The following is a 72,089-nucleotide window of genomic DNA, read 5'->3' as shown; positions in this document are numbered from 1 at the left end:
CGTCGAACACTTTGCTTGCAGAGAATCCAAACCCGAATTCCGAAAATGTCATTGCGACCCGGTTCCCGAACTGAGGTACGCAAGAAGTCGTACAAGATCGGAGTGGATGCCGACGAGGCGCGGCGGCGGAGGGAGGACAACCTGGTGGAGATCAGGAAGAACAAGCGCGAGGATAACCTTCTTAAGAAGCGCCGCGAGGGTCTTCTCCTTCAGTCCCAGCATGTTATTGATGCTACTCAATCCCCCGCCGCTATTGAGAAACGGGTACTGCTAATTGTTATTGTTATCATCATTAGCAAGAAATTCACTGCAGATTGTAAATCTTGGCGATGATTTTGTCTGAATGCTCGACTTTTTTCCTTTTGCTGGAAATCGTCCTTTTGCTGACGTCTGATTCTTGTTTAACTTAAATTTAAGTGCTGGATTGTATAAATATTTGATCTGTTCTGGTTAGTGATTTCGATCTAGGTAAGATCATCAAGCTGGACTTAGTTTCCAGTTTGAGGTCAACTACTTGCCAGCGTCTGTGATCTTTTGATGTGCCTAATTGATTAGGTTAACTCCGTTTTGCTGTTCTCCTTTTAGATCGGGAATATTTCCTTGATGAAGGGGAAATGCTTTGAATCTTGAATTGTCTAATGCTTAGTGATCAATGACTAGTGTCATGGGTAATAATTAGGGAACTTGGTTTTTATTTTCTTCTGAAATCTAAGTGGTCATTATTTACCTCATGAATTTGTATGTTTTGCCATATTATTTCAATTCATATTATAGTTACCTTTGCAGATAGAGGCAAAGTTGCATAAAATTTTCTTCCTTAGATCTTGAATGATGTGGGTGAGTCCAACTCAAGTTACTATGCACAATTTATTTGCAATAACTATTTTATACTTTCTTTCGTGGATAGGATTTCCAAACTAATGGTTTCCAACTGATTTTTGGTACTACCATAGGATGACTTATGTGATAGAGGTACATACAGTTGCTTTGGACTATGAATGCCACTAGTCATATTCTTTCCCTTGGATAGGGTGCAAAGGAAAGAGAGCATTTTCATCATTAAATCATCCTTTGGTTTCAATGAAGGGGAGTTTAGTTTACAAGCATCGTAGTTAGTAGTTACTTGGATTTGTGCATGTGGTTTTTTCTGCCGAAAAATAACTTCCATATTGGCATTAACATTGTAACCATAATACTATACCTTTGCCTAGCTTGCTTGTGGGCAGTAATATTGCATTATAGATTTATAGTTGCTTGCTTGTAGTTAATGTTTCTAATTGCAATGTTTGATGATAATATTTTATTTTCAAATTAGACAATTAACGGTTATTGCCCATCACATGTTTGTGTAATTAATATAGACTAAAAATCCAGTGGCAGCCTATCAGATTCTGGAATGAAGTATTGAAAAGCTGGTCCCCCCACCCCCCTTGTTTGAGGCAATGAGGAATACAATTGAATTATGATTAGGAGAACTGATGATTACCCAAATCTCCAATTACAATTAAAATAATCAATAGCAACACCACTAAATAAATGGGGATAAAAACTCTCTATATAAAGGGAAAAGTATACCCCATCCAGAATCGCTCCTGGTGGGGATTGACCCCCTAACTTCATACATTTATACTAGTGTTAGGTAAAATGATAATGCTCTACAGAGAACTGGTTCCCTCAGGACTGAGCTTTTTCACAGCACCCCTAGAACTGAAAATATTCTTTTTCTTTGTTTTAAAGACAGAATTCTCCTGTTACTGATATGCATTGGAGCAAATCTTTGTATATTCAAGTGGGAGTACTTGCTCCCACTCAACTTTGAAAACTTGTACTATATTATTTGTAATCATAACAAATTATATTTGTACTCCATAGTTTATAGTAGACCCCACTCAGTTTAGAAAGTTTTTATAAAATGTACTCAATTGTTTAGTTTGTCAAAATTTTGATCTTTATTTGGCAACTCCTCTTCTCTTCACTGTCTGTCTCTGACTTGAAATTTACTTTGAAATCTTATAAACCATGCCATGCTTTTCTTGTTTGATCCATCTTTGGTTGGTATGGGACCTTTATGATGGTGATTCTTTTCTATTACTTTCTATTGATTAGCCCAAATGCATTGCACACTTTTAAGTTGTCATACAGAAATATTTATCTCACATGCAGTGATTGTTCTAATTTTAAGAATGGCCTTCACTCTTGATCTTTTATTTTGTCTAACAGCTAGAATGCATTCCAATTATGGTCCAAGGAGTATGGTCTGAGGATCCATCTGCACAAATTGAAGCAACCACACAATTCAGAAAACTGTTATCGATTGGTATTTTTGGTTTTAATGGCTGAAAATCTTCTTTTTCTTTATTGACCTTACTGAATGGTCCTTTCTCTTATGTGATTTGTAGAGCGCAGCCCTCCAATAGATGAAGTGATTAAAGCTGGAGTTGTCCCTCGCTTTGTACAGTTTCTTGAAAGAAATGACTTACCCCAATTGCAAGTGCGCAATAGTTTGTATTAGTCATTTGTGTATTGGAGAAACAATTCTTTTTAATTGATGAATCATTTTAAGACAACTTTGATTCTACATTGTTTATTTTGACAGTTTGAAGCTGCTTGGGCATTAACAAATGTAGCATCTGGTACATCAGAACATACACGGGTCGTCATTGATCAGGGTGCTGTCCCTAAGTTTATACAACTTCTTAGCTCACCAAGTGATGATGTTCGTGAGCAGGTAATAACATTACCATATTGTGCTTTCATGTGTTTTATGATACTAGTCAAAATGACTTTGACGTAGACAGTTTTTACTACTTTTTAAAAGTGAAAAGTGCAATAAATAAATAAATAAATAAATAAATCGAGACTGCATTGCTTTAAAGTGCAAAGTATCTCTTGCTCACTCAATGTAACATGAAATGAGAAAAATCAAACATTTTCTTCAAAATGATATGTAAATGATTCGTACTGCAATTTGCATGACAAAATACTAGAATCGACATCCTATGTAATGAAAAGTCTTTTCTATTGTATACTTTTATATATTGGAAATCATTCACTATTAAGACAGTACCGCAATCACACAATGAAATAAAATAAAAACAGCACCTTAAGGCTTTCTATTTTTATTTTTGGAAAATAGTCTTTCATGTTTCCTTCTGGTCTTTATTGATGTATTTATGTGCTGCCTCATTTCTAAACAGGCAGTCTGGGCTTTGGGAAATGTGGCTGGTGATTCTCCAACCTGTAGGGATCTGGTTCTTGGTCATGGTGCACTCTTGCCATTGCTAGCTCAATTGAATGAGCATTCAAAGCTTTCTATGTTGAGAAATGCTACATGGACTTTGTCAAATTTCTGTCGAGGCAAACCACCAGCACCATTTGAGCAGGTGGTAAGAGATAAATTACACAACTTAATATTAAGTTAGCTATCTAGTTTTTAGTAGTTAGAAATGGTGATTATGAATCATGATTTAAATATATGGAGTAATGCTCAAAAACATAGTTATTTTTTTTCTGGATCCATTCAGGTTAAAGCAGCATTGCCAGTTCTTCAGCAACTTATCCATATGAATGATGAAGAAGTTTTAACAGATGCTTGTTGGGCACTTTCTTATCTATCTGATGGACCAAATGATAAGATTCAAGCTGTAATTGAGTCAGGTGTCTGTCCGCGGCTGGTAGAGCTTCTACTGTATGTTTCAGTTACCTTTTCAAATACTCCGTATCTTTTTTTTTTTGGGCATGTTCATTTTCCCTTTAAGCTTTCACTCCAAATCTTCCTCATCGGCCCCCTCCAGAAGTGGCAAAAAAAAAAAATGAAATAAAAAGTCCAAGAGTAAATAATGTGCTTTAAAAAAAATTATTATTTTTTGTAGTGAATCCTTTTAGAGTTTAGTGATAACAACTTTTTACTTCTCTTGTCTATCTAGACATCCATCAGCTGCAGTTCTCATACCTGCTCTTCGGACAGTGGGGAATATTGTCACCGGTGATGATACTCAAACACAGGTATCTCGATATGAATGTGTGCAAATAGTACCAGAGTTGAATCTTTCTGCTATTTCCTTGGTTTCTTTTTCCTGCATTTTTAATATCTAAAGATTACACCATATGAACTTCTGGTGGTTAATGCTTCAAATTCATTCTCTTTCAGGGAAAAGTTAATGATAATATAAACAATACTATAACACGAGCAAACCATATTGTACAGTGGACCTTTTTCATGGAATCAACTTTTTGTAATTTTAACACTTGAAGTTCCCTTCATCTTTTGTGTGAATGTGGATCTTTTGTGTCAATAGTTTCTTCATTTTTATGTATGAATTGTCTTTTAGTTATTTTGCATTTCTTTGTAAATCTTGTGGGTTTTTTTCCAGTATGTGATTGACAACCAAGTGCTCCCATGTCTCTATCAACTTCTTACTCAAAATCACAAGAAAAGCATCAAGAAAGAAGCTTGTTGGACAATCTCTAATATCACTGCTGGAAATAGAGCTCAGATACAGGTATGTGATTATGATTGTTATTTTCTGTTATCTGTGAACATGTTTAAATTATTCGACCCTTCTGCCTTCAATGTGAATTTGTCGTATCTTCTAGAGATTTGAAAATGTAATCATTTGTGTCTTAATTTCTATTTAAGTTTATCAACAATATCAAACAAATCTTTCATTCTGTACCATTTTCTTGGCTTGATCTTTTAAGTTGAGTTGCAAACTTTAGGCACTTAATATGATTAACCAAATTTGGTTTAGTCTGAATATGAGTAAGCAATCAGTCTGATTATTAAAAATATGCTCATTTGAGTCCTTGCACTATGAAATTGGTAAAATATAATCTCTATGCTATTAAAAAATGTGACAATAAAGGACAGTGGCAAACTTGGTTTGTTGACACTGTTAAATCTGCTTGTATCATTGACATGGTCAACTAACTTTGCTGACATGCATTTCTCATTAATGAAGAATTAATTATATTTAGCAGTTAAGACTTAAGATTATCCATCTCAATCATGGGACAAGGCTCTAGCCACCACCGCTGTAGCAAACCCCCAGCCTGCACTGATCGATATCAAGCTGAATCTGGTTGGGTATATTGGGATGATCTTCCTTCCCCCATATAATGTCTTCCAAAGCTTTGTTCTCAAGAGTGGTGATCAAGCTGAATACATTTGCTCATATTCAGCTCAGTAAGAACAGTGGATTGGATTTTTGGGAAGACATAGGGTTGGGTTGGTTTCTGGGCTCATGGTAGCAACTTTTCAGAGTACTTGAGGGAGGATGGCGGCCTGCTAGCAAAGGTGGATGAGGTGACTAGGTGTGCATGGGGTTTGCAAATGCAGCAGTGGCCTCATGATTCAGATACATAATAACTTCTGAATATAAAAGTTTAATTATATTAAAAATGGCATTTCAACCAAGTCAACTGACTACGTTAATGAGATTCAAGCAGACTTAACAGTGCCAATTAGCAGAGGTTGCCATTGTCCATGATTATCATATCTTTAATACTACATGAATTAAATTGACCATTATAATGGTATAGGGACTAAAGTGATTATTATTTTTCAATAGTACAAGGACTAATTAAGTACTTAAACCAAATTACTGAAGTGTAAAATAGGTTTCCTAACAGTTTATCTGGTTGAAATATTGTTTTACCCTTGTAAAATTTATGGGCATTTTTATCATAGTTATAATTTATGTTACTTGTCCTTTAACAGGCTGTTATCGATGCAAATATCATTCTTCCTTTGGTATACCTCCTTCAAAATGCAGAATTTGACATCAAGAAAGAGGCTGCATGGGCTATCTCAAATGCCACTTCTGGAGGTTCTCATGAGCAGATTAGGTACAACAGCCTCTAGTTATATATTACATCTAATTATTAACCTCAATGTCTTTTAGGACCATCAATGTAACAATGAAAATTTCTTAGCCATGTGGTAGCCTTACATCAGTAAAGGTAAATCTCAGTCCAGTCTGGTCTCACTCACTAAGGTGAAAGGATTATGAAGTGCGGGGATTAGTGTTATTTTCTGCCATCTTTTCTTGAAGTTGTCTAGTTCCACATTCCTTCTCTCCAATCTGTTCTAATTCTACTAGTTTTTCCTCATGCTTTCTTTTCTGTTAATCTTTGTTTTCTAGCACTCGACTTTGCAGTGTTTTTAGGTAGAGTTTGCATGAATGACAGTGAAATACGTAGTATGATGTACTTTGGTCACTTTATATGAATTGACAAATTGTGTATCTTCATACTGTTGCAGGTTCTTGGTTAATCAAGGCTGCATTAAGCCACTTTGTGATCTCCTGGTATGTCCCGATCCAAGAATTATTACTGTGTGCCTTGAGGGGCTGGAAAACATTCTGAAGGTAGGCGAGGCTGACAAGGAAATGGGATTGAATGATGGGATCAATTTATATGCACAAATCATTGATGAATGCGAAGGTTCAGACAAGCTAGAGCATCTCCAAACTCACGACAACCAAGAGATCTATGAGAAGGCTGTGAAGATCTTGGAGAAATTCTGGTCAGAGGAGGAGAGTGAACAGCAAAACATAGGTGATGGAGTTGATGGAAATCAGCAGGCCTTTAGCTTCGGGGAGAACCAACCTAATGTTCCCCCTGGGGGGTTCCAATTTGGGTAGAGGAGAAAATGTGCAGGTCAGGTTTGCTTGTGTTAATTGTTTCTTGTTTGTTAGGACGGAAACTTCTTGTTGCCATTTGCCATTTGCCATTTGCCAAGAGTCAGGTGTTTTTGGTCTGGCGCACATAGGCTTTTAAATCTCTGTTTAACTTTTGTCACTGGGAGAATGTTTCTTATACTTTCTTTTGTCATTTTGTCTTCCTCTTAAATGTAATTGCAGAACGAAAGAATCATTTGTCTACGATTGGCTTTCGTGTGAAAATGTAATGCTGTCTAAGTTGTGTTCAATATTTATTGTGGGTGGAGTTAATAGGGCTATGGCCTATGGGTAGGAATTACTATTTAATTCAAATTTAGGTCCACTATTGGAATAAGAAACAATAAAAATGCATTCAAACCTAGAAACTCTGTTTTTTTTTTTTTTTTTTTTTTTTTTTTTTTTTAATTACTAAAATTATAATTTGTAGAGTTGGTCACAGGTTGGTTCAAGGTCGAGCCAGTCTTGAATCAGTTTGAAAAAAATGAGCCAGAGCTAGCTCTTCGTCCCTGAATCGAGCTATGCCCAGACCAGGATCGACTTGTGGAGAGACGGTCCAGGTCCTATATTAAATAAGTCTAGGATCAAAATTCACATGTTTTTTGGGTTAAGTTAAATCAAACTTCCATGATTATTATTGATGTAATAGTACATGTAAAGTACTTTGAGTACAAATGAGGAGCAAAATATTGCGTCGATTATGGTCTACACAGTACTGTATGGATAATATAAAAATGTATTTTTAATATATTAAAAATATATTATTTGTGTGTTGAATGTATATTGTACAAAATAATGTACTTTCAGTACTCAAATAATGTACATTCCCTGAATAATATATTAAAAGTATAGTATTTGTGTACTGAATGTATATTATTTGATAATATACAAAATAATATATTTTCAGTATTCAAATAATATACTTTCAAATAATATCCTTTATGTACACAAATAATGTACCTTTTTTTAAAAAAAAATGCAAGAAACTGATTTTCAAATTTCCTTATTTATAAGGCAAAAGGGTCAAATAGACCAATGTACTACCATTGATTGTTCATCTAACACCATGAATTAAAATATGGTCCATCTAGGCCATAATACTCTTAATAATTTTTCATCTAGCATTTTTAGCTAATTTCTAACAAGTTACCCATCTAATTTGATGATTTTACCCTATTTCATTAATGAAGAAAATGATTTCTTGCAAAGAAATATGGTACAAATCAAAGTTGTTATATAATGTTTTAACTACAGTGTATTGCACTACTGTGTATGTATAGTGGAGTATTCAAAATTGTTCGGCAATGAAATTCCATGAAAATCGATATATGAAAATTAAATATAATAACTTAAGATATTGTATTGGGTAAATTTTATTATGTTTTAAAATATAATTTAATTTTCTTATATCGATTTTAATGGAATCTCATTGTTGAATGACATTGAATAGCCCGCTATACATACACAGTCCACTGTAGTTGAAACTTTATATAGCAACTTTGATCTCTGTCCTATTTTATTGCAGGAAATCATCCAAAAATACAATATCTTAAGTTATTCAATTATCCAAAAATCTAAAAATATTAATTTATTTTTAAAATAAAATAAAATATACCCAATACAATATCTTAAGTTATTATAAAAATAATTTAATTTTCATATATCGATTTCCATGAAATCTCATTGCCGAACGATAGTGAATACCCCGCTATACATACACTGTAGTTAAAACTTGAACTAATATCATTTTTGGTCCCATGACTTTTGAGGTCTTATCACTTTTGGTGCACAACTTTAAAATTTTCAATTTTGGTACCTAACTTTGTTATTTTTATCAGTTTTGGTCCTTCCGGCCAAATTGATGGCAAAATGTTGCAGAATTTTACATTTTAAGGACAAAATCATTATCCCAAAGAAAGATCTGCAATATCTAAACAAAAGAAAAATCATATTAAGAGAAAAATAAGGATTTGTCAATCGTCGATGCTATAAATCTCATAGATCTCTATCTAGTTTCTGTCTGTCTTCCCCATTATTTGCACCGATAAAACACTTATAAATATGATTTTACAGTGATTATGTTTAGATAATGAAGACGTTTCATTGAGATGACGATTTTACCCTTAAAATATAAAATTCGACAACATTTCACCATCAATTTGGCCGGAAGGACCAAAACTGATAAAAATTATAAAGTTAGGGACCAAAATTGAAAAAATTTAAAGTTGTGCACCAAAATTGATAAAACTCAAAAGTCGTGGGACCAAAAGTGATATTAATTCTTAAAACTTTATATAGCAATTTTGATTTCTACCATATTTCATTGCAAGAAATTATTTTTTTCATTAATGAAATAGGATAGAAATCATCCAAAACATCCACATAAATAACATGTCATCATTTTTTCTAATTTTATTTTTCCATGTCATCAAATTAGATGGGTAACTTGTTAGAAATAGGCTAAAAATGCTAGATGAAAAATTATTAAGAGTATAATGGCCTAGATGGACCATATTTTAGTTCATGGTGCTAGATGAACAATCAATGGTAGTACATGGGCCTATTTGACCCTTTTGCCTATTTATAATCTTTGATGCTCAACTTTGAATGCTATGTATTTATTAGTCGAGCTAATTATTTAACCAAAGTTTATGTTAAATTTTATATTGTATTCTTTTTAAATACATTCTAACATATTTATTGTATATGTTTAACAATTATGTCAACTCTGATTGGAATGTGGTTCGAATCTAAGATCTTTTTATAGAAATCAATGAATAAGTTAAGAATAATAAATAGTTAAGGGAATATTCCGTTACTAAAGTTTATACTAACGGAATGCCACATTGTTTAAGGGAGAAAAATAATATAATAGAGGGTAAAGAATGAAAATCATAAAAAATAATAAAATCAAAATAATATGAACCACCCATTTCAACAAACAATTACACCAACATTTTTTAGTTCCTATTAAGGGTCTAACTTTATTAGCTCTTATTTGATTTGTAGAAACTACACCAACATTTTTAGTTCCTGTTAAAGACCTAACTTTATTGGATCTTATTAGATTTGTAAACGTAGATTATCTTACCCTAGGAATTTCATGATAATACATAAAGTATATTATCTTGCACTAGAAATTTCATTTTAACACATAAAGTACATTATTTTAACTTATAAAACATATTATTTTACTCCAAAATATTCATTATTCTAAGACATAAGTGCGCGGAGAATGGATTTTTTTTAACGTCAAAACGACGTCATTATGGATGGTGGTCCACACAATAATTTGCCGAAAGCATTAGCGAAGCCTTTTTATGCACCTCATGGACCAATCATCTTGGATTTAGAATGGATTAGGTCTAAAAGGGTGAATTATATATTGAGTTAATTTCATTTTTTGTCCTAAATTTATGGGTGACAATCCACTTTTAGTCTTTTTTTTTAAACATTCACTTTTGATCTTAGTATTATTGTGACATGATCATTTTTTGTCCTCCATCAACAAAACAGTTTAAATTTCGTCAAATACAAGAGCATTTCAACCTTCAATTTTTAATTTCTTTTCAAAAAATTAACATAAAAAATATAACGGGTGAACCTACTTTGTATAAAAAATAAATTAAAATGTCGTTTTATTTAACGGCAATCCAATGATTTTCTTGACAGAGGACCAAAAATGGTCATGTCACAATAATACTATGACCAAATGAGGATGTTCTGATAAAAATGGACGAAAAATATATTGTTACCTATAAATTTAGGACAAAAAATGGAATTAACTCTTATATATTCCATCACTTTCATTTTTTATATGAAAGTTTATGTGAAGAAAACTCTTCTATTATAGAATAAAGACAAACCATTAATTTTAACAAAAAATTATAATGTAATGGTTGGTCACAAAAATACTATCAATAAAATTGAATTTAAATTATTTTAAGTGAAATGTTGAGAATACCAACACTTGGCCTAGTGGGCACGGAGCTCATTGCTTGGGGTTGTTTAATGTCAGAAGAAGCAAGAAACCTAGGTTAATTAGGTTGTAGAGATGTGTTGGGTTAACTTAGCTTGGCTAGACTAGTTAAGTCTTTTCTGTTGAGTTAGAGAAGGAGGTATCAATTATAACAAGTGTAACATCAATCATTATTTAAAAACATGTTAAGTTAGAGAGATATCACATATCAATTGGATGTATATAATAACAAGTGTAACATCAATAATTATTGAAAACAGGTTAAGTTAGAGAGGTATCACATAGCAATTGATGATAAATAATTGGCCATTGTAATTGAATAAGTGTTATTATTTGAACCCAAGTTAAGTAGTGAATATGTTGATTGTTCATGAGAGTTATATGTACCAAAGAGCGGGAGATAGAGGTATCGTATTATAAAGAATGTATTGATCACATATATAAAATGTATTTTTTTTAAAAAATAATATAATACTATTTAGGGAAAACGATACTTTTGGCCATTTCACTTTTAAAAACTTGGTCCCTATAAGTTAATTTAAACAAATTTAGCCATTTAATTATTTATAATATTGTACTTTTAGTCCCTAGTATTATATAATTATCAAATTTTGTTAATATACGAGGTTATTTTTATCATTTAGAATTAATGTTTACCGTTTAAAATGATGTCCACATGGAGAAAATGAAACTTTAACCACGATATTGATTCTAAATGACAAAAATAACTTAATAAAAAACAGTTTGCTAACAGAGTTTGATAATTATATAATTATATAATACCAGGAATTGAAATTGCAACATAATGGACAATATAATTATGGGACTAAATCTATTTAAATCAATCAACATTGTCCAAAATTTTAAAAGTGAAACAATTCAGGGACCAAAAGTGTTTTTTCATTACTATATATATATCACAGTGGCACCCGGTTTACACTCCCACATGAAAGGGAGTGAGTTCGAGCCTCAGTGAAGGTGACTGTTGACTCTTTGTGCTTCAGTAGGTTGAGAAAGTAGCTATGAACAGATACTACATTGTAACAGAGTCAGTGGTACTCAATATATATATATATATATATATATATATATATATATATATATATATATATAGGCTCCTATTCAGGTGAGGACAACTTATTTTGAGATCAAATGAGGTGTAATCTCAACCATCCAATATTAAGGATTTAAAGGCTTAGATTAAAGATTAGAATTAATAGTCCACGCCATATTGAGATCAAATAGGGGTAAATTAGAGTTTTCTGAATTTTGTATTAATTAAGGTATGATTCTTATTTACAAACTTAGCATTTGATGATTTTTTTAATTATGGAATGAGGGTGAGATTATAGGAACGTGTATAACCAGTATTTTCAGCATTGGCGGCAGTTGTGTTAAGTAGATTATTACGAAGGAGCTTGTATTATTTGTGTTGGCCATGGCAGACATGGAGGTGATTTTGGAGCAAATTTTTGGAGAAACGTCACTGGAAAACGCAGAGAGCCCTTCTATGCAAGGTATGTATTGATTCCTCATATCGTTGTGAGCCGTAATGAGTGGAAAATACCAAACTCTGTGATTCAACGTGTTAAGATGCTGGAATAGGGGTTGAATATCCTATAAAATTCATAGATGCTGCCGGTTGACGTTGTGTGACAACTAGGGGAATAGAAGTGACGTTACCCCTAATTGTGTTTGACAACTCAATGGTATATAGTGAGGAATGTAGTTATTAACTTGAGTATTTTCGAACATGGCATTGTTTGAAAATTGGTATACTTTAATGTTATACACATTGCTTGTGTTACCATGCATACATGTGCCTAATGCTCAAACTCCATTTTTTTTTAAATACAATTTTTAAGCATGCGAATGTGGATATGATGTATTTTTTTTTTGGCCTGAAAATTTGTGTGCCGTTGAGCAGCGTTTATGTGACTTTTTGCTATGTATTGTTTGCCTTGTGAGAATATTGTGGTTCATGATTTTCTACAAATTTTTCCGAAAAATTACAAGGAAGGTTGTACTTTTTGAGTACATATTTGCGTGATGTAATTAGTTTTGATTTCCTTGTGTTTTTTGAGTGTTTTTAATCTATTTGGATGATAAGTATGCAATTGAATAAAGAACAAGTGTTCACTGTGTTTGCCTTGCTCTGTTTTAAGAAGAACTGAAAGAAATTGCATATGGGTGGGAAGAAAATGAGTGGAAAATATTACTTATATTTCAAAAGGGTATACACATGACACCTATACTGATAATGTTGTAAATTAACCTATACTGATAGTGTTTTAATATTCCCCACATAGTTTGTTAAATTTCAAATGATTGGTTTGTTTTATTGTTAAGTAGTTACAGAATGAGAAACAATATGTGCCATAATTAGATTAAATGTGTGACAGATGATGAAAACATCAACGGTGACGCGCATGTAGGTCAACAGTCCGACAATGAAGAAAATGGGGCATACGAATGTATACCTGATTGTGATGAAAGTATTAAACCCTTACTTGGGCAACGGTTTTCGACGTTAGACGAAGGTGTTGGGTACTACAAAGAATATGCCGCATTTGTAGGTTTCGATGTCCGGAGCAGCACAGTTAAGAAGAACCGACATGGAGATGTAGAACTGAAGTATTTGCTCTGTTCAAGAGAGGGGTACACAGTGACAAAGGAACAAAGGTCAACAACCACAGGGGAGGCCAACGGAGCAAATATAAACACACGCCGACGTGTGTCAAACAGGGTTGGGTGTATGGCTCGGTGTGCCCTGAAACGTCTAAAAGACGGGCATTACGCAATTAATGTGTTGATTGAAACTCATAAACATCGTTTATGTGACAAAGAGGCAAAAAAGTTCCTCAAGATAAACCGCAACTTGGGAATCGGGCATCAAGCATTCATAGCAGCATGTGAAAAGGCTAACATAGGGACTTCAAAAGCGTTTGAGCTATACAACGTACTTGGCGGTGGTGTAGATAGCGTTGGTGCTACATGTATTGACTTCAGGAATTGCAGAAGGGATGTTCAGGCGCAAGTACACGATGCCGATGCACAATCAATTATAGAGAAGTACACGAAGAAAAAAACGTTGTTTGCTACATACACGTTTGATTACGACGTTGATGCCGAGCAAAAACTGTGTAGAGTGTTTTGGTGTGACCCAATAGCAAAGCAGAATTACCTTCAGTTTGGGGAAATGGTTTCATTTGATNGTGGCAAAGATACCCGTGGCAAGCACTTGCCACCGCCCCTGGAATTCAAGATGGAGATTATATTAGTGGCTCTATGTATTTATTATTTTGTTTGTTTTCGTAACATTTTATGAATGTTATCTGTACTAAAATTCTTTGTATATGATACAGTTTAAGGTATATGGCAAAGTAACCATCACTAACGGGCACATAGTTGAAGGTAAACAATAGAGACATGAAACAGCTGTGAATGGTAACAAGTATAACCTGCTTGGCAATCTACTGGGAATTTCAAGGCACACACATGTGTCTGACATACACAGAACCAAATCCAATGGAGTAATGAATGCAATGTAATACGCACACAAATAAAACCATTTTGGCAAAGTAAACCTAACAATATGGCACATATTTTAAGGTAAACAATAGTCATCAATAACAATAGTGAATCCTTAGTAGTATAACCGTCGTGGCAAACGGCGGGAGAGTTATAGGCACACATACGAGTAGATAACACTTGGCACACCAGTACTAGGGAATAAACATTGATCAACATTAAACATTGTCTGAGGGAACTATGAAAAGCAAAAAAGTAATATCGTGAAACAAACGTTTGGGTTAATCATTGTTGTAGTATGCGAGAAAAAGACCAAAAAATCCAGTGGCTAACATAACGAAAATACCAACTACTTAACCACCACCAAACTAAAACACTCCTACCGGGTATCTCCCAAAGATGAAAGGTATTGAATGGCACGTGCAACGTTACTGGTGCGGTGAGAATTTATATTTTCCGTGCAAATATCTTGAATGTACTGCAAGCGAAAGCGATCCAATGTAGCTTGGTCACCCTTAATGAGACCACAATCCCATCCAAGTCCAAGCTGTCCAGCGTAACTCTCCATGTGGCGCATAAGGTACACTCCACAATCAATCGTGTTGTTAGCGTCACGCCATTTCATAGTCATCCTCTTCGGTTCAAAATGAAGGCACCACTCAGCTTTTGCAAAATGTTTAAGCGAGCGGAAGTACCCAGCGAGCAACAGTAGCTAGGAAAAAAATAATTCAAAAGTTGTACAACTTTGGAGGTTAAACGAGTACTGTAATGGAAAAAAAAACCCACATACGGGTACGTACCAAATTATCCGGTATGTGACCATATTTGGTTTTAGTAGATGGACATCTTGTGGTATTGTCTATAATATGAAACCGAGAAGAGAAAAAATCCACGCAAAGAAGATAGTAATGGTTGCTTTGTAGCATGGGGAAGAACAACTGTAAACAGAGCAGACATATGTCAATTTCATAATACGGAATTAATTCAAACTACTGCACAGATTTGTTAGATAAATGGCACACAAGTTTATAGGTTTATGGGGGAGGTAATTACCATACTTCAGTGAGAAGTGAAAATAGGATAGTAGGGGAAAAACGTACAAGACGAACATCCCTCAAGTCCGTATAAGGGGAAAGAGCAAGATCAGCTTCCAACGCCTTGGAAAACCGTTCCACTAGTGCTTTATCTGGTGTTTCGGTTGAAAACTGGACATGATCAATCTACAATCAAAGAAAGTCGCATAAATGAATACGAAAACATAACAACAAACCGTGTAATAAAATGTACTAAAATCAAAGCCACATAAACTTACAGCGGTAAATGGCGACGCAAAAACTCTAGATGGGGCATTTGGAGGCTTAGATCGTTCCGCAAAAACTCTAGATGGGGCATTTGGAGGCTTAGATCGTTCTCGGCTATTTAAAATACAAGACCACGCTTCAATCACACCTGCCGTCACTAGTTCATCGGGGGCTAATGAACATAGATCATCGCGGCGTGCAATGCACTTATTATATAAAAATAATTCTTCATTCCTAGATCAATAGGGATAAAGGTAATACGAGAAAGAAGACAAAATTTTTTTAAAAAAAAGGGATGAGAACAAACACAAAGTGTATGACATAATATATTACTAGGATGTGTACTCACTTATCAACTGTGTCACAATCGATAACCCACTTAGATATCTGGACATCATCTAGGACATCAGAAGGTGGCAATGGGACAGTAGATCCTATGCCCACATGGCGGATTGAATCAGGAGCAGGACGAATGGGCCTATTAGCCTTTAGTGGAGCAACGCAAAGAGGGGTACCATCGACACGAGAAACACCCTATTAAAAGAATTATATTTTACATTTGACAAAAAGCAAGTGTATAAGCAATATAATGAAGTAAACGAAATGATGTTAAAATGAAGATATAGTAACCTCTACATGTGTTATAAAAGAACCATCATGGACAATATCTGCAATGCTTGCATGACGCGAACACCCATCCATCCCTCCAACAATTGTCTGGACAAATAATAACAAATAATAACTGTAGTTGGTCACACAATTAAAGTGAAGCGGGCACGCAATTAAACTAAAGCAGTCACAGAATGTATAAAATAAAATGATCATTAACCATATTACATACCATCTCGTCTACAATGCGCGCACAATCCCTATTTCCCACACAAGTACCATCAAGACCTACCCCACTTACATGCTCAGCAACAATAACATTATTAACTTCCTAAAAAACGCGAAATATGGAATCAATAACCAAACTAGTACGGATAGTAAAAATTTAAGAAACCCAAATAAACATTAAGAAGTCATACCGGCAGAGGGTCAGCCCCACCACACGGCTGATCTGCAGCAACAGGCTCCCGAGAACCACAAAGATCCTACATAAAGTCACAGACAAACATAAAACACATTATTGAAGATGTATAGCAAACAACATGCACTAATATTAAATAATAAATGAATAAAAAAATCAACAACCACAGAAAATCAACGCTAGTCACACAAGGGAAAGACATGCGACACCCATGATTCAAATAATAAATGAATAAAAAAAAAGAAGCAATATAAATTTTTAATTGAATATAGCTAACAGTCAAAATTAACCAAATGATTAATTCTTTATGTCAAAAATAATTAATTCAAAGCTAACAGACTAATGTTTAGATATAAATATTTAATTTAAAAGTTGTAAAACATAAGGCAAACAATAAATAGTAAACAATCACACATAATTGCTGCTCCACGGCATACAAGGATTCTAAACAAAGAAATGAATCCATCATATCCACATTCTTCTACTAAAGAAGTTGAAAAAAAATACAGAATAAATTGAAAATCCTAAGGCACACAATAAATACTGAATAGTCAAGCACAATTGCTGCACCCGTCACATAAGTAATTTGTACAAAGAATCGAATCTATCATAGCCACAATCTTCAACTAAAAAAACTAGAAACAAATAAATAAATACAGACATTAAAACACCAAAACCAAACTAGCAACTGTTAAGTATAATAACAAAAACAAAAGGTAAAAAGACGCAAAAGAATCAGGGAAATCAAAACTAATTATTTATTAAAATGAATATAGGGATATCGTTTGTCTTTGACCAGCGATAAACTAGTGAGCAAAACTAAAGGATACTAAATAAACAAACGGACAAATTCCAACACTTAGGCATAACTAGCAAACTGTATACACACATAGAAACAAAAAAGAAAAAGAACAAAAAAAAACCGGGATATAAATAGAATCCTAAGTCACACAGAGAATACAAAATAGTCAAACACAAATACTGCACCCCGTCACACACGTATTTTGAACAAAAAGAACCCACTTTAATTGTCTGGACAAATAATAACAAATAATACCTGCAGTTGGTCACACAATTAAAGTGAAGCGGGCACACAATTAAAGTGAAGCAGTCACAGAATGTATAAAATAAAATGATCATTAACCATATAACATACCATCTCGTCTACAATGGGCGCACAATCCCCATTTCCCACACAAGTACCATCAAGACCTACCCCACTTACATGCTCAGCAACAATAACATTATTAACTTCCTAAAAAACGCGAAATATTGAATCAATAACCAATCTAGTACGGATAGTAGAAATTTAAGAAACCCAAATAAACATGAAGAAAGTCATACCGGCACAGGGTCAGCCCCACCACACGGCTGATCTGCAACAACAGGCTCACGAGAACCACCAAGATCCTACATAAAGTCACAGACAAACATAAAACACATTATTGAAGATGTATAGCAAACAACATGCACTCATATTAAATAATAAATGAATAAAAAAAATCAACAACCACAGAAAATCAACGCTAGTCACACAAGGGAAAGACATGCGACACCAATGATTCAAATAATAAATGAATAAAAAAAGATTAATTCTTTATATCAAAAATAATTAATTCAAAGCTAACAGAGTAATGTTTAGATATAAATATTTAATTTAAAAGTTGTAAAACATAAGGCAAACAATAAATATTCAACTAAAAATACTAGAAACAAATAAACTAATACAGAAATTAAAACACCAAAACCAAACTAGCAACTGTTAAGTATAAGAACAAAAATAGAAGGTAAAAAGACTCAAAAGAATCAAGGAAATCAAAACTAATTATTTATTAAAATGAATATAGGGATATCGTTTGTCTTTGACCAGCGATAAACTAGTGAGCAAAACTAAAGGATACTAAATAAACAAACGGACAAATTCCAACACCTAGGCATAACTAGCAAACTGTATACACACATATAAACAAAAAAGAAAAAGAACAAAAAAAAAACCGGGATATAAATAGAATCCTAAGTCACACAGAGAATACAAAATAGTCAAACACAAATACTGCACCCCGTCACACACGTATTTTGAACAAAAAGAACCCACTTTAATTGTCTGGACAAATAATAACAAATAATACCTGCAGTTGGTCACACAATTAAAGTGAAGCGGGCACACAATTAAAGTGAAGCAGTCACAGAATGTATAAAATAAAATGATCATTAACCATATAACATACCATCTCGTCTACAATGGGCGCACAATCCCCATTTCCCACACAAGTACCATCAAGACCTACCCCACTTACATGCTCAGCAACAATAACATTATTAACTTCCTAGAAAACGCGAAATATTGAATCAATAACCAAACTAGTACGGATAGTAAAAATTTAAGACACCAAAATAAACATGAAGAAGTCATACCGGCACAGGGTCAGCCCCACCACACGGCTGATCTGCAGCAACAGGCTCACGAGAACCACCAAGATCCTACATAAAGTCACAGACAAACATAAAACACAACATTATTGAAGATGTATAGCAAATGACATGCACTCATAGAAAAGTAAACAGCAAACTTTATATATTCATAAAGAGATGGTATTACCTGATTAATACCACGAGCAATCTCAGCCACGCAATCCCACACACCGTCCCCAAAATCCTGGGTAAGCCCAAGACTAAAAGAGGGGACATCGTTGAGGTTAGTCCTCTCAATGATAGCACGCTCGACCTCCGCCAACGCACGAATGTTTTCAGGATTTCCCCAAAACTCGTCATCATATTGAGTAAGGGTTGGCTGTGAAAGAGGTTGAGCAGTAGACTCAGGAACGAACACTTGGGGCTTCACCCCAATAAGAACCTGAGCAGCACCTAGCACCTGTCGAAAATTAACATCAACCCCCGATCCCGTACTTGCCTCATTTACCAGCTGGACAAGTGTAAGTATTCTCCTAGCAATCTCGCCCGTCGTTTCAGCCAACCTTTCAACAAGTGACTGCAAGCAGACAACACGCAACCATAGTATAATGACTATATTTATCACACAAAACATTGAGGTATGGCACACATAATCGCGTATGACTAATAAAAATCCAGATGTCCCAAAAAGGGTTAACATAATGGGTTGGCACACAAACCAACCCACACTGTCACGTAAGAGAACACCATTACATATGGGATAATACCTAATAAATACAAAGGGAAGTTGGTAATAATTAATAAATTTAAAATCAAAAACGTTTTATGCATTGATAGTAAGATAACAGTTACCATTTGTGGACGAACAACAGGTGAAGATGGTACAGGCGAAGCGCGACGAGAACTGCGCACATCGGCTTCACCATCACCAACCCCGGGAGCAGAATCAGGTACTACACCTGGCTGCACGCCATACGTATCCTCAAGCTCACCCGTCCCAAACCCACCAGACCGGATCTCTGTAGATTGTCTATCAAAAAGCATATGCTCAGTTAATCCCTGAAATGCTGGTATTGACCTTGGCAATACTCGAACGGTGGGCCGAACGCGATCGAAATACAACAGCTTGCATTTTAAAAAAACCAACCACACGGAAAAAACAAGTTAAAATGAATGAAAAAAAACCAACCACACGGAAAAAACAAGTTAAAATGAATGAAAATAATTCACAAAACATACATAAAACGAAACATAATAAGCAAAGCATAAAACTGATACTCACGATTAAGAAAACAATAGGACCCGTAAATCGGGGATTAGACCCCGCCCGCCACAGTGCATGGGTAGAAACCAGCTCCTCGATTAGAAACCTACACCAGTTCAGATTCGGAATGGACTCAACATCATCTAAGTGATGGAACACACTCTGATTGCAGTATCCGTTACCCATGCATGAAATCAATGTCGAAATCATCAACATCATGAAATGGCGCTGGAACCACTCGCCAGACTCAAGATCAGTTCGAATAAAGTTTGACACCTCAGATGGCTTGACATCATACTTAGTCTTGTCAAACTTGAGACGCCAAGCATTCAACAGCTTACTCTTTACGTGCCGATCCCGCCTAGTTATAACCCCATTGCCCCGTGGGAACCCCATAATGGAACTAACGTCTTCCTCAGTTATTGGCAAGACCTCACCCTCTCCAAGATTAATACACATATTAGTAGGGTCAAAATTTGATAACAACCAACGACCCAACCTAGTAGGCAACTCAAAATTTGATAACAACCAACGACCCAACCTAGTAGGCAACTTCTTAAACTTCAAATCAAGGAGGCCACCAAACCCAAGGGCAATAATATCCTTCCTCTGACGTGAGGTGAGATCCTCCAATGCATCTACGAAAAACGAATGTGAAACTCGAACGGTAAAAGTAGGAAACGATGCCTGCTGTTCTGCAGTTTGAACGGTAAAAGTAGGAAACGATGCCTGCTGTTCTGCAGTTAACCCAACATCCGGAGCATCAGACGAACGATCCTGGGGAAGCTCGTCTATATCAACATTAGGATCATCAACGAAATCATCATTGGCGTTCTCATGGTGAGACGAACTCCCCACTAAGGTTGGCCCCCGATGCCTTTTTGCTGACAACAACCACAGAAAATCAACGCCCAAAATTTTAATTGAATATAGCTAACAGTCAAAATTACCCAAATGATTAATTCTTTATGTAAAAAATAATTAATTCAAAGCTAACAGACTAATGTTTAGATATAAATATTTAATTTAAAAGTTGTAAAACATAAGGCACACAATAAATAGTAAACATTCACACATAATTGCTGATCCACGGCACACAAGTATTCTAAACAAAGAAATGAATCCATCATATCCACATTCTTCTACTAAAAAAGTATAAAAAAAATAAAAACAAATAGACAAATTCCTACATGTAGACTGAACTAGAACACTGCCTACAACTATAAAAAGGAAAACCAGAAATAGAATACCACGAAAATTCTGACGCACACAATAAATACTAAATAGTCAAACACAATTGCTGCGTCCCGTCACACAAGTATTTTGAACAAAGAATCGAATCTATCATATACACAAAATTCACGTAAAAAAGTGTAAACAAATAAACAAAAACAGATATTAAAACACCCTAACCGAACTACAAATTAACTAATTGAGTTGCATCTCCAAATTCTATTTTGTTCTCTTAAAAGAAGAAAAGAAACATCAAATTTAATGTAATAAAAAAGAATGCATTTGTGCATGAGCTACTAGTCCGATCAGAAACAAAAATGTAGAAATAGATACAAAAAACAGTTTCAACTACTAATGTTTGCTGATTTATACTGAAGGCCTGTTGTTTGTTTCTTTCCTACAGTCAGGTAGGAAAGAAATAGGTCATGATTTGGCAAACTACCTGAAACTAAAGAAGTAGAAAAAAAAACAGAATAAATTGAAAATCCTAAGGCACACAATAAATACTGAATAGTCAAGCACAATTGCTGCACCCGTCATATAAGTAATTTGAATAAAAGAATCGAAACTATCATATCCACAATCTTCACCTAAAAAAACTAGAAACAAATAAACAAATACAGAAATTAAAACACCAAAACCAAACTAGCAACTGTTAAGTATAATAACAAAAACAAATGGTAAAAAGACTCAAAAGAATCAAGGAAATCAAAACTAATTATTTATTAAAATGAATATAGGGATAAGAGTTGTTGGCACACATAAAATTCAAAGTAAACATATTGTCATGCAAAAATTGGCTAAATTTCATAACATTGCCTAAGATTATTGGAATACCAAATGGCTAAAAAAATTAAAAAAAAAAAATTACCTGGAACGCCAGCTTCCGACGGCGGACCGGGAGGGCGACGCCGGCGACTCCCCTCACCAACTTCGGCCATTGATGTAGTCTCCGACTTCAACCCACAAACGATCTGCAACATGCAACGCCGGAAAAGAGATGGAAAACACCAGCCGCCGCGCCGCTCCCAAAACGCTGCCTTTGCAAACGCCTACAACAACCGCGCCCGTACCGAAATACCTACACCGTAAAACTATCCTCGCCTGTCGTCGTTAAACCGTGAATACAAAACGGCATTGACAATAAAGCTTCGGAATTTCTCTCGGACTAGGACAGTAAGAAGCGGAAGAGCCCAAGAATTGTAATAACCGTCCACTACCTAAATTAAAAGGTCTAATACTACCTAAATTAAATGCTATAATAATTTTACCAAAATTAAAACACTATAATAAAAAAGACACAAATAACCCCAACTTCCAAAACCAGCACCTCAACCAATTAAAAAAAAAACCAAAAAATACATCAATCTTACACCATCCAATAATCTAATCCAACGATTACTATTTGACCTCATAGTACTATATATATATTAGTTCTCACCTGAATAGAATCCTATATACATATATATATATATATATATATATATATATATATATCACTTTGTATTAATTCAATATTAATAGTTACTGTATTTCTTTACACATACATATTAATTACTTTCATCAATGGATATATTGTATTTTTTTTTAGTACTTCGAACCTGTGACATCTCATTTTGGAGAGTCACAGTTATGCCGCTTGATTATAAGATCTTTGGCTACAATATGGGATATATTGTATAATAGTAATACTTTCTACTCCTCGAATTGCTACTCTTTATTAGTCACTCGACGATGTGTCATAAGGGCAGGTTCTGCGCATGTCTAACATGAGCAACCGCACAGGGCCCAATTTTTGGGGCCCCATATTTAAAAAAAAAATATATATATATATATATATATATATATATATATATATATATATATATATATATATATATATAGTTTACGGACATATTGGATAGAGAGATTTTATCGAAAGAAAAGATAGGGGCAGTGAGTATATTAAATCCATTGAAACAGATGGGTTGTTTTTCAAATACTACTATTGCATATCAAATATTATTGAGTATCCTAATTACTATTATTGATGAAAATGAATTGTATTTTGAGCTAAAATTACTTAGAGAAATTTTATCGAAAGAAAAGATATCTGAACCGTGAGTATATATATTGAATTCATTGAAACAAATGGGTTGTTTTCCAAATGCTACTATTGTATATTAAATATTATTGACTATCCCAATTACTGTGGAATTGCCTCTAAAGAAATAAGTTTTTCAAAGTTGAAATTGTTGAAATCTTACTTACGATCAAGTATGTTGCAAGAGAGAATCAATGGACTGGTTTTATTCTCCATTGAAAATGAGCTTTTGCAAGAAGTTAATATCAAAAGTTTGATAGATGATTTTGCGTCTAAATGTGCATGGCCCATGTCATTTTTTAAATAAAATTTTATTTGTATTTTTTATACAATATTTATATTTTGATACAACTTTTTGAACAACTATTATTTATATATAGAAATTACTTGAAAAAAGACCCAAATTAAGATATTGCACATGACCCAATTTTTATTGAACGGCCCTGTGTGTCATCTTTTTATTTGATACATAGATTCATTATTTATCAACCAATTCAATTCACCAATAATCCATTTATATAAATAAATTTTCATGAGTTGATGATAAGAAATTTACATATCTAATAAAAAGATGACATGTCAGGAGTAGCTAATAATAGTGAGTGGTAATCATAGAGTTTCTAGCATAGTCCATTATATATTACTTCGTAATATGTAATTACTATTAATTTATATACTACCTCTGTCACATTTTACCTGTCATATTTACTATTCATTGGTCAAACCAACTCTTTCTTCTTTGCTTATTTTCTTTAGTAATTTTTTATTAGTTTTAAATTTAATTTTTTGTGTTTAATAGTATTTTTAATGTAGTTTCTAAATATATAAATTTTATATATTAATACTAAACTTAATAATATGAAAAATTGGATTAAAAATTACTTCAGTCAAGCCTCACGAACCAGACAACCATTTTGGGACGGAGGTAGTATATGATTAATTATGTAACAGTTCCTATATGTATTAATTTGTAGAAATCTAAAATAAATAATTGTTATCCGTGGTACAACCCATTTGAAGTAATCAGTTGTACCTAACGATATATTAATTGAAGCAAACAATTTCTCGCTAGTAGCTAGACCTACATTCTCTTTGATTTGTTGATTTCATAATCTCGTTTGTAGTCTGTAATTTAAGTACAACTATTTTATAGATTAATCAAATTGTAATTTGAGTTAGATCAACAATAGTTTAAGATCAATATAATAAATGATTTTTACTTATTCATTATCTCATTAATTATAATTAATAAGGGAAAATTCAATTTTTAGTTATCGACTATTATGTTATTATATCACTTTTTTTTTTGAAAATAAAAACTTAATGCATTAGATCACGAGAAAGACAGTTTACAAGGAAAATAGGAGGAATGTCAAACCATTCTCCACAACCTGACATAGAAAGGGCCTCCCTAGCAGCAGTGTGGGCGGCACAATTCGCAGATCGTTTAACAAAACGGAATTCAACATCATCAATTGACGATGCCAATTCTTTAATATCATCTACTAAAAGACCAAAAGTAGAATAAAAAGAAGTATAGGAAATAGCATGAAAAACTAACTGGGAATCCATCTCCACATTTGCAGCACCCATACCAGTATCCTTTAACCAACTTAAAGCCTCTCTCAAACAAATCGCTTCAGCCTCTCTAACTGTGTAGGAACCAGTGATCCTAACATTTTTTGCTGCCAAAAAATTGCCTTCATCATCACGTAGAATCCATCCCAAGCCCAATGCATTATTTGTTGTATCAATTGCCGCATCCGTGTTAAGCTTAATTCGTCCACGTGCTGGCCGAACCCAAACATCATTACCAACAACTCTCATGTTAGTGGAAACCTGAGAGTTTGCTTGCTGCCAATTCGACCAAAACGTAAGAGCCCTCCTCAACAACGCATGCATGTCAAAAGGTACCCCATTCCATACACTATCATTCCTGCTGCACCATATACCCCAACAGGCCATGACAAATTTAGCAAGTAGTTCACCAGTCAATACATTGAGATACCCAAAAAACCACTCAATAACATTATTACCGTGATTTGTACTAGCACCTAGTAGCCCAATAGCATTCCAAATTTTAAGAACCTCAGCACATCTAGCAAAAATGTGAGAAGCACTTTCATCTTCTCTCCTACACATATGGCAAATAAGTGAACAATGTATGTGTTTAGAAGCTAATGCATCTCTGGTAGGCAAATAAGAGGAGGCCAACTGCCAGCAAAATAGTTTTACTTTTGGCGGCACATCTAAGTTCCACAACCTCGACCAAGGGCGGTCATCATGCATCATACCAACAATCTGTCTATAACAGGACTTAACAGTATAATCGCCATTCTGATCCCAATACCAGTACCACGAACCCGGGGGCTTACGAAGGGTAATAGGGATATTCAAAATCAACTTTGCATCATGTTCATTAAAGACATTCAATATATGAGTTATATTCCATCCCGTACCTTGTTCATTAAAAAGTGTCGCAACCGGTGCCTCTTTCACGTCATCACTTAACTGCGAATGAACATATGGATCTTCCTCTGTTGGGAGCCACGCATGTGACCCTATTTTCGTGTCTAGCCCGTTTCCAATGCTCCGACGACACCCTAAGCGTAGGACATTTTGAACCTCTAGCAAGCCCTTCCATATATATCACATTTATTTTTATTCTTTTAACTTTGTTTAATTATATCCATTAACTTAGACGAAATTACACGTTAGTCATATTTATTAAATGGTGAAATAACAAAATTTTAAAAGGAAGAATAATCGTGGCAAACAAATGAAAATCAATAATATAAAGTGACAAATTTTTTTAAAATAGAAATTAAAAATAAAAATATCATAATAATCGATGACTAAAAATAAAATTTGCTCTATTTTATAATGTACTAATCATGATGTATAAAATTAAGAAAGTATTTTATCATGTGCAAAAATTTGTGTGAGACCGTCTCACCGTGAGACGTGTCGGGTCGGGTCGAGATGCAAATGTGATACTTATATGCTCAATTGTAATACTAATCTGGAATAACATTTTTGTTACTTATAATGGTAAATAAAATACTTTTACATTTCGATTTAAAAGTATTACATTTTTCCTCAAAAATATTATATTTTCCCTTATAAGGGGCACTTGTCAACATTACTTATTATGAAAAAGGGAAAATGACACTTTTTTCCCCTGAGTTGTTTACTTATAGCACATTTTCCCCCTGTGTTATTTATGTAAGCACTTTATCCCCCTCAATTGTTTATAAAGTGGCTATTTCTTCCCCATAAATGTTTGGGCTGTTAAAAGTAAGGGTAAAAATGATATTTCACTTTTTAATTTTTTTTTATTATTTTAGGATGGATGATTAATACACTAATTCAGTAAAATAACTACCACCTTCCTTTATTTCTCCAGTCCGTAGCCATTGTTATTCCTAATTTCCAACAACAACATCACATTTGTTCAATTCACACTAGCTGCATAATCATATTGCAGTACGAATATTATATCCATGGAGGGCTGATGATACGTTGAGATACAGCTGTCGAAGCAGAGGAGATCACCACCAATGGCACAAAGAATGCAGCTAGAATTATGCGTAACCTCTGACTGATAAAGTTTGTCTCACGATTGTTGTGCTCACTAGGATGACGCAACGCCTCATCCATACACGACAACATAGATTTACGCAATCCCAGGCTCGGTCACCCAGTTTCGCCTGCAAGAAATCCTCGTTTTCAACCATGGGAATTGAATGTTTAAAAGCAAGGCGAAAGCGAACTTGAGGATCCGAAAGGGAGACAATTACTACAGAGACGATTTCGTCCTGAATGCATATAAAGTTTGGCCGATTTACGAAGAAGGACGAAACTGGGTCGCCGAGCTTGAGATTGACACCAAAGCTACGACTTTCATCAATGGCGGGACGGTCTTGTGGATCGGAGCAACTACGACGTCGTTCTTGGGTCTTAAGAGGATCAATGTCTACAACAAGTATATATAGAATATGTTTTTGGCTCCGCTGGCCTTAGCCTATATAATGTACCTACTGGAATTTGAATATGCAACTATTGAGAATTGAACAAATGTGATGGTGTTGGAAATTAGGAAGAACAGTGGCTCCGAACTGGAGAAATAAAGGAAGGTGGTAGTTATTTTACTGAATTAGTGTATTAATCATCCATCCTAAAATAATAAAAAAAAATTAAAAAGTGAAATATCATTTTTACCCTTACTTTTAACAGCCCAAACATTTATGGGGAAGAAATAGCCACTTTATAAACAATTGAGGGGGATAAAGTGCTTACATAAATAACACAGGGGGAAAATGTGCTATAAGTAAACAATTCAGGGGGAAAAAGTGTCATTTTCCCTATGAAAAATATATTACTTTTTCTCTTATAAGTAACAAAAATTGTATTCTTGATTAATATTATATTTGAGCATATAAGTATGACATTTGCATGTTGCTGCGATCCGATCCGATCCGACTCACGAATAAGGACCCGTGAGACAGTCTCACATAAGTATAACCATTTATCATGATATGTGTGTATCATTTTATTACTTGGAAAGCATTTTTACCAACCACGTAGTACGACAAAATTAAATTTAGCTTTAACCTCTCCAATGAGGCAACATTTGTTTCAACACTAAGAACGGCTGGCCCACTGTCGGCAAACCCAGCCATTAAACTTGAATCAAATAACAAACAATCCGAAAATAAAATTGACTTCTCATACTCAGTTATAGCATTTTTGGGGCGACCACGAAATTGCATAAAATGCACATTATATTATTAAAAGTGCACTTTATAATATTAAAACTATAGTGTTTAAAAATACAAATCAAAGTTATGAAATTTGGAAAAATGTCATTGCATCTTTTTTTTTAAAAAAATAATTATTATTATTTACACAGCTACTCAACCTACTGACGCACAAAAAGTCAACAGTTCCCTCCACTAAGGCTCGAATTCACTCGCATCATTCATGTGAGAGTGTAAACCAAAACACGAAGTGCCACTAGACCACAAAGTCTTTGGCACACATTTATAATTTAGTATAAAGGATATTTTTTTTTTATGTTTCGAATATTTATTCCATCTTTATTCTTTAAACTAGTCAAACACACAAATTTTAGAATTTATTCCTTGAACAAACCAAACAATGAAATAGAATTCATAATCTATTCCATACCCTATAATAATATTCTTACTCAAAATTTATTCTGTAAATCAAATATGTTGTTAATATTTCATTATTTATCTGTATTTATTGTATTCATTTATTTAATTTAATTATTATTTACATTTTTAATATTTAATTTATAACAGGATATGATAATTAATAAGTAATTAATAAATATAATTTTTTAAGAGTTGTAAATATTGTAAGATTAAAACTGAATAATATAGGATCTAACCTCCAGCCATAGTTGGTGTTTGTTGTTGCCTGAATGAACTGTGTTGAGTGCTGCCTTTGCTTGAGTGAACTGTATTTTTCCCTCACTTTTACTCTATACTCTCTGGATGGTGTATGAGACTGAATGTTTGAGCAGTGAGAGGTTGAGGTCCTTAAATAGCTGCAGACCATCAATGCAGCAGAAATCCCAAATGTCTTCCTACAGTTGTTTGTACCACAAATGGTTTGTCTCCCAAATGAAAATGACAGGTTTGGACTTTTATTGGACAAAACCTTTCATCTCCTTATTAGACAAAACCTTTCAAATATGTCATGTATTAGAGAGTGAACATTAAAAGATAGTTTTAATAGAAAAATATATTCTTCTTCTTTTTTTTTTTTTTTTTTTTTTNTTTTTTTTTTTTTTTTTTTTTTGAGTGACAAGAGAAATCCGCAATTACTACCTGAAGGTGTGTATTAGGTAAACTTCACATTGTAATTCTAACTTGTAATGGGTCACAAGGAGGTAAACCAATCTAAATTATCTAAAATATATTTTCTCAATAGAAAATTGATTAAAAATGAATGCTTGTACCTTTAATACTCTCATTTATAATTAAAAATATACTACTTAATCAATATATTAAATATATCCTCTAATAGTCTAATCTGTAAGTTTTTTATCACAAAGAAAAACTCTTATTGGACTATATATTATTGGATCGGAGTAATTCCAATTATAAAAATCATTACACATGACAATTTGTATAAACATGCAATGTTTATTAGCCTGTTAACATCAACCCAATAAAGCTAAATACAAAAATAACTCGTTAAAATTAACGAGTTATAATTCTAAACACAAATATGAACAAGGACATTGATATACACAATTAACATGTTTTAGGTTAAAGCCACACAATATAACACAATAATTTGTTTAACCCGTTAGACTTGTTAATAATATTTGTAAAACAAAATTTTGGAAAAAAAAAAAAAACTTCAATACAAATCTACAATTTAATCTAACAAACCAAAAATAAATAAATCAATTCATTAATTCATAACATATCATAATATTTATAAAATGATTAACTTAAATTTAAAAATCAAAATTAATAACACACTAATGTTAACGGAATAACGGGTTAAACTTGTAAGTTGTAACCTATTATTTTTGTGAGTTAAAAGGGAAATCCATAATTATTGGCCGAGGGTGTGTATTGATTAATTCTTACGCCAATATAATAACATGCATACTACACAGAAGGGGTAAATCACACTAGGAATACTTGTAAGTATTGTTAAGAATTTAACTCATAACTTTCAGATACAAGAATCATCATTCAACCAGGCATATAGAGAAGAGTCATGCTACATTCATATGATCTCTTAAAATTACTGCTTAGTTTTTATATTTTGACATGTAATTAATTATTTGATTAGGCTATTTTTTTTTATTTAAATATTTCATCTACTCTTCTCATATCTTTTCAAATTAGGATATGATTAGTCTATTCATAAATAGTAAATGAAATTATTTTTTTGTTTTTTACTTATAAATAATAATATGTTAGAATGCAACCATTATTGAAGATAAAATTATGATATAAAAATGGTGATACGGGGTTTAGTGTAATTGGTTCGTCGACAAACTTAAAGATCATGATCAGAGGTTACAGTGTGAAGGGTTTGAATCCCACTCGAGTATGTAAGGTCTGGACTGAATCCCGTTGAGCGCATGTATGGGAAAAAGGCTCAGGGATATGATCCTGGAAAGTCTGGATTGGATACCACTGGAAGCATGTATTAGAAAAAGGCACAAGCTAAGGATGCTGGAAGGCTTGAATTAGACGAACTCTGATCACCTAAAATTAATATATATATATATATATATATATATATATATATATATATATGAGTTCTTGTGCAATTGTCCTTCTCAGATGCGGTTGTGCAGTTGTTTATGTACGTAATTTTTCTTCTTAAGGTGTGTGATTTGTATTCTTAAGGTGCGTAAATTATTGAAACTTAATGTGCACCATTTTAAACTTTAGGTGTGTGGTTTGTGTTCTTAAGGTGCGTGATTTTTGTACTTAAAGTGCGTTGGCCTGAAACTTTAGGTGCGAGTGATTTGTGTTCTTAAGATGCTTTGTTTGTGTGTTTAAGGTGCGTGATTTATGTACTTAAAGTACATTATTTTAATGCTTAAGGTGTATAACCACACGAGAACCATTTTTCCCGCACCCGAACCTGAACTCTTCCCTATATATATACTTTAATGGTATATTCTCATAGAGAATATATTTTATCTTTTTTACGTTATCCAAGTGGGGCATCTAATTCTCGTGGAGGAATAAAATAATATTTAATGAATTACAGCAAATATCTTACTTATAATAGCCCTATAGTATTGTAACAATCACAATTCACATTGAAAATTCAGACACGGACGAATCGGATAGAATCGAGTATGGCTGAGACGCCCCGGAGCTGGTCGTCCACGTCAGCTTTCCGGTGGATAAACGCGAGCTTCTCTCTGCCGACGTCGCTCATGCGGTGGCCGAGTCTCTTCTCCTCCTTCTTCACGCAGAGCTGGTGCGACCGCGACGGCGAGGCTTCACCCTCCGCGTTCCGGATCAGCCTCAGCTTCTCGCCGCGCAGCTGGTGGTGGGCCGTGAACTACCTAGATTTCTCTCTCTCCTTCGTCGAGACCGTGATCTGGTCGCTCATCTCCGCCGTCGAGTCCGTCGCTCTCGTCTCCATGCTCTGCTTCTTCTTCCTCTGCTGCGGCTGCACTCTCTGATTCCTCCTCGCTTTTTCTCTCTGTGTGACATACCAGTAGCGTCCCTAGAATACTCTAGCACGAAATCTCGCCGGAAAAAATGTCCGCCGCGGACGATGGCGCCAAATTCTGGCCGGTTTCCGAAATTTCAGCGATGATGACGACGACGACGTGGCCGTAACTGTTCAGCACGAGTGTTGCACGTGTAGCCTGGACTACTGGAGGTACTTCTGTAATTTTATTTGTATGGCTTTGTAATCATATTTGATTATATTGAATATTTTTTGTAATAATTTTGAATAATAGTTAATACAATTATATATAATATATATGACTGTACATTAGTGTCATAGAATTTATATATATATTCTTCAAATTTCAGAATACTAATTTTTGTTGAATGGATCATTTTATTTCACTTTTGCCTTTTAGTGTTCCTTTTTATTGTGTTCTGTTGGAGTATGACTGGCATTTTGTATATAAAGCTTTTTTCTCTAAAATAATTGGAAAGTAGGAATGCACTCGTATTATTTAGAGAAAAGAGGTTTTTGGACATATGTCATAGGAAATTTGAGAATTGCACATAAAAATTTTGGGAGCGGAAGCTAAATAGCGGTTAGCGGATTGAGTTAGTAGGTTGATAGTATTAACTGATGGTAGAAAAATGTTTGGTAGATGTTTGGTAAATTAGCTAATAGTTGATTATATGCTTTGAGCAACTTTTGAATTTTAGCGTTGCAATAAACTGTTACAAAAGTTAATTAATCAAAAACTCATATTATTGTTGACTATTTAAAAGTCAAACAACTAATAGTGGTCAAATAAGTTAAAATTGACTGATAAAGCTAATTATGTTACCAAACATGGCCTTTGTATTTTTATTGTATTAATTAAAATATCATGTAAAAAATGCATAAAGATATGCAACTTGAAGTAAATTTTTTATTAGCACTTCTTTCTAACGCTTGTGTCATCCTCCAACACAAAGCTAAGCATAAGAGTTAATTCTAATTTGGGGTGTGTTTGGTTGGGGGTTTAGGTATAAGGAATGGGTATGAAAGTGATTGTTTGTGTTTGGTTGATAGGTTTTGTGAATGCTACTATGGGTTTGGAATACCCCATTAATGACAAAACTCATACCCTTATTAAATAAGGGTTTCATCTCCCTTCCTCCTTTCTTCCTCAACTATTAATAATCATTCTCATTCCACCCAATTATCAAACATGTTAAATACTTTCACCAAAACCCATTACCATTACCAAGTATTTGATACCCATTCCCATTCCGATTCCTATGTGCGAACCAAACGCACCCGTGGTATTTATTGAGTTTTGAAAACTTGTTAGTTTTTAGCATTCTGGAAATTAAAAATTTAGTACTCGATTAGGACTTGTTACAATTCTGTATTCTAGTTAGACAAGAATTTATTCATCCTCTAATGTAAATCTACATTTTATCATTTCTACATTACTAAGACTAATCTTTGTACTCTTATGAATATCTCTCTTCCAGGATAACACTTATGTGGGATTGTCTCACGGATATTTGTGAGACAATCTCACACAAATTTTTGTCCTCTTCCAGATAAATACGTATCTATAGTATTGTTACTTTCTCAACCTACTGAAGCACACTCCCACCAGGGGCGGAGCCACCTTATGGGGTAGGGGGGCCCTGCCCCCCCCCAACCCCCACCCCACCTCACCCTACCCCTACCCCACCTTAAAATATTTTAATAAATATGTATGTATATATTGATATAGTAGGGATAAAATACACTTTTGGCCCCCCTCTAATTTTTTTTAAAAACAATCTATTATGTTTATATTAAATGAACTCAAAATATATATATTAAAGTTTAAATTCATTAAATAGAAAGAAGTAAACCAAGCAAATAATTAAAGTCACCATTTTCTTTTTATCTTATTTCTTTTATCAAGATTTTAATAATGGAGGAGGGCATCAAATATCCATTTTATTTTTAAAAATCTCCAAATTTGAGATATATGCTTTAGTTTTATTAGTTATGTTGATTAATTAATTAATTAATGATTTATTGTGTGTTTTAATTATTTATTTACACTCTGAAGATGTACATTTGCTTGTTTAAATAATTAGTTTGGTTTTCAAAAAAAATAATTAGTTTTGAAATTGTCAAAAATTAATATTGATTGTTTAATTCCTGATATTGATTTTTGTCTTTTATCTCCCAAAATTTGAAATATTATTAATCAGTAAAATGAATATCAATTAATTATGAAAATATTTGGTGACAAAATAATTGACAAAACTTTTTATTTGATAAAAATAGACAATTTATATTTAAATAAATGTTGTTGTTCTTATTGTTGTTGTTGTTATTATTATTATAATATTTTGTGTTATGTGAAAAAATTCTAAAGTAATGATCGGCACTCGTGTCAATCGTACTCATATAATTATATATTTCATACTTTATTACATAGAATATAATTAAAAATCATTATCAATAATAATTACAATAATGTATGGTATAAATAATAATATAGTATGGTTAATTATAATGTCGACTAACACGGTAAATTTTTCTCTACTACACTGGCCCCCCAAGTCGAGTTTTCTGGCTCCGCCCCTGACTCCCACTGCCCTTGTGCATGAGGGTGCAATAAGGTGCCACTAGACCACAAGGTCATTTGCAACTAAAAATTATTTAGAAAACTACTTGTGAATTGATAATCGTGAAATCATGGATGATAAACGTACTCGGATCCATGAACTAAAAATTATTTAGAAAACTACTTGTGAATTGATAATCGTGAAATCATGGATGATAAACGTACTCGGATCCATGATGAATCTTTTGGTGGGGGAACACTAGTGTGAACATAAATGTTTGGTGAACATACCTTACCAGAAGAGTATTAAAATTTTGTCTGTTCACCTAAATTGTCAAATCATGCACAGACTGATGATGGAGAAACACCTGTTGCTATATATATAATATAATGATAATGTTACTTACTTACTTTCAACAATTAAAAAAAAAAATCTTTTAAGATGAAGCATTGTGATTATGGGGTTGTTAGATTTTTAAGTATATATTAATTAAAATGTCAGTGAATCACAACATATCACACTAGGGGTGAGTTTTAATTGCATAATATTTGTATCGTACATATTACATACGGAGTAATAAAAAATAAAAACCGAGGTTCATATAATTACCTAGTGTATACTGTTAATGGTAGAGTTCAAAATTTTGTTCGGGAATGAAAAGTAAATGTATCCTTATATGAATATAATGATTGCAAAAATTGCTAGGCACTTCTCGGGCGCCTAGGTGGCGATTAATCGGTGCCTAGGCGCCCGTGTATTTTTTTTTAAATTGTTTAAATTTTTAAATTTTTTAAAGACTAATAATTATAAATTATTTAATACTTTAATAGTTAATACTAAAATATTAAATATTAATCTAAAAAACATCTAGAGTTTGAACAATTTAGGTTTATTTTGATCAAAACGATATCGTTTTGAGTGAAATAACGCATTTAAAAAAAAAAAAAAAAAAAAAAACTAAGCAGCCGACTATGCGGCCTATTCGGCGGCCTAGACCACCGATTACGATGATATGCTAGGCGGCCGGCCAGCGTCTAGCACCTAAGTGTCGATTAATTGGTGCCTATGCGGGATTTTTGCAACACTGATAAATATATTTATCCTAAATTTGATATGATAAATATCTGTTTGCATATGGTTGATATTTGATTTAAAGATTTAAACTTAATTAGCATTATAGTGATAAGAGTAATTCTACATCTACTCTTTTTATTCAATCCTTATTTTTTTTTTGTCTTTATTGATGTGATACGTTTTTGATTGGGTTTATTGACAATATTTCTTTTCATGTATGTGCCAATGAAATTTGGGTTCAATTATGATGATGACTATTTAAGACGGTAATGAACACGTGCTTAATGGCATGTGGCGACGATAAAATATCTCCGATTGATATATGTGGAGTCCCTATAGTGGGCATGGCTGCTTGGGACATGTGACATGTCCAATGTTGCTTCTCATTTTTATTTTTATCTTTTCATATCATCAACGTAATATTTATTTATTTACATCATATCAATACATATATATTGATGATTTTTAATAAATCGAGTCCATAAAAGTGATGTTAATATAGGATAAATAGGAAGAAATATAAAATAAAATTAATAGGAGCAAGACCATTGGAATAAAGTATTTAGACTAGAATAGAATGAATAATTACAAAATAATAATCTTAGGCCTAATAATCAAGTACTCTAGCCAAACCTCTTAACTGACTGACTAGGTGGAGAAGTTACGGTGAAGAAAGTAGGAAGATAACTGATGATCTTAATGATGATGATGTTTGAATTATCAGAGCTCTCCCATTTTATTGATGTAGTATGAGGGAGGTAAGAAAAAAGGGGTGAACTTGTCATCCTCTAGGAATGACTTCTATGGTGTGAGATTGATTGAACTACTAGATACAAGGGCGATTATATTAATAATCAATTGATAGCTAAGCAAACAAATTGACAAGAGTAGAGCATTTAAAGAAGGGAACATGCAATTCTAAATGCCAACACATACGAGATTGAGGAAGGGAAATATCAAACCATGGATCCAAAGATTGCACAATCAACCCGAGTTTACAAGCCACTTTCATGGTCAACTAAACTTGAATTGAAGATGGGAATTGAATTGCCCCACTTTTGTGATGCACTAATTCTCCCAAATTAGCCAAAGCAATCTATTATTCCTAACTCTCCTATTTCTATTACGGGTTGTTTGGTTCACGGAATAGGCAAGGAATGGCATAGCATTCCTAGTAATAGCCTATTCCGTTGTTTGGTAAACATTTTTATTCCCAGGTTCCTGGGAATGAGCTCTTACCAGCACTCCCCTAGTATTAGCCTATTACTGACCTATCAGAAATATGTATTTTATTTTATTTTCTTTTTTACCTTTTTTTAAACCTTAATTTTTTACACTCATTTTTCTTTCTATCGAATCGCATCACCTTTCTCTTTGTCATCGCACGCATCTCTTCCACCATTGCAAATTGAAATTTTCCTTGAAGGTATTCTTCTAAACTTTTTTTTTTTTTTACAAATTATTTATTTATATATATCACGTCGCAGCTGCAACAATGTGTGTGTCTATATATATATGTGTGTGTGTGTGTGTGTGTGTGTGTGTGTGTGTGTGTGTTCCTGTAGTAATCTGTTCAAATGTGGCCGCGCCTTCCCGTGTGGTCCGCACCACTCAATGTTAGAAAACGCACCACAATGAAAATACACAAAAACACACCACACACCCAAAATAATGCAACATAACTCCCCTGCCCCTAATGGTGCATTTGCTAACACTATGTGGTGTATATTTGCATACCTAGTGGTGTGTTTTTTGGTGATGCGTACCTAATGATGCATATTTGTGTGGTGCATTTTTTAACATTGAGTGGTGTATATTTGTATAAATAGTGGTGCGGCCGCACTGACCGCATGTTAAGGGATGGTCACACCTGATTATAACCCTATATATATATATATATATATATATATATATATATATATATATATATTAGGGTTTATCATTTTATATTTTTGTGATTTGTATATATGTTGTTTTATATTTTTTTTATTGTAATTTCTATGTGAATATGTGTTTTTGATACATTATTTATGATTTATTGTTATAGTTTTGAGTACTGTAAGGTTTAATTTAATTTGCAGTTATGACTCTATTGCGTTTAATAATTCGTACTTAAAGAAGGAAAAGATGTGTAGTTGTGCTGCGTGTGTGGTTAGATATGTGTGCTTCTGTGAGTTTATTATTTATAATGATAATGTCTACCTTGACAATTTTGTGTTCTAATAATAATAATAATAATAATAATAATAATAATAATAATAAATTTTGTACAAGGGCATTTATGTCTTTTAAATATATATATTCCATTTCTATTACTTTAACCAACCAAACGCTGGAATACAATTTCCAAGTCTATTTCTTCAGCGAACCAAACAATATAATACAATTCATATTCTATTTCTTACCTATTACATTCTTATGTAATAGTATTCCTATTCCCTCTAAATTCATTCCGTGAACCAAACGTGCTGTAAAGGAGAAGGGGGTTGCAAGAAGGGGCTTTGAGATCGAATATCAATCCAACTCTCGTTGCGATTGAGCTCCCTACCAAGAATAGTGTCAAGCATATTGTGCACCACACATCAATACAAGAATACACAATGTTAGTTTTATGACTTTTGGGCAATCAACGACTGACCAACACAATCATTAAAGTAACGAGTATATGAGAATATAGAGAATACGAAGAGAATATGGGTATTGTACGTATGGTTGAATATTGTTTCTTAAGTAGTAAAAATTGCTTCCTCCTTACCCCATTTATGGGGGTCATTTATACATATTTTGGGCTATGAGCCCTACATTGAATAGAAATTCTAGATTACCTCATATTGTGAGTCATTGTTATTACATTATGAATACTAAGTTCAATTCTTATTAAACTCCTAAGTTACTCCATACTGGATATCCTTCTTGTGCTTTCTTGATCTAATTACTCCCTCTGTCCCATTTTACCTGTCCTATTTACTATTCATTGGTCAAACCAACTCTTTCTTCATTGCTTATTTTCGTTAGTAATTTTTTATTATTTTTAAATTTAATTTTTTGTGTTTAATAGTACTTTTGATGTAGTTTCTAAATATATAAATTTTATATATTAATACTAAACTTAATATTATGAAAAATTGGATTAAAAATAACTTCAGTCAAGCCTCGTTAAACGAACCAGACAACCAAAATGGGACGGAGGGAGTATTTTTTTGAGTCGATCCATGTGGCCAAGACCCTTTTGGTTGACTTATCCGACTAGTCAGCCTAGCAGTTCTTATATCGTGGACCGCGGTCCACAATGCATTGTGGACCACGGTCCACGATATAATTTGCGCAGCTTAGTATACCATCCATCACATCGAATTTCCCACAACATTGGAACCCTAGGTTGGATCTTTTCCCCCAAATGCAATAATCATCAAATAGGCATTTAGAATTCTAAGTTATACTCAACCCAACTTCTAAATAGGACTACTTACACATATTCAAGACAAAAATAACAAAAACATAAATGAAAGACACCTAAAGTTTGAAAAGAAAAGTAAATGAATAGACTAATCGTTAAGAGGAAATGATTCTATTGAGTTTTTTGGATGGAATCTTGAATGTAATCCTTGCAAAATAAAGTAAGGTTATCCTTATCCCTACAAATCTCTCTCACTTACACATCATCAAATTTACAAATTTTCCATTTTTAATTCTACATTCCTGAAAATCTCACTTTAAAAAATGTGTCTCACTTTCCTATTATATTATAAATAATATAATAAAATCTTATTAACAGAAATAATCAAAATAAAAAAAGGAAACAAAAGGTGGGTTGGTAGCACAAAAGCTGCATCATGACATATTAGCAAATTCTCTCTCCCTTGTCAATACACGTAAGCTTAAAATAAAATATTTCCAGGGGGTTGTCTAATATTTCTCTCTTGTCATGTCACATTGGGGGTTATCTAATATTTCTCTCTCTCTTGCAGGGGATAATGATAGCCTAACAACTACAATGTAGTATCTGTTCATAACTACTTTCTCAACCTACCGAAGCACAAAAGAGTCAACAATTACCTCCACTGAGGCTCGAACCCACTTCTATCATCCATGTGGGAGTGTAAACCGAGACACCGGGTGTCACTAGACTAAGGTCTTTGGCAGAGGAATATTTTCTTAGGAAATGAATGTCACAATTAGGGGTGGAAATAGACTAGGCCGAGCCGAGCTTTAGAAATTTAGGCCTGGGCCTGCTATGAAAATCTAGAGCTTGAGCCTAGGCCTGGGCCTGCATGTAGGCTTTTTTTTAGGCTCAAGCCTGAGCCTACAGTTGGCCTGGCCTGGCCTGAAGCCTTTTTAAAAGCTTATTTAACATATAGGCTTTTAAAAAGGCTTCAAAATAGATCATAAATAGGCTTTGAACCTATTTAAGGCCTCCATTTTAAAGCCATTTAAAGTATACCTGTAAAAAATTTACAAAAAATATCTAAGTTCAATTGTATTATTATTTGTTATCCTATATAATATCATAAGTAATAAACAATCAGCTCACATAATTAAGTTGCGATATTTCATTAAATATTATGACAGTAAGAACAATTAATAAAAAAAATTAAACAATAAGAATACATACAGCAGGATTAGCAGCAATGTTTATAATTGAATCATAATTTAGAATATAATTTTGGAGGTGTGGAGGGTTAGAGTTTGGTAATTATATATACTTGCGACTGTATTGTATATATAAAAATATATATGTGGTATAAAATAGAATACACACACACACATATATATATATATGCCAGGCCTGTAGGCCTGAAGGCCGAGTCTAGTATATATAGGTCTGGCCTATTTAGCTTAATAGGCTTTTGAAATTGGCTCAAGCCTGGCCTTTTTACTAAACGAGCTAGGTCTAATTAGGCTTTAACTAGGCCGGGCCAAAGGCCCCTACAAGGGGTCTGGCCTATTCCCACCCCTAGTCACAATCTCTCTATAGTTTACGGTTCGAATCTGTCAAATAAAGTCAGAACATACAGATTAAAACGTAAAATAGGGACAGGCGCACGGGCAAAAAAAAAGGGGAATATCACCGTCTGTCTTTGCATTGAGCCCTTTCGGTCACAGGCGTGAAAGCGCTCGTGTGCTCAACAAAATATTGTCTTTTGCCCATTGCATGTTTCGTCCAATTCAGCATGATCTTCTACTATATTACTCCAAAGCATCCTTTGCTCCTATCCAACGATCTCCTTAGCTCCTCAATCGGCTAAAATCACTCCAATATGCTCCTTTTTCCCTTTGTTGCATGAGTGGCAGAGTGGGTACAATTATGGATAAAAGATAAAAGACAAATGAATTAGTCCCAACTCACAACTTTCTAATGGGTTAATACAAGGTTTACAATATAGTCAAATAAAGAGGTTATCATTTATACTGTGTTCGGACTTCGGAGACCAAAAATCAAGGTAGACTATTGGACCAGAGGATACTAATTCCCAACAAGTGTATGGTAATTGGTTGATGGGGCCAGCCTAAAAAGAAGGATTAAAATGCTAAGCTAAAGAGACGTAGCTACCAAGATTCAAACTTACACCCTATACGATAACAACACAAGCACTAACAACTCAAGCTATTCAAATCTCAAGCTATTCATGTGAAAACTAACGGCATCCAAATAGTGGGTTGACACGTGTATGGCCAATAACGAAGGCAAACCATAACCGTAAACTTGTCTATTATTAAATTAGTTCAAGATTATACTAGCCTATTATTAAATTATATTATGACCCAAAATTATTTTGGGAGTATTTTCTAATATTATTTTGATATTATAGTTTCCTAATTTGAGTTATCTTAGGAATATTATATATTGAGCCTAATATTTCCTAATCTTAATATGAATATATGTACTACACGTTTCCCTACTAATCCTAGTATATATTCCATTTGACTATATATATTACACATACTTTAAAACTTATAATAAATAAATAAATAAACAAATAAATAATGGTGAACCACCGCAAATTATATCGTGGACCGCGGTCCACAATGGATTGTGGACCGCGCATCAAAACGACGTCATTTTGATTAATGAAACAGACAGATGAAACCACATCCGTTCCGCGCCATTCACTTTCAGTTCATATACACTGCAGTTACATTTCAACACAACTGCAGTTACATTTCGATATAACTACAATTTCATTCGATAATATAAAAACACAAATGTGAAACTGTTATTCAATATCAGTTCATATACACTGCAGTTACATTTCAGCACAACTACAGTTACATTTCGGTATAACTATAGTTTTATTCGATAATATAAAACACAAATGTAAACTGTTATTCAGTATCTGTTCATATACACTGCAGTTACATTTCAACACAACTACAGTTACATTTCGGTATAACTATAGTTTTATTCGATAATATAAAACATAAATGTGAACTGTTATTCAGTATCTGTTCATATACACTGCAGTTACATTTCAACACAACTACAGTTACATTTCGATATAACTACAGTTTCATTGGATAATATAAAAACAAATGTAAGGCACTATCTTTTGAGATGACCTGTAGTATCAGTGACCACGGTCCACAATGTATTGTGAACCGTGATCCACGATATAACGACTGGTGAACCACTCCATACAATCTTTATTAGATATGACACTCTTAGTTAGTAAATGAGCCACCATATTCACAAATCGTTTAACATGTAAAAAGCAAATGGTTGTAAACTGTTTTTCTAATACATCCATAAGTATCAAATCGAAAGAGGGATTCGTTTTGAGACCATTCAGCACCTCTTGGCGTCCGTTTCAACTTGTATGTTGTCCAGACCAGAATTCTTCATCCATGACAAAGCTTCCCTAATGCTTATAGCTTCTGCCACCTTTGGATTGAATGCTCCTTTCCATGGAACTTTCTTCGCCATAACAAAGCCGCCATTTTGGTCGCGCAAAACACATCCAAAGCCCATCTTTCTACCTGTCGTGTCAATTGCCGCATCGACATTCAACTTAAGCCAACCATCATGAGGTTTTTCCCATTCAGCCACCAAGGCATTATTATCTCTATTCTTCCTTTGATCTCTATTCGCCTAGCGTTTTTTGAATTCAACTGGATGTTGATGGAAATGAACCATAACTATGGAGACCTATTCCTACTAGATTGACTCCAAAATAGCATATCCAAAATCAGTCATTCACAACCACTGATGAAGGATTCTTCGAAAAGTTCAGGATTAGTAATCCTTTTTAGAAATCGAATGGATTAATTAACAGCTCTTTTTTTTTTTTTTATTGATTATTGACCCCCTCTTTTCTTTAATCCCCAGGAGGTCAAATTCCGATTGTTGTGCACGTTACTGAAAGCGGGGAGTGAAATAGAACATGAAACCGTAAGCTCCCAAACAGTGGGAGGAGCCTTGGCTTTGACCGCGTGCCTGTTGAAGAATGAGCCGGCGACTGTTGCTGAGCAGTTTTTGGATATCAAACGGACCTCCCCAGAAGGTAATTTTATTGTGGCTGTCCCCCAGCCATGTAAAAGAAAAATTGGCCTCTCGCAGGTTACCATACGGTGATGAGCTCTTTTGACTCCAGACTTTGTAGGCTCCAGCACACCATTATCAACTCACAACATTTCTCATCAGTATGCCCCATAAAAAAAGTCCCGTAATTCCTGTTTGAGCCTCAGATTGCACCATAGGGCATATAGTATCAGGCAGCCAGGGATCTTTATATACTTGAACAGATTTACCAAATGATACATCTCCAAATGAAAAGTCACCGCAATGAATCAAGCTCAGTATCCTATATCAAAAAATCTAACACTGCTCATATCCCCATCACCTGTCTAGTAAATAGAGTTTGTTTTCTTCGGATCTCACTCGTTTAGTGAAGGATCCTCAGAATTTCAGCATTCTGGGCAATATCGAAGAATAAAAGTTAATTGATTGTAATGGCTAACTGCAGCTTACCAAGCTGGACGAGTTTGGCAGGATTTTTGTATACTGTGACTGTAGCTGTATTAGTAGCTGATAATATGACATGTGCAATGCTGTAAAGTTCACCCTTTTCAACGGCAAATTGCCACTCCCCTGCGGATATTTTCAACCAATCCTTTCTGACATTTTTGGTTGCCTTCACTTCTATGTATTCCTCATCTCCCACTACAAGGTCATAAGGCAGCCCAGTCTCAAAAGTTTCGTTCACCCACTTCACAAATGCTTTACCAACTTTTCCGCTCAAGTATTTGAAAGCAACAAATTCTCCTAGTCTACCTATTAAAAGTGCCTGTTGAGCATCGGCTGGGCTGAGAGATAGCTGACCTCCATCTTCTGAAATTCCAGCATCTTGTGCACCCGCCGCCCCAGGTAAACTTGATGTTGAATTTTCTTCAATGAATCCTTTATAATTGATCTCAACTGGGGCAAGAGGATGTTTTTCTGGATGCCTCATAATTTCTGCCACCTCATCCTCCCTTAAAACTTGGTCACCACTGCCTGCTTGTGTTTTTAATTTAAATGCACGGGAAGAATAAAAACCAGATGCAGTTTTCCAGTCTGCAGGTGGCCAATTAGAATTTATCCCTGGTTTCTTCTTGAACTTGGCTGGATTTGGTGCATTAGTTGCTCTGGATTCAAAGCTAGTCACCACTGCCTCATTTTCCATTGAAAACGCGCTATCTGAAAGGGACCAAACAGGTTCTCCTTCAGGGAGTTTCCGCATTTTCTGGCTATTTATAATGAAGAATTCAGTCTGCTCCTCAGTTGAACCTGATTCTGCCATGGTTGTGATCATGTGAAGAAAATTGGCCAAGTTGAGATCAGGGGTTCCACCACCAATAAAGCGAGAAAGTTCCATAAATAAAGAGTGTGAATCTAATTCTCGAGAAACATACAATACAGTGTCCTGTAAGTCACCACAGAAAACATTAGGAATTTAGATCTAATATGTACATTTTTTAACATTGCAAATTACTATCAGACTGTACACAACCACCTTAATAAAATTCACTCTAAACACAGAAACTCAGGCAAAGGAAAAAGGAAAACATTTTAGTGCAGCAAGTTAACTGAAGTTCAGAGAAATAACAGAAAAGAAACTCCTACTGAACAAAGTAACAACATTGCAGCAGCAAGTTACAAAATTATTTAGCCTTTTAAATTGCATCTATAGATAGACATCATTTAGTTTTTATGAGGATTATTATAATTAGCAAACAACCCAGAAAGGAACTTTTTTCCTCCTCCTAACAACTGTGTCATTTTCTGGTTATTTAGTAAATGAACAACACTAATAACTACTTCTGTCCTTTGTTGATTACTTAGTACTTGAACAGCAAACAAACGCAATACTGAATGTACTGCCAAGTTTTGATACCTTTAGAAGAGAGCTGCACTCGAACCTTATCTTGGATCGCATTTCATATCCTTTAATCACATTTCTGTAGAATAACTTTTCTACAACAACAATCTTTAGACATCTCAGGTTCTCAAATCCAGATTGCTTGAGCTGAGAAAATCTTTTGGGATGATTGGTGTATATATAGCGCTGAGCATATGGAAGAGCCCAGTTGACCAGTGAAGCAACAAAGCTAGGGTCAGACACACCATAATATATTGCGTCACGAATTACAACCTGCAACAAAGGAATATTACATATTTTAACATTCATCCAAAAAACCATATAGATGAAAGAACACGAAACTGAGTTTACTTCCAGGTGAATACAAATATTTATGACCATGCTCGCAGAATTTATTTATGTTGCATTAGAAGCATACTAGAAAATCATAGCATGCTATTTGCTTTATATTGAACATATTGTCCTCTTGGTTTTAACCTTTACAGTTTACACATGCATATTTGCAGGTCCAGTGGCAATGTGTGGGCAGAAGCAGGGGTTTTGAAAAACTGTAACTTACGCAGATGGATACATTATTTTCTCTTATAGTTTCTAACTTCTATATATCTTCAGATCACATGGTCCATTTGTAGTCTTAGAGGTAAAAACAGGTTGTGTGTGTAAAAGAACTGCAACTTTAGTGTCTCAAAGAATGCAGCGATATACATACATATAATATATACATACATACATACATACGTAAATACATACATATATGAGAGATAGACTAGCTTATCCAAAAAAGAGTGAGATTATGAGAAAAGGCGACCAAGGATTACATTCAGTTTTAAAATGGAGGGAAGACACATAACAGTTGGCAGAAGTGGGGATGTACAGAAAGATGCAACTTCAGTACATTAATGCATGCTCTGATGTTTGCATGTGCACTTACTATATGAATAAATAAATAAATAGATAGACACAAACACAGTAGAGATACATTAGTATAACAATAATGCAGAGCAATAACTTCCAAGGCATTTCTGCTACAAATAAATGCAGCTCTGTAAAAACGTGTTCCATATATTTCCTCTCTTTTTAAAAAAAATCTGGGCATGTAATTTGGCTCCAGTTATTTCCAGTAAAATAGCCAAAATCACCTCTACAGATTTATGCAATAGATGTTTTTGTAAACAACATAACTGAACAAGCAAAATTTACTTTAAAAGGGCCAAGTTGTTCTTTTTTAAAAGCCAATTTAGAGAGCAACACAGGGAGCTGAAGAAAACCCACAGTATGCAATAGAAACAGTCCCATTTAGCACCACTCTTTGAAGGATCCAGGGACAACTGTACAAAAGTACATCAGTGAGCAAAAGGAGGTCAAGCTTACCTCAGAAATTGGAGGGATGCCTAGCTTTTGCATGAGAGTTGAGACCTTTGAGTGAAGCAACTCCTTTTCCTCGCTAACAAGTTCTCCAAAGTATAAAAAATCAATGTTTTCATAATGCTTGAATTCTTTCTTTAACCTATCATCATCACACCAACAGATGATGCCAAAAGAAGGATTCAAAGATACCCATTTATCCTGTACTGTAGGAAGCACCATAAAGTCCTTCTGCAAAAGATTATCTTTCAAGCATTTGATATCCTCAGAGCTAAGCAAACCTGATTTCAATTCTTCAGACCACTTCAGAAATACCTGGAAAACCTGAAAAAAAAAAAAAAAAACGTAGTTGCATTCTTACACCAGTACCCTCAAAAAGAGCAGTTTATATTTGCGGTGTTAGACTGTTAGATACTTACAGTCTTGGCTGCCTCTGAAGGTAAAGCAACAGCTGACAACTGCATCAAAATCTGAAGGTAGCCATGGAAAGAAGGGAACTCATCCACTCCACACACATTCACAAAAAAATCATGGAGGCTAGGATACACACCACATAACATTTTAGCAACAGGGCATTGAGTCAACCCCGTGACACGTTCAGGACGGACCATTTTCATTTGGTCAGTAAAACTCGTTGAATCGTGCCAATAGACTTCTTTACGTGATAAAAATACACCAGATACAGTATCCTCAGGCGAAGAATCAGATATGTGTGGGACAAATATGAAAGGATCATCACATAAATCATTCGCGACTTGTAGCTCAGAAGTAGCTATTTGATTCCATATGAATGTGTAGAATTTAGACATTTGTGACAACCTGGGAGACAGAATTAGAAAATTAGATGAGCAAGTGAAAATTATGCATCTTCCGAAAAGCTTATGTTTCACTTGTAAATAGTACTGAGAACAAAACAATAAGATAGCTTCCAACGTAAGGAGACTATTCTTATATTGTGGGCATTGCCAAAAAGATGGTATACCTGGCCGTAAAAGATGATTCAGATCTTGTCCAAACCTTAAGAATAGACAAAGCATCATCAACTGTAACTTGAGTTTTCAAACCAATGGCACTCACCAACTTCTTGCTCCTCACCTGCTTCAAGAAAAAGTAGGCCAAACTGTAATTCAAAAAGCAGCAGTGTCCATATATTTCAATATAATAGCAGTAATACTATATAGATAATATAGTAAGAAATGAGATTACACAATAATAGGCACCTATCTGGCCACAAAAAGACAGTTCTGCAACTTAAAATTCCACAAATGGGATTATTTAGTAAAACTAATAAAGTAAAAAAGTAATATCACATGCAATGAATAACAGAATAGAGAAAAGAATAATAGTAAAAACATTGAAATATTTGGACTAGGAATAATAGTAGAATTATATTAGCTGCAATACTAAATGGTTCCACACTTAGTAAAGAATGTTCATGGATGCAATAACACACAGAATGATTCCCACAGATTTATGGCATGGATCTCATTTCATGGGAGAATATAAACCAAGTAAAAAATGTAGTTCAAGAATAACGGCATTATTGTTTCTACATATATAGCAAATCTGCAGTATATTTCTTTTATTAACTTGAAGCTTATGGAAAAACAAGTTTAGAAAAATGAACAAAGTTTATTCCTTTTGGATGCTATGACCTTTAAATAGGTTTTGCTAACTCCAGCACCAAACACCAAACAAGCAGGGCTTTAGCCTGGAGAAATAATAAGCTGTGTAGGTTGCCCTTGAACTTGCGAAAGTGAGGGATGAAGGTGGGGCTTAGATGGACTGGTACAGTAAAGAAATATGGGTGTTTCAGGACTGCTTTGAGGCAGGCTAGATTTTGAGAAGGCACAGGAGCAGTGAATAGATGTGCAGAGATTAAAAATCTTAAGAGAGAAGGAGAAGATAGGAGAGGAAGAGATGGCAATCATGACATGATATTTCTGAAAATATTCTTTGTTTAATTTTTCTGAAGAAGCCTTTTATGGGGTAAATTACTACAAGCCCACACAAAATGACGGCCATTTAGAGAATTAGAGGGCAAGCTGTCAGCACCATTTTACAAAGGTTTTTCTCAGTTATTGGCGTTCAAACTTGCTATGCAAATTGCAAATAAATACACAATAAGACCTTAAAACATATATTTGGCAACAATACCAGTTTGAACTGGATATTTATAAGCTCATATAAAAAGGTAATAAGCAAACTAACCTTTGGAACAGCATAAGGTGCAAAGGCACCCAAAATTGAATGCACTGCTTCACAATCATAGAACAAGTCTTTGGGGTGGTGGAGCTCATCATCCATGCTCGAGGCAATCCACCGTGCATTACAGAGACTGGTGGCAAATGATGACTCAAAGACTTTCTTTTCTCCATTGGAACTAAAAAAGAAACCTTTGACTTTATCACTGAAACAATCATCCCATAATGAATCAAGGATCTCCAAAATATGCTTTGATTTCTCTTTATCATGATTAGCAGACAGTTGTGATAGCAAATGAACCAATTCTATAGATTCCCAATCTTTGACATTTGATCCTCCAGAAATTAAGTCCTTATCCCATGTTATATTCTGTAGAACTATGGGAGATAGATCAGCAATGCTTTTCTCAACCTGAACAATTTGAACAAAATCAGTGATTCCCAATTCCATGAAGAAGTTTCTCCACTTTGAAATTCCTCCTGGCAGCAATTGTGTAATTGGATGCTTTAGATAGATATTATGTACTTCAAGCCACTCCACACTAATTCCCATTACTAACTGCGTCATATCAATAGGATTCTCATATTCTTTGCTAAAATGGATTGGAACCTCTGCACATCGCTTGTAACCATGATTTGTTAAAATGAGAGCTTTGTTACGTAATTCACCAATGATAAGATCTCTTTCCAGATGACAGATGGGGCAGTTTGATTGTAGGTGGAACATCAAGAAAGAAAGATAATCAGTCATTAGTTCATTATGTGCTAAGGTGTGTTGACCATCAGAAAAAGAAGGTAGAATGTGCATCTTTATTATTTCATGTGCAGATAACTGCTGGACACCAACTCTATACAGCATCCTTGATATGTTTTCTACAGTATATCCTTGAAAGCACAATGTTTCATAAGCTGTATCTGCAGAAAATAGGGCAGAATTCACAACTCTAAGTCCAGCATACAACCTTGGGAAATTGTCTAGTCCATACTTGTCACTAACGCCAGTGCTCAATGCATCAGCGTGCAACCAAATAGGACCTTCATCAATTGAGCTAAATTTGCCATCTGAAAGAGGAATAAATCGAATTTTTCTCAGGGTCTTTATGAGATCTGATCCTATCCCAGATTCAGGTGAACTTTGCCTAGAGATTGAGGATGACATCATATAGATGGAATTTAGCCATGCTGATAGCCAAGGCAAGCCCATGGATTTCAAGCCATCCTCCATACAGCACAAGGAAGATAAAATCTGGATAAGAACTTTGGGTCCATATTCTTCAATGCCCAGACCCCTTGCTAATGAATCAGATAAAACTATATCTTTATGCAAATAACCAAGGCCAAGATGCTCACGAAGCAAGCTATCAGGCAAAAGAGTGCGAGCCTGTTCAGTCCAATTTCTCAGAACTTTGCAAGGAGGAACCCACTCATTCTCCTCACCCTCTAGAATCAAGCAGTTGGACATCCGCAATTTAGAAAGAATCATCTGAGGAAGACTAGAGAAAAATCCATGCACTTCCCCTATAAGGGGAACAAAACTCATATATGCTGCAACACCCTTTGCTAAATTATTTCTAAAGCATGGAAGATTGCAAAATGATTTTTCTGCATTAATAAACAGGTCAGGAAATTCAGAAAGTAGCCACTGATTCCAAGGGCTATCTCCATCAACTTCTTCCCTGGAGGAAGGCAAAACAAAGTCACCCTGAATAATAAACTTCAGGCCATATTTTCTCAGAGGAAGAAAAGCAAAAACAGGCTGTTGGTTCAGGTAAGGGTTGTAGTTTCCATCAACTGTCTCCTGCAATGTAAAAGCCATGGATATTTCTGTTGTTTGCACATCAGAACGAATTACATCAGCCTGTAATTCATGGGATACCACAAGCCAATCCATTTTCTCCTTACCACAGGAAACTCTAACAATCCCATCGCCGATTACTTCTTTCCTCATAACAATAAATGAATTACTGAGCATGTCTCGGAACTTGATACATTGAAGGCGGTGAAGAAAAAGAAGCAAAGATGGGTGAAGATCTGAAAACATCGATGCAATGTTATTTATAGCAGAATCTTCTAACATGCTTGATCTAAAAGGGAGGACAATGCATGTCTTCCAGAAGTTAGAAGTGATGGGCTCAGTATCTGTATAAACCAGTCTGGTATACAAATCAATGTCACAAGGAGGAACAAGAGTTGGCAAAATAAAACCTATTTGTCCCTTAGTTATATCAAACTTAATATGAAAACCATTGGAATGAATTTCTGGAGCATCAGTGACCTGCAGAACAACCAAAAGTACTTGAGATAGAGGCTGTATGAATACAAGCTGAGAACACCTTTTAGTTCAGAATTTTTATCATAAGCAGCAGAAGTAATGAGGATTAAACCTGCTTAGTTAATAACAATCATATTTCTTGAATTTTTTGTGCATATAAAGCTTTTGACAAGTTGAAACCATAAGAAGAAAGTGTAAGCTTTTAGAGAATTAAGGTTTTTTTCCAGCAGAAAATTTTTCTTGCAAACTAGAGAACTCAGGTTGAGAATATAAAGAAAAAGAAATTCAGCAGATGTAATAATGTGCAATACCCGAAACACTGATTTGAAACCAATGCCTTTCTTCCCAATATATCCAGAATTATGTCCTTTCTTTGTGGAATTCCCAACATCACAAAGTGCATTGATGTTTTTGGCAGAAAATCCTTGCTCATTGTTTAGCACTACAATGCCACTATCCTGAAGAATGAATGTCAATGTGGGTTCAGCATTCCCAGGGTAGACGTTGTCATCAGCATTCTGAACCTGAATCAAACAAATATTCCCCAAAGACACAATAATTTAGATATTCCCATAATAGAACAAAGAGTCCTAAAACACATTAAAATTGACAGCTAAAAGAAGAGGCAACAAAACAATATTAATTTTACTCGAGCTGAGTGCAAAATTGCAAATACTAAGTGCGCTAACTTTGTGCCACCATTTCAGCTAAGAATACTAGTAATGCAATTAGGTACATTAATACATACGAACCTATATTAATAAAGTAAAGAACAAGCATTAACTTGTTATCCATATTAAAAAAGTAAAGAATCCATAGCATACCAAAGTAGCTAAATATGTTAACTTAGTACTCCAAAGTATTTTCTAAGTATTTATAAAGATATCATCTTGAGAATGTTTAGGTCACATGGTAGACAGTAAAATCCATATTGTTAACCATAACTTCAACATTCAAAATTACTGCTGCATACCAAAAAGGAGGTAGAACAGGCAGAAAGAAACTTTTGAGCCACAAGAATAAAGCTAGAGTAGTGAATAATTTTTAAACATGAGAATAAAGCTAGAGTAGTGAAATACTGCAGCAAACATGTAGAGTGCACGCCAGTTCCAAGCTGATGTATGTTACTGAAACAAGACAAAAAATAGAGAATGCATAAAATATTCACCAGTTCCAGAAGGAAATGTGAATCCTGAGAATACAACTCCTGTGAGAGACAGTGGAGTGCTCTGCCTAACCGGGCATGTTGCTTATTCAATAATTCACTTTCAACAGATGAAATATCTGGATTCAAACCAAATTCTTCCTGCCTGATAGATTCAATAAACTGGGCTGGAGCAAGGTCAAGGTCATACAAGTGATGTGGGGGACCTCCACCCAAAAAATCAACAGAAACAGCAGAAGTATTATTAATGTGACTCATTTCTCTATGATCTCCATCATGCAGCATTGTCTCAAAGGAGAAATCATTTTTAACTTCAGAAAAGGGACTTTTCTTTGATACTACTTGCAATAGATTTGAGTTGGTGTTTAGCTCAGGCTTGTTGTCTTGTAGGCATGAAGATTCAGAATACATTGATAAGCTAGTCACTGATGATGAAGCAGAAAATGTGTGGTAATCATTAATCCATTCCACAATACCGAGTGAAAACCCTATTTCATGAAGCATGACACGCTGTTTAATCTTTTTGCATTCATCCAGCACAGCTGAAGGAGCATCTTTCGTAAACTGCTGCAAACCAGAGAGCAAAATATCAACAGCAAAAGAGCAGCACTCAACAGGTAGATAGTCCAGACAATCAAGTATAAATCTTGATGCAACAGACTTGGCTCTTCCAACTTTGGTCTCACTTCTCAGTGAGCCAGTATTTGAACCAATTGGCATACTCTGATTATCAATTGAATCCATCTCCAAAGAATTTTTTGAGAAAACTTCAAATGCCTTGCGAGTGTAGCATTTTAGGAGGGCCAAAGGAATTTTTTGTTCACCCCCATATAAAGCTAACAAAGATAACAGCTTCACTGCTGTTTCAAAAGGAGATCTTTGCAGAATAACTTCTAAGAATGAATCAGTGGTTGCTGCATGATCTACCCGAATTACTTTTCCACCTCTTGTCACCAAACATAACAACTGTTTGTTATTAACATCTTTCAACAACCAACCAACAAGAGAACCAAGCGAAGGAGCAAATACAATGTCCCAGTGTGACCACAAGCTTAGATCTGTCAGCATTGGAGCATTGAGCAAAACTTTAATAGCATCTTTGGATGTTAACATACTATGAAAACCAGCTTCACCTCCTATATTAATTTCCAAGCCAGATGTTTCTGAGATATTTCTCCCACTTTTACTCAATGCATCAGTTTTCAACAAAGTTTCAGAAAATATTACACACTTCGAGCTCATATCAGCTTTCTCCTTTGTAATATCATCAAACACTACCAATGAATCACTCTGTACCAACTGAAAACATACTAAAGGAAATTGTCTAGCTAGCAACTCTGAAACCTTTTTCATGTTTAACTTTTCATTGTCCAATAACCGGTGCAAAGCCTGTGATAGTAAAACATCCAACTGAAGCTCAAGCATTGAGGCCTTCAAAGGAATATTCTCAGAAGTATCACCTCTCAAGCTCTTTAGCAAAGCATGTACAGAAAGATGCATGTGTTTTTCCATGAATGACCATATATCCCCATAACCAAGCGACTCAAATCCCTTAGTAGAAACCTGCTCCGACAGCCAAGATTCAAGCTTACAGAGTTTCCTCAGGATAATGAACTTATCTGTACATGAACTAGTGGAGTTAAACATGTCATTGTCAATCTCTAGATATGCAGAAATTTTGCCCACAATGTCCTCAACTGAGACACCTGTAGAAACATACAAGATTTTGAGTAAAGTGAGATCTGCAGATCAGCAATCAAAAAATTTTATAGGAGTTTGAGAAGTTTTAGAGCACCAAATTAAAAATCTTTAGATTGATCAAACAGAAATTCACCAGAATCTGGGGAAAAAAAAAAAGCATAACCAACTATTAAAAATGTGTGTGTGTGTATTAAAAGGATAAATGTAACCCTATAAAAAAATCAACCAAGTATCAAATTGCTCTAAATGAAATTATGCTCCAATTACTGCCAGATTTTGAAACTTCATTTAGGGCTTGCCGGCTTGCTTTGCTCAGCTTGAGCTTCTCAAAAAATTTTAGAAGCCTCAACTTACTTTGGAGCTCTTGAAAACAAGGTTTTACCTCTTATCTGGCATTAAGAGCTTTTCTACAAATATACATTTTTAATGTTTAGCCCAACTGCTTTTTAGAGTACGTAAGCTCCGTAATAAGTTAGGCCCAACAATCATTTAATGTAAGAACTCAGAGAAATATAAAACACGCAAAGGAGAATAAAAGATCAGCACAATTTGACTCACCATGTTCAGCTGCCAAAAGTTTTGGAGGAAGACTGGATACTTTCCTTCTAGGTGATTCAACATCAATGGATATAAAACCAGAACAATTCTCAGAAACTGTGGTTGCTACATCAAGTTGGCTGAAACTTTGGAAGGTATCATAGATGCTATCCCACATTCCATTTTTAATAGATGTTACCTATCACAAACATATGAAATTCGATGAGTCAACTGCCTAAACATACAAAGATGTTAATACAACACAAAACAATCCCCCTAGAAGGATCTAAAGTTATGATAGGATAGTATCAATCACCAAATCATATGAATAAGGATAAAACTGATGTTAGTCAAGACACCCACCAAGAAGTTTGTTATTTTAATTAAGGATAACATGATGGCATGCCCGAAGTGATAAAAGTTTCCCTATGCATGGCCATGTTTCTTCTCTCTTTTGGTTTACAATCTTTCAGATTTATTAATTTGAGGACAAAACTATATTGCGTACAGTATGAATGTGAGATAAAGTTTTTCAATTACTGAATTTTGTTCATGTAGACCTGCTTTCCCTATTGTCCAAGCATGTGTCAATAATTTACCCTTAACTAAACCAGTATAAACCAAATACTTCAAAAAAAAAAAAAAAAAAAAAAAAACGGTGTTCATATGCATTCCCCTGCATTTTGGTCCAACAAAATGTGAGTTTTTAACATTGTTTTACAAAATTTTTGTTATTCTTGTTAACTAACATTATTATACAACCATAAGGACACATTAGGTCTTCAAACTTAATAGATAATGAGCAAATAACTTTTCCATAAAAGAAATATAACTTGGAGTTTGTATATGGAATATGTATGATATCTATTGTAATTTGAGATAATTTGATGGGTTTTCAGATGTTAGCTAGAACAAGATGAAATGCATGCAAAACCAATACAATAATATCACTATCAGACATTATATGGAAATAGTCAACCATTAATAAACTCCACAATTTTCTAATTAATGATCATTCTAAAAGAAATTACAAAATGTCATTGCAGATCATAGAAATACTTAAGAAGATATACTCCAGTGCATATGAATTTACTTTCTGAAGTGTCTCTGAATCATTATTTACTATCCTTAATTCATAATGTGAAAGTTAATGCTTCCAATAAACTTACAGCAATATGAAGCAAGCCAACAAATGGGTCTAAGTAAAACAATTTTCTTGCTGTTGTTCTCTTCCTTGTATTATAAAATTGCATCATCTTCTCAAACACCTAAAAAAAACAATAACAACATCGTGATTATATATAGCAGAGACTTGTACATTGTGGAGACAGGAGAAATTAATATCTTTAGTTATTAGGAAATGATCATGCATGCAAACTTCACAAGCACACCCCTAAATCAGAAAATGAAAACAAGGGAATGGAAGAAGCAGAAACACAATTGCACCCAGCCACCCAATCATTAAGTGCCCCAATCCCGACACACCCACCACCCAAATTGATATCATGCAGCTAAAGGAATATATCTGTTGCATAGGACATTATTGTAGATTTATAGAGGATCGTCCCTTTACTTTTACTAGTAGAAAATGGTAAATCAAGTCACTAAGCTTCAACAGACTTCTGGAATTAGTGGATTAGCACATCAACATGTACTATACTACACAGAAGCTACATAGCCACCTCAATCACCATCACCTTAGCATAAATATTCTCTTATGCCTGCTTCAGGTAGAAGCCTATAGCCAACAACTGACAGCCCAAGATTTGTGATATGCACCCAAAGGAATGGGTAGTTTACTCATGCAATAAAAAGAACGAATGCAATAATGGAAATTAAGCAAAAAAAGGAATGAATGCAAGAATGGAAATCAGGAAAATCATAATGCACAGATCAGGGAAAGAGCATAACTCAAGGGATTTGACAAGAATAAATCAGAGGCGCAATCATCTCTTTTTCTATAATTATTTACTTCCTAGCACTATAAATTAGAACCTCTAGATGAGAGCAAATCATCCAATCTTTTATCCTTAGTCTTCAAGCTCTAGTAGCTGGGCAAGAGCCTAAAACTCTTGTTGGGGAAACTCTTGGAGGGGGCAGCTCTACATTGGCTCCGATGGTTACAACAACAACCCACTCTTACTTGGGCTCAATTCACACATGACCTTTTAGAAGAATTTGGTGAAGAATTGCCTAGGCTACTGTTTGAACAACTTGCCGCTCTTCGTCAAGCGGGCTTGGTGGATGAATACATTGCTGCGTTTCGAGCTCGAATTGCCCAAATTCCTGGACTCGCTCCTCACATTCAATTAGGGCTTTTTCTCAATGGCTTGAAACCTGCAATTCGGGTGCGGCTCGAACTGAATGATGTGACAGACCTCCGAACAGCGATGCGTGTCACTCGCACTGCAGAACGAGAAATTGAATTTTTCTCCACAGGCCGGCTCCTTGGACGCAATCTGCAAGAAGAAAATGCAGCGCGCCAGATAATTCCTTCACATAATGGGTTTACTTGGTCTAATGGGCCTGGAAAGAATTACCAAACCAATTCTTTTTCGAATTATTCACAGCCCAAACCCATTCCAACCCAGTTTCAATTCTCTGGTAACAATCAAACATCTTCCTTCTCCTCCCAAACACAACCTGCGTTTCCTGCTACGCAGTCTTCAGTGCACAATTCCAACACATCAACGTCACGAGTTCCAGCACGACATTATTCTAACAAAGAGTATCTAGACATGCATGCAAAAGGACGTTGTCAGCAACCGTACAGTCCACTTTATGTATGCCCAAATAAATCCTTGCGGACTCTAATTGCAGTAGAGGATGACGAGGAAGAAACGAGCGACGAGCCTGGAGTAACTGACTGTTGTAGTCTATAGAATATTAATTATTATGTTAGTGGTTAAGTTAGGCAGTAGACCAGCAGTAATGTTAGACAGCAGCAGCAGTAATGTTAGGCAGCAGCAGCAGTAATGTTAGGCAGCAGAATTTGAGGAAACATGTCGTTCCTCAAGTGTATAAATATAGATGTATCAGCTAGCTACAAAATAAGAAAAAAGAAACACTTTTCTTCACTGATTTACATGGTATCAGAGCTGCAGTATTAATCTCTGTACCCAGAAATTTTTTTTCTGCAACAGTGTTTCGGACACTGTTCACAGTAGGTATTGAGATCAGATTTTGTTGATCCTTTGTTGACACCACCCACCCAGGGAGTTTCGCCACCTTCCGGCGACCTTGTCTGAGAAATCCGGCGACAATCTGACCAGCGAGTGGCCCTCACGCGCCGACGAAACAGTCTGCCAGCATCTCACGCGCCGACGCGTGACACTGTTCTGGTGATCGGAAAATTTTTCTGATTAGTTTCCCGTAGTCGCCTGAGTCCATACAACGCATTTTGGGGCTCAGTTTGGACAAAGTTTGTTCGGGAAATACACCTTCGTCAGCTTCCAGTACGCAGTACCTCCTTCAGCTTCCAGTTCACGGTCCAGGTTTGAGACCTTGTTTTAAAGCTTTAACTGGGTAATTAGTTTTTTGCTTGAAGTTATGGCTGAAAATAAGTCTGGGATTTCAGATATAGTTCCTGTGACAACTAAAATCACAGACTATAAACTGAATGGTCTTAATTACATGGAGTGGAGTAAAACTATTAAACTTTATCTAACTAGTATAGATAAAGATGCTCACAGAACAGATGATGAACCAAAAGATGCAGCTGCTAAGAAAATTTGGTTTAGGGAAGATGCTCAGTTATTTCTGTTAATTAGAAAATCAATAGAAAATGATGTGATTAATTTAATTAGTCATTGTGACACAGTTAAAGAGTTGATGGAATATCTTGAGTTTTTGTACTCTGGCAAAGGGAACATTACTCGTATGTTTGATGTCTGTAAAGCCTTTTATCGGGCTGAGAAACAAGACAAGTCTGTCACAAATTACTTCATGGAATTTAAGAAAACATACGAGGAATTGAACCAATTAATGCCATTTAATGAGGATGTAAAGGTACAACAAAAGCAACGGGAGCAAATGGCTATCATGAGTTTCCTTGCCGGTCTTCCACCTGAATTTGATACTGCCAAGTCTCAAGTTCTTTCAAGTCCAGAAATAACAACACTGAAGGAAACTTTTTCACGAGTATTGCGCACAGAAACTTCTCAAACTATTTCTGTGAATAGTGCTCTTGTCAGCAGAAATCAGAATTCAGCAAGACCACCGCAGAAAGGGAACAATCAAACCACTCAAAGGCATAACCCAAGTGGCATCACTTGCCATTTTTGTCATAAACCAGGACACTTGCAACGTGATTGCAGGAAATTACAGTTCCAGCTCAGGGCGAGGCAGTATGCTAGTGTGGCTTCTACAAGTGATGTGTCAGCTCAAAACATTCTGATTTCGGCAGAGGAGTTTGCAAAATTCTCAAAGTACCAAGAAAGTCTAAAGTCTTCATCTACTCCTTCAACCACCGTTGCAGATACAGGAAGCCCACAAACCTGTCTCATTTCTTCATCTTCTAAGTGGGTGATAGATTCTGGAGCCACGGACCACATGACAGGTAACTCTAGGTTGTTCTCAACAATTACAAACCATACTTCTAGTCTCCCTGTTACCTTGGCAGATGGATCTACTTCACCAGTACTTGGATCTGGCTCTATCACTCTAACCCCCTCACTTCCTTTGACATCTGTTCTTAGTTTACCAAATCTGTCTTTTAATTTGATTTCTGTAAGCAAGCTTACTCGCACTTTAAATTGCTCCGTCACATTTTTTCCTGATTATTGTCTTTTCCAGGATCTCATGACGAAGAAAATTATTGGTAAAGGACATGAATCCGGGGGCCTCTATATCCTTGACATAGAGAAACCAAGACCAGTTGCGTGTCCAGGAGTAGTAACTCCACTTGAAGCTCATTGTCGATTGGGTCACCCATCTCTTTCATTATTAAAAGTGCTTTGTCCACAGTTTCGTAGTGTGTCTTCATTAAATTGTGAGTCTTGTCAATTTGCTAAACATCACCGTGTGAGTTTAAGTCCGAGAGTCAATAAAAGAGCAAGTACACCTTTTGAACTTGTTCATTCTGATGTTTGGGGTCCATGTCCAGTTATGTCCAAAACTGGATATAGGTATTTTGTTACATTTGTTGATGATTTTTCTCGTATGACTTGGTTATATTTCATGAAGAGTCGTTCTGAACTGCTTGATCATTTCCGTGCCTTTTGTGTTGAAATTGAAACTCAGTTTAATGTACCTGTGAAAATTTTGCGGAGTGATAATGCTAAAGAGTATTTTTCATATCCTTTTGTGTCTTATATGCTTCAGAAGGGCATGTTTCATCAATCTTCTTGTGTGGACACACCATCCCAAAATGGTGTAGCTGAGCGCAAAAATAGGCATTTACTCGAAACTGCAAGAGCTTTATTGTTTGAAATGAAAGTTCCTAAACATTTTTGGGCTGATGCTATCGCTACAGCATGTTTTTTAATAAATCGCATGCCATCCACTGTTCTACAAGGACAAACTCCATACCATAGCCTTTTTCCATCAAAACCTTTGTTTCCCATTGAGCCACGCATATTTGGTTGCACATGTTTTGTTAGGGATGTTCGTCCTCAGGTTACAAAGTTGGACCCAAAATCTTTGAAGTGTATCTTTCTTGGGTACTCACGTGTCCAAAAAGGGTATAGATGTTATTGTCCTCAACTTGGCAGGTATTTTGTGTCAGTAGATGTCACCTTCCTGGAAGAAGTACCTTTTTCTCCTGATCAAAATTGTCCTCCTCAAGATAAGGAAGATGATATACTAATCTACAAACTCATCCATCATACAGACCCACCACCTCCTATTTTACAAGTTTACTCCCGAAGACCACGAGTTCCTGAGACTGTTCCTATCATACATACTACATCTGAAGCAACACCTGATCTTGTACCAGACTCATGTCCTGCACCGATCTCTTCGTCATCAGATCAAGTTACAAATGTAGAGCTTCCCATCGCTGTTCGCAAAGGTAAACGTCAGTGTACCTATCCCATTTCTTCTTTTGTCTCTTATAAACATTTGTCACCCTCTTCCTACTGTTTTACCACATCCATTGATTCTATTTCTCTCCCTAAAACAATAAAAGAGGCAATGTCTCATCCTGGTTGGAACAGTGCTATGATAGAGGAAATGAATGCTTTAGACCAGAATGGTACTTGGGATTTGGTAGACTTACCTACAGGGAAGAAATCTATTGGATGCAAGTGGGTATTTGCAGTCAAAGTGAATCCAGACGGGTCTATTGCCAAGCTAAAAGCTCGTCTTGTTGCAAAAGGATATGCGCAGATCTATGGAGTAGACTATTGTGACACATTTTCTCCTGTTGCTAAATTAACATCTGTTCGTCTGCTCATCTCTATGGCAGCTATCTATGACTGGCCACTACATCAATTGGATATCAAGAATGCATTCTTGCATGGGGACCTTCATGAAGAAGTATATATGGAGCAACCACCTGGATTTGTTGCTCAGGGGGAGTATGGAAAGGTATGTCGACTCCGGAAATCTCTATATGGTTTGAAACAAAGTCCTCGTGCATGGTTTGGAAAATTTAGTCAAGCAATTGAGTTGTTTGGAATGATAAAAGGAAAATCTGATCACTCATTGTTTTTCAGATGGTCTAAAGCAGGTGTTATTTTATTGGTAGTTTATGTGGATGATATTGTTATCACAGGAAGTGACAATGAAGGTATTACAGCTCTTAAGTCTTTTCTTCATTCTCAATTCATGACAAAAGACTTAGGAATGCTAAAATATTTCTTGGGCATTGAGGTGGCAAGAAGCAAGAAGGGGATATTCCTATCTCAACGAAAGTATGTGCTTGATCTATTGTCTGAGACAGGAAAACTGGGAGTTAAACCATGCAACACTCCTATGAACCCTAATGTACAACTGACAAAGGAAGGGGAACCATTTGAGGATCCAGAAAGGTACAGAAGACTAGTTGGAAAACTAAACTATCTGGTGGTAACTCGTCCAGATATTGCATATCCTGTCAGTGTGGTAAGCCAATATTTATCATCCCCTACAAATAATCATTGGGCTGCAGTAGAACAGATTTTATGTTACTTAAAAGGATCACCTGGACAGGGAATCTTGTTTAAGAACAATGGACATACCAGGATTGAATGCTTTACAGATGCTGATTAGGCAGGATCTAAAGAAGATCGAAGATCAATGACTGGATATTGTGTTTTCTTTGGAGGAAATCTGATTTCATGGAAGAGTAAGAAACAAAATGTTGTTTCTCGCTCTAGTGCAGAATCTGAGTATAGAGCAATGGCACAATCAACATGCGAGATAATATGGATAAGCCAACTCTTGAATGAAATTGGCTACAAAACCTCTACTCCTGCAAAATTGTGGTGCGATAATCAAGCTGCTCTTCACATTGCATCAAACCCAGTTTTTCATGAACGAACAAAACACATTGAGGTTGACTGCCACTTTATTCGAGAAAAAATTCAACAAGGCTTGATCAGCACAGGATTTGTGAAGACTGCTGAACAATTGGGAGATCTTTTTACTAAAGCCTTGAACGGAACTCGAGTAACTTATTTATGTAACAAGTTGGGCATGATCAACATTTATGTTCCAACTTGAGGGGGAGTGTTGTAGTCTATAGAATATTAATTATTATGTTAGTGGTTAAGTTAGGCAGTAGACCAGCAGTAATGTTAGACAGCAGCAGCAGTAATGTTAGGCAGCAGCAGCAGTAATGTTAGGCAGCAGAATTTGAGGAAACATGTCGTTCCTCAAGTGTATAAATATAGATGTATCAGCTAGCTACAAAATAAGAAAAAAGAAACACTTTTCTTCACTGATTTACACTGACCAAATCGACACCGGACAATATAAGGCAATTTTTCCACTCTAGCCTTCGGGACAAGGTTGTTTCATTGGCGGGTGGCAATGATACGCACCCAAGGAATGGGTACTTTACTCATGCAATAGAAAGAATGAATGCAAGAATGGAAATTAAGCAAAAAAAGGAATGAATGCAAGAATGGAAATCAGGAAAATCATAATGCACAGATCAGGGAAAGAGCATAACTCAAGGGATTTGACAAGAATAGATCGAGGCACAATCATCTCAACAAATCAACAATCATCTCTTTTCTATAATTATTTAATTCCTTGCACTATAAATTAGAACCTGAGAGTAAATCATCCAATCTTTTATCCTTAGTCTTCAAGCTCTAGTAGCTAGGCAAGAACCTAGAACTCTTGTTGGGCAAGAGACTAAAACTCTTGTTGGGGAAAGTCATAGTGACAATCCTATTTCTTTATTTCAATTTACAGTCAATAAAGGTATTTCCTTGTTCTTTTCTCTAACAATTTGACCCAGAAAGCTTATGAAAGAGTAAAGGTATAAGGGCTTTGAATCTTCTTATAACATAATGAAATGAGTGTCTTCCATACCTCATCCACATTGTTTGCTTGACATGTCTCCTTCCAAGTGGTAATGAACATCTTCATTGAATCACTGCTATATGAGCTAGTAAGCTTCACTAGCATTTTATTCTTTTTGCCAGAACTTTCTGTCTGCTCTTTCCTACTGAATGGTGTTTGGATCCTTTTTGTTTTGCACACTTTTTGAGGTGAAGTAACAGGACTCTGAATATTACTATACTTTCTCTTTCTTTTGGATTGTTTACTACTCTTACTAAATCCCAACCGTGTAATTTCTTCAGTAACGGAGGTGATTTCTAACCTCCATGCTTGTCGGATTAATGTGATATGCATCCTGAAAATAAAATCAGAGAGAAAGAAACAAGCATTTAATATTTGAAGAACAAATTTGCGTTAAGTATAATTGATTCCAAATAAGCATAATTATAAACAATTTGTCTTTACATTGAACTTAGTCAACAGAAAATGATTAAACTTCTTTACCAGAAACATAAAACTAAATTACACATTGTACAGCTGCTATGACAATGGGGACAACAACTTGACTGCTTAAAATCGGCATGCCCTTAAGAAAACAGCAAGCACATTAGCAATATTCAATTGTTAACCTAGAAAAATTACATTGCGTTATTCCATCTATGGCATGGTTATCAAGGAAGACTTTCTAGGCGAGATGCCACCGAGGCACCGATTGCCTAGTCAACTAGATGACCGCCTAGCGATGAGTATTAAATAAACAAATAAGTATATATATATATATATATATTGTCTTGGGCAGCCTTTTTGCAGCCCTATTTACTTCAAGTTGTCTTTAGTAGATGAATAGTTTTTCCTAGAATAGTGAGAAGTCTAGTATTTATTGTATTTTGTATATTGAAATTTGAAAATATCTTGTCTTGGGCAGCCTTTTTGCAGCCCTATTTACTTCAAATTGTCTTGAGGAGATGAATAGTGTTGAAACCCTAAGCCCTTTTAGGAATAGGCCCATTAGTTTATTAGTCTATTCTTATATAAGTAGGAGATATCTGTACAGTTCTTTATCTGATATAGAATGAATCCCTTTATTCTTAACATATTCCATTCTGAAGTAAGAAAGAAATATTGTTTCCAACATAATTCAATCCTTTCATTTTCACATTTAAGAGGAAAGAAAAAGGATTTTTTTATGATTAAAAAAAACATCTTATAAGGGCTCACTTTATTGTCAAAAGAAGAGGTTGAAGGTGTAGGGGTAAGGAAGTTAATGGGCTTATAATCATGTAATTAAGTCAAGCACTCATAAATACAGTTAAAAATATTCCTCAACTTCAGAACCAAGAAACAAGCCAAGAAAGAGAAGTCTGCTCTAGGGCTCCCAAGGTCACATAAAAGATGAAATTTTGACGTGAGGGTATATAATTCAAAAACACTAGCTGTCTCACACTCTCACTATAACAATGGTAAAGTAACTTAAACCACGATAGCATCTGTTGATCTACCAATATAAATCACCAAACATTCATTTAAAAGAAAAGGAGCACCTACCCCAAGCTCTGAATTCGCACACCAAGCTTTTCCTTGGCTGTTACAGATTTCTTCTTTGCAATAAAATCCAAAAGCTCCTCAATTTCTACATATCTTTGTTTATTGATATCCATGAACTCAGAAAGCAATGGCACTATCTCTTCACTTGTTATTCTGCACACTTCTGTGGCATCAGCACAGAGAGAAAAATAATGTATAATTAATGGGTGTTTCACCAAAGGCCCCAATTCCAGATCTTCAAACCGATCAACCCCCTCTGTATTGCATATTGCAATTTCCAAATCATGCAATGTTGTAATTCTTCGAGCGCCAACAAAGCAGTGAATGAAGGCATTAATCTATAAAAAGATAAAAGATATAAGAAAATTTTTGAGAGGCCTACAAGATTCCAAATTGCATATGAATGTAGAAAAAGTGAAAAACAATGAGGCACTGTATGTATGCTTCTCAAACCTTAGAGCAATTTAATTTTCTTATATTCCCAATTTCCCATGAATCTTAAATGATCCATTTTATCCATTCAACTTTAGTGTGTGCCCCAATACACTTACAGGTGAAGGACTATCCCTTAAGAGGTGCACAAAATTACACAACCTGGCTAATCACGAAGTTAATTGCCCGTTGAACTTGATAATAAAGAAATAAATCAAAATTAAAAAGTATTCAAGCAAATGAACAAGTTCCCCAAATTAAATGATATATTATACAAAATTACTATAGGTTTAGCTTGTGCTCTGCACTAGTCATGTCATTACAATTCTCTCAAAAGTATGCTCTGAAGGTAACAATAGTACATAGATACACACACATATATACATATACATATATTAGAAGAACAAAAAAAAACAGTTGTCACAATTTTTAAAATAATAGCAATTCATTCTGATTTTAAAGAACAGTAGCACATAGCATATATCACTGACAACAAGTCTTCCTTTGCATGAATTTTTATTTTCCAATTAACTATGCTTTTTCTAAGTATATTGTAATTTTTTAATATATGAGAGATCACAGATAGAGTGTGTTTGTACTGCAAATTGCAACATAATGGTTCTAAAGACATTGTTTTAATAAATTCTATTTTAATTATAATTGTAATCGAAGTTATTTAGAGTAGGGAAAGATGCCAAGTGTCACAAAGTACAATGCCACATGATGCACCAAATGTTAAAAACTTACATTTCAATTCTCTCTACTTTGAATTACATTACATTAGACTCTATATTGTTATTGTTTCAAAATCCAGAAACAAGTAAGCTAATAAATCCTCTATAAACCCTGCTAAATTTTGAAAATATTTTTTTTGTTTAAAAAAAAAAAAGTATGTTATGTACTAATGTACCTATATTCATAATAGTTTCATTAGTTTGCCATCACTCAAACTTTTAATGATATTATTATATTAATAAATGTGTGGCCACTCATTCAAAATCCAGGATCCAAGGGTGCCTATAAAGTATAAACATTCAAGCATGTTAACCTAATATTCCTATAAAGCTGTACCTAAGGAGTTGAATGTGGTTCACATATAATGTAAGATAGCACTTTCATATACATGTTATCATGTCCTCCCTCAAAAAGGTTTTGACACTAACTTTATGAAAGCTGCTAGATGGATTCATTCACCCCTACTCCAGGTCATTGGCATGTCCAAAGTTGCAGGAATCTCACCCTGATTATGTGCAGGATAGAGCTCCAAGACAGTTCCAATTTGATAGTTATGAGTATGATATTTAAGTTCCATGCACATGTGTGGATATAATTATTAGCTGGATTTTTTGTGACCAATACTGATTTGTTCCTTAAAATATAATAGTTTTTTTTACGCAAACCCTATTGTATTGAAGTTCTCTCTTTTTTGTTTTCTTCACGGCCGCCGCCTCCGTGAAGCAAGCGGATCGGAGGCGGCGTCCGATCATCTTCCCCTGCTGCCATCTCCACTTCAGACAGCGTCCACCTTCATTGTCTTTTTTGCATTCATTGTTTTCTCCTCCATATCCACCGCTACCGGTCGTTACTCTCTTATTTTCGTACTGTTGTTTCCCTTCGCTTTGTTTTATTAGTTTAATTTTGTTTGCAGTTTTTGTGTTTTTCCTCTCGTTGTTTTGACGAGTTTCTTCCTCTCATTTACTTGGCGAGTTCTTTTTTCATAATGTGTGAAACGATAAAACTAGTCATAGCGTACGTGAATCTCATCCTGGGTGACAAACATGACAATGGAAAAGAGACTCCTATGAACTATGATATGCAGTTCAGCCCGATGGAGATATTGTCAATGGATAGAAGAATGGCGATGGAGATATTGTCAATGGATAGAAGAATGGAAATAGATACTCAGGTGGTGTGTAAGATTATTCAACCAGTGTCAGTCTTGGGTACGTTTGACCAAATCATTAAAGAAGCTTTAAGTTCCTTCAAAGAATTCAGCTTCAAATTTGTGAAACAGTCTACGAATCAAGTTTTCTATGCTAGGAAAGTTGTTTCTATGTCTGACTGTAAGGAATGTTTGACCATTCTATGGATCTTTATTGTAAACGTTTCAGCCTATGATTAATGAATTAGCTTCTTTATTTTCAATAAAAAATAATAGTTTTTTTTAATACTATTAACTCTATTTCAATGCAGTATGTTCATAACTACTTTTTCAACCTAGTGAAGCACAAAGAGCCACAAACTCTTACGTGGGGTTACAAGACCACAAGGTTGGAAAAAGAACAGAAGTAGCTCATAAATTATACTCCTTGGTACATTTGTGATTGAATTCATGAGTTAATTTATAGTTTTCATTAAAAATGCAAAACTTTGGGAACACAAACATCAAATTCAACCAACGATTGATACAACCAATATTCATTTGTACCTTTCCTTCGGTGAGCATAAGGCGGTGAAGAGAGGGCACTTGCTGCATTTGGAAACCCAAAGAGTCCCAGGTGTCAGCCTGAAGTATTAGCAGAGCTGCTTGCGACGCTTTCCATGCTGACACAACCTCTCCAGTTGCGAGAATTTCGCGGTGAGCCTTCAGCACTGCCTTATCGATCCTCGAAAGCTGAGCCTGGAACTGAACGTTAGGATTGTGATGTTGTAAATAAGGGTTTTGGAAAGGATTAAAGTTGGCGCCTGTTGAGAGCGGCGTAGGGCCACCTCCGCGCGACGGCTGCCCGTTCAGAAGCTTTTGAAATTTGAAGTCGCGTTTTATATAATGATGATGATGACGACCACATCTGCCCGGTTCACGTCGGCTCATTGCCGATTGCCGATTGCCGATTGCCGATTGGTTTAATCAATTTCGCTACCAAATTTGGCTAGTAGATGATTTCTCTAACTCCAATTATTTCCGCCACAGGTATCTACCTATCCCCGCTAAAATTTACAACTTCAAATCACTCAAATCCAACTTAGTAAATTCAATGATTCCTCAAATATTGCAAATTTAATTAAAATAGGAAAACCTGAATCGCTCTCATGCTCCAAGTTTCATGTAAGAAGTACCTGTAACAAAATGGAGAAGAAAAGAACAATAAGAATATTGCACATGGGAGTTAGTGCTTGGGGCCAATAACAATGTCCTCGGCCAAGTGGGTGTTTAGGGTGAAGCGCAAGGCAGATGACTCTGTGGAAAGGTTCAAAGCCTGGCTGGCTGGTTGCCAAGAGCTTTCTACAAGAACTAGGGCCTGACTACTTTGAGAATCTGACTCTGTGGACAGGTTCAAAGCCCGGCTGGTTGCCAAGGGCTTGACTACTTTGAGAATTTTAGTCCAGTAGTTAAGCCGGTCACTGTTCGTGTCATTCTGAGTGTGGCTTTGTCACAAGGCTGGGCGTTACAACAGTTGGATGTCAACAATGCCTTCTTGAATGTCACGTTGTATGAAGAAGTCTACATGCAACAATCAATGCCTTCTTGAATGTGCGGTCGGATTATGTTTGTCGATTAAACAAGGTTTTATGGTGTATGAAGAAGTCTACATGCAACAATCAATGCCTTCTTGAATGTGCGGTCGGATTATGTGGTTTTATGGTGTATGAAGAAGTCTACATGCAACAATCAATGCCTTCTTGAATGTGCGGTCGGATTATGTTTGTCGATTAAACAAGGTTTTATGGTTTAAAACATGCCCCGAGGGCCTGGTATATTGAATTGTCTGATTGGTGATTTATGGTTTGGTATATTGAATTGTCTGATTTTTTTTTTTTGAATACTACTGACTCTATTACACTGAGGCTCAAACCCACCACCTCCCGTATAAAGGGAAGGGTTTGATGCCACTAGACCACAAGGTCCTTGGCAATTGTCTGATTTTTTAGTTTATGTTAGTTTTAAGAAATTTGTAGCTGACACTTCCTTGTTTATTTATTGCACCAGTAGTGTCACTCTGTACTTTATAGTCTATGTCTATGGCATAATTGTAACAGGAGATAATGAAGCATTCACAGCGGCCTTTATCCAGCGACTTACGAACCGCTTTTCTTTGAAGGATTTGGGGCCTTTACACCATTTTTTAGGTGTCTACTGTCTACTGCATCTAGCATGTTTTTGTCACAAAGCTAGTATGTGGTCGATATTCTGAAACAGTTTAATATGACGGGGGCAAAACCGGTATCTACTCTGATGTGTCCGTCAGCTAATTTACATACAGATGCCATGCCGTTTGACTCCACTTCCTACCGTCGGGCTATTGGTCGTTTGCAATACCTAGCGATTACAAAGCCAGATATTTCTTTTACAGTGAGCCGCTCGGCACAATTTATGGCGTCTCCAACTGAGGGTCACTGGCAAGCTGTGAAGCGGGTTCAGGCGTGGTCGTCCACTCACTCTTGTGTCTTACTCGGACTCTGATTGGGGTGGTGTTCATGGTGGGGGGACGTTCTACCACGGCCTATTGTGTGGTCTTTGGCTCGAATCTCGTTTCCTAGAACTCTACGAAACAGCGTTCGGTTTCACGTTCCTCCACAGATGTCGAGTTCCCAACACTTGCCAATTCTGCTGCTAAAGTTATGTGGATTCAGAGTTTGTTGCGTGAGCTTGGGGTTCGCCAGCTAGTAATCTACACCGCTGCTAATCACTGACAATCTGAGTGCTTCGTATGTGTGCAAAAATCCAGTCTTTCACTCGCGGATGAAGCACTTGGCACTTGACTACTTTTTTGTGCGAGAACATGTTACTTAGGGCTCTCTGCGCGTTCGTTATGTTCGTTCGACTGAGCAAGTTGCTGATCTTCTCACTAAACCTCTTAGTTTACATTTGTTCGTTGCCGTCCGGTCCAAGCTTGGGCTCGCTGATGGAGCCTCAATCCTGCCGGGGCGTGTTAAGATTTAGTCTAGGTCTCTTATTTTTCTTGGTTTATGTTTATTTGTTTTTCCTAGTCTTAAGGTTCAGGTGCAACTATTCCTTTCTTCTTGGCTTTGTATGAGTATTTAAATTCTTCTGTTTATAGTGAATAAATGATTGGAGCTTACTTTCGTACACAAAAGGGAGAAGAATTTTGATTGTGATAACAAGCTGCTAAGTGTCTATGATAGCAATTTCTATAATACAAAAAATCGAAATTCTATAGTCAAAAGTGGCATCCGGTGTCCCAATTAACACTCCCATCATCGATTAACACTCCCATATGGATGATGGGAGTGGGTTCGAGCCTTAGTGGAGGCAACTGTTGCTGTTGACTCGTTGTGCTTCAATAGGTTGAGAAAGTAGCTATGAACAGATACTACATTGTAACAGAGTCAGTAGTACTCAAAAAAAAATCGAAATTCTATAGTACAAAGCAGATAAAAAAGATACCGTGGACATTAACCGCCACATGCTCAGATCATGAACGACATCAGATACCTCTATGATAATGTGACAAATGTACACAAGAAGAACACCAAGCTATAGGAATTCCTTGCACAAATTCTATAATTAAATTCATATACATATAACAGTTTTCCTACATTAAATTCATAAAGTTTTTGGAACATGTTCAACATCAATTTTGTGGTTGTTAAAATTCAAATTCATTTTTCCAGAGATATAATTTTTGTTTATTGTAAAATTTTGTAGATATTCATTTATATATGTACAAAATAGTGTTTTGCCTTGGGGAATTAAGGAACAAAGGAAAAAACGATGGAAAGCAACGGGAAAATTCTCTCCTCTCAACGTTCTGCCGAAGACCAGGATCTGCTGGAGCGAAGCACTAAGAAATCCAAAGTCGTTTCTGCTGATCCTGGTCCATCGGCGATGGACATTGTTCCGGAATCGATGGATGCTCCTACTGAGAATGTCTCGCCGAGTGTTTTAGCGGGTACGCAATCTGTCTCTCCAGTGGCAGATCTGGCTGCGGAGAACGCTTCGGAGGCAGGACCTCTGGTTGAAATGGTGCCTGAAACCCAACCTCTGTTGGACGGTGCTCAGTCCTCGGGAGCCCCGGCGGAATCTCCTGAGGTGGCAGGTGGGCAATCGGTGGTGTCTCCAGATTCTACATTCCCGGCGGATACGGTGAATGTTCCGCGTCGCTCATATTTGGAATCGGTTGTAGGCACCTGATCGAATACCGCACCTTTTCTCTTAGCTAATATGGATGAATCGAATGGCTTGGGGGATGAGGCGGCATCGGACCCTTTGGAAGCCGAGGATGATCCGACATGCTCTACCATACGTCTCACAGAACAGGAGAAAGCACGGATCCCGGAACCTTGGAAGAAGTCTCTCATCATCAAGGTCATGGGCAGGCGAGTGGGTTGATAAGTGCATATTTGATCATATTTAATCTCCATATTTAACCTTATTTGTCCACTAGAATGTATAAATTGTGTTCAATATAACCTTAATTTTCTTTACTTTGATTAATGTTTGCAACAATCACCTTATTTGGAATAAAGTAAAGAAAATTAGGTCATATTGCATTTAATTGGATGATTTAGAGAAAACCTAAGTTTAATTTGTAATATTCATCTTTAATGAGTCATCCTAATGTTTTTAATTGCTTGTGGAAATATCAGGAAAATCATGAAGATGTAAAGAATCATGAAGGGACAAGAACAAAAGTGAGAAGATGGATGATGATGAATTAAAGTGGAAGACAAAAGCAAAGAAGATTAGGTCCATTTTCATCATGAAGATCAGCCAATAATGGAGTCAAAAGAATGGTATTTTTAATGGTCTTGATCACAAGGACAAATCAAGGCAAAAGTGGAGCAAAATAATAATGAGCTTAAATTTACGCATAATTTGCCCACTGTTCGGTAATTCAACAATATCTCAGTCTAGGAATGTCAAAATTAAGTGATTCTTGAACCATTAGAAAGAAGACTTCAAGGGCTACAACGTTTCCAGAGATACGAAATTTGTAATTCTGACCGAAAAATGGTCAAAAGCAGCCTTGAAGTCGAAGTTCCAGATTTCGTCCTAATCTGACCACTGCTCGGTATTTTGGTCATATCTGATTATAGGAATATCCAAATGGGATGATTCAAACGGCATTGGAAAGAAGATTTAAAGATCTACAGCTATGATTAGGGCCATAAACTCCAAATCTGGTAGAACATGGACTCCATGTGCCTTCACAAATCATGTGCATTATACACCATGTTGTGGGCACCTCACTTTTGCAATTTGCCAACCAATACCCATCATGCTTTGCCTCCTCATGAACAAGTATAAATAGAGGTCTTCCTTGCAGGAGAAAGAACACCATCACACACCATTCCATACCAAGCTTCCTACAATGTAGAACCAAGTAGTAGAGTAGAGTAGAATTTATTTCTTTCATCTTTGTAGTGTAGTTTTATTTACCTTATGCAAGTTTATTTTCTTTATGCTTTATGTTATTTACATTTCTTCTTCTTTTAATCTATTATGCTTATTTAGTTTAATTTGGGTTTAAGGTAGGAATTTATTATTTATCTTGATGTTACCTTGCTTTTAATTTCATAAGGGGTAGAATTATAATTATGGATCATAAGCTTGTTCAAGAGGCTTTGTTTGTAACTTGTTAGTAATTACTAGCTATCTTTATTGGCAAGTAATTGGAGAGTATTTGCTACAACGAAAATTGTGTAAAAACTCTAGCCACCTCTTGTACAACCCAAATATCTCGCTACGAGAGTAGGGGACGAATTGGGGGGCTTAATATATTTTGTGTACTTCAAGAGCTTGAGGTTGATACGT

General features: G+C 35.3%; 3 protein-coding genes across 6 annotated transcripts in view; 2 read left to right on the top strand and 1 right to left on the bottom strand.

Moving 5' to 3' along the window:
* The window catches only part of LOC116032165 (importin subunit alpha-4-like), a 7,098-nt gene extending 167 nt beyond the window's left edge, over positions 1–6,931 (top strand). The window contains exons 2-11 of one of the 2 annotated variants that reach the window (XM_031274598.1): positions 22–264; positions 2,221–2,317; positions 2,400–2,491; positions 2,597–2,728; positions 3,198–3,386; positions 3,525–3,688; positions 3,927–4,005; positions 4,374–4,502; positions 5,720–5,847; positions 6,263–6,931. In XM_031274598.1, the coding sequence (XP_031130458.1) occupies positions 46–264; positions 2,221–2,317; positions 2,400–2,491; positions 2,597–2,728; positions 3,198–3,386; positions 3,525–3,688; positions 3,927–4,005; positions 4,374–4,502; positions 5,720–5,847; positions 6,263–6,644 (1,611 nt within the window). In that variant the 5' untranslated portion in view covers positions 22–45 and the 3' untranslated portion in view covers positions 6,645–6,931. Of the gene's footprint in view, positions 265–2,220; positions 2,318–2,399; positions 2,492–2,596; positions 2,729–3,197; positions 3,387–3,524; positions 3,689–3,926; positions 4,006–4,373; positions 4,503–5,719; positions 5,848–6,262 lie in introns of both variants that reach the window. The other variant, XM_031274599.1, reaches the window with a different exon arrangement.
* Positions 6,932–12,097: 5,166 nt separating this feature from the next.
* Positions 12,098–14,084, top strand: LOC116033270 (protein FAR-RED IMPAIRED RESPONSE 1-like). Its single transcript, XM_031276023.1, has 3 exons — positions 12,098–12,176; positions 13,062–13,939; positions 14,025–14,084. The coding sequence occupies exons 1-3, from the start codon at positions 12,098–12,100 to the stop codon at positions 14,082–14,084; spliced, it is 1,017 nt and encodes a 338-aa protein (XP_031131883.1).
* Positions 14,085–41,974: 27,890 nt separating this feature from the next.
* On the bottom strand, positions 41,975–67,398 carry LOC116032419 (protein NO VEIN-like). 3 transcript variants are annotated; one of them, XM_031274956.1, is made up of 13 exons: positions 66,801–67,398; positions 63,941–64,278; positions 62,426–62,750; positions 55,132–55,230; positions 53,984–54,161; positions 51,728–53,430; positions 50,871–51,083; positions 48,295–50,562; positions 47,066–47,178; positions 46,503–46,902; positions 46,090–46,407; positions 44,734–44,991; positions 41,975–44,262 (listed from the first exon to the last, which is right to left on the bottom strand). In XM_031274956.1, exons 1-13 carry the CDS (start codon positions 67,182–67,184, stop codon positions 43,297–43,299), a joined length of 7,563 nt encoding a protein of 2,520 aa, XP_031130816.1. In that variant the 5' UTR covers positions 67,185–67,398; the 3' UTR covers positions 41,975–43,296. The 3 variants fall into 3 exon arrangements, with proteins under 3 accessions (XP_031130816.1, XP_031130819.1, XP_031130817.1); XM_031274959.1 differs by having other exon boundaries at positions 63,941–64,103; positions 66,801–66,897; XM_031274957.1 differs by lacking the exon at positions 55,132–55,230.
* Between the last annotated feature and the right edge of the window lie 4,691 nt (positions 67,399–72,089).

This window comes from Ipomoea triloba, chromosome 10, assembly GCF_003576645.1.
Source record: "Ipomoea triloba cultivar NCNSP0323 chromosome 10, ASM357664v1".
NCBI lineage: Eukaryota > Viridiplantae > Streptophyta > Magnoliopsida > Solanales > Convolvulaceae > Ipomoea > Ipomoea triloba.
The sequence above is the reverse complement of the archived record's forward strand: the minus strand, read 5'-3'. Positions and strand labels throughout refer to the sequence as shown.

What these genes read in the sequence shown, in the direction of transcription:
- LOC116032419 (XM_031274956.1), bottom strand. Translation starts at nt 67,184, where the DNA reads ATGAGCCGACGTGAACCGGGCAGATGTGGTCGTCATCATCATCATTAT. An exon ending in GTGCGAATTCAGAGCTTGGG is followed by an intron (nt 62,751 to 63,940) that starts GTAGGTGCTCCT and finishes TTTTATTTTCAG; the next exon opens with GATGCATATCACATTAATCC. An exon ending in CACCTTATGCTGTTCCAAAG is followed by an intron (nt 47,179 to 48,294) that starts GTTAGTTTGCTT and finishes TTCTTGAAGCAG; the next exon opens with GTGAGGAGCAAGAAGTTGGT.